The sequence below is a fragment of the Pelophylax lessonae genome (genome assembly GCF_965119305.1).
Source record: "Pelophylax lessonae genome assembly, chromosome: 3".
Taxonomy (NCBI): Eukaryota; Metazoa; Chordata; class Amphibia; order Anura; family Ranidae; genus Pelophylax; species Pelophylax lessonae.
In genome coordinates, this window is record NC_138770.1 from 303187548 (window position 1) to 303259636 (window position 72089).

A 72089-nucleotide genomic window follows, 5' to 3' on the forward strand; every position below is an offset into this window, starting at 1 on the left:
ACCCGATCAGTCCGTTTGTGTGAAAGGAGCCCTAATCCACCCCTCTCTGCCAATCCCTTCACTGGCTTCCACTCACCCAACGAATAAAATTCAAAGTGCTAACAATAGTTTACAAAGCCATCCACAACTCTGCCCCAGCTACATCACTAACCTGATCTCAAAATATCAACCAAGCCGCTGTCTTCGGTCCTCCCAAGACCTCCTGCTCTCTAGCTCCCTTGTCACCTCTTCCCATGCTCGCCTCCAGGATTTCTCCAGAGCTTCTCCCATTCTTTAGAACTCTCTACCCCAATCTGTCCGACTGTCCCCTAATCTATGCATCTTTAGACGATCCCTGAGAACCCTTCTCTTTAGACCTTATTCAGACTGCGGCAACACGACTTGGTGGGGCGACCTGTGAAGTCGCGGTGCACAGTGTGCACCGCGACCTCGGCGCGACTTGCACGGACTTCATATAATTAAAGTCAATGCAAGTCGCCTCCAGGTCGCCCCAAAGTAGTACAGGACCCTTTTTCTAAGTCGGAGCGACTTGTGTCACTCCTATTAGAACGGGTCCTGTACTATTCAATGGCGGGCGACCCACCGCGACTTGTCAGGCGACCAAGTCGTCTGACAAGTCGCGCTAGTGTGAATGGACCCTTAAAGAAGCCTATCCGACTACTAACTAATAACACTGTTTCACTTGCTCCATCAGCTCATCCCCCACAGCTATTGCCTTTTGTATCAATTTACCCTCCCTTTTAGATTGTAAGCTCTAACGAGCAGGGCCCTCTGATTCCTTTTGTTCCAAATTGTATTGTAACTGTAATGCCTGCCTTCATTTTGATAAGCGCTGCGCAAACTGTTGGCGCTATATAAATCCTGTATAATAATAAAAAAAATATCCCCACTGCAGCTTATTTGTCCACCCACTACCTGCTGAACTTTTAAATGTAACCCCCCTTATTTGCTGAGCACTACTGGTTTGTATTAAAGGTTAACCCGCGCTATGGATCTAAATTGTGTGTTAAGGTTGTGCATGCGGCTGCTGCCCTCACTATGAACGGCCACCTAGTGGTGGTGTCCCATATGATACAAGAAAGTGCTGGTGTGAAAGTAAGTAGTGGCACTGCCTGATTTAGGTAGATAAACGTGATAAATAATTTGATATAAAAATGTAGAAAGGTATGGAAAACCTTTGCCATCCAAACCATACAATTGTGCTAATTGATCAATTAACTATAAATAGATCATATGTGTAATTTGTGCTGGCTATTAAGCAACTAACATATAATTCATGAAAATAAATAGTATTACTCACATCAAACCAAAAAAACCTAGTGCTATCTCTTATTCCATACAAATAAGTGCAATGTGCAAAAAAGTGCAAGTGCCAATACACATCCTTACAATGTGAACAGTGATACGCCTTGGCGCAATATCTCAGTTGGAGTCCGTTATCAAAATGCCCCTGTCCCTTTAAAAATGTCACACAGTGGGCAGCGTTTTCAATGTTGAGACTATGGTCCCATACCAAAGACCAGTATCTTGTTATACTGCCACATCCAGGAACACACCCCCGATGTGCGGTAATTCAGTGCTCTCACCTTATGGGGTTACACTCACCAGATTCAAAGCCCCTTATAGGGGTAGCCAGCTCTAGTGTAGAAGTCTGTCAAATGGGCGCCTCCTCTCCCCACGAAGTAAGTAAACGGCATTAATCAAAATGCATGCAGGAAGTCTGGGAATGTTCGGCGTTCCACAAACGAAAACCGGAAGTGACGCAATGACGCTTGGCTCCGCCCAATTGGGCAAATAACAATGACACAAACCCGTTAACCAGCTTGCGATGACATCAGACGAAACGCGTCAAGCTGTCATGCACTTCGCTACGTTTTTGCGCTTCAGCCCGGAACGCACGCCGGATTAGGCTCTTCTGGCACGGCGCAACTCCCTTGTGCAGTGCGGGAAGCCGCGCGGGAGTCTGATCTTTCCAATATAGTGACTTTCTTTTAGGCCCCTTTCACACTTGTGCGACTTGTCATGCGATTTGGGACTGCAAAATCGCATGACAAGTTGTTCTCCATTATTTCCAATGAGCCCCATTCATATCTGTGCGACTTGAAGTCGCACCGACTTCAAAGTAGTCCCTGCACTACTTTTGGCATGATTTTGATGCGTTTTGAGTAAAAGACATTATAAGCCCAATCAAACTCGCATCAAAATCGCGGCAAAATCGCGGCAAAAAGTTGCGTCAAAATTGCGGTCAAATTGCCCGACTTTGAAGTCGCACAAGTGTGAAATGGGCCTTACTGGACTCTTTTAACCAGTTTGTGTCATTGTTATTTGTCCTAAAAAAGCATTTTTAAGCTGTAGTCATTTGATTTGGGAGTGGAAAATAGAAAAGGGCAGAGAACTGCTGCTTAACGCTAATGCAGCTAAACACGCATTAGGGCCGGTTCACATTGGCATGATACGGGAAACCCTGCGAATCCAATGCAGGTTCCCGCATCGCACCTGAATCGCCGACAGTTCACACTGCCCTTTGCTAACCGTTGAGGGTGTGCAAATGCAAACTTAGTGACACTCCCAGATCGGTTTGCAGATCGCAGTGCGAACTGGGAATTTAGACAGGAATGGGATCACATAGCTGTGAACACCCATGTGATCCGATTCTGGTGTGGACAACAAAAAGGGCCTTGCACAAGTTTGGTGCGAATGCGATGCGAATTCTGTCATACAGTTTGTAGGGCTGAATTGGCATCGCACAGACATCGCTTATGATCTGCGGTACGAATCACATGCAATGTCTGTCATTGCACACGTTTGGTGCGAATGTGATGTGAATTCGGTCATACAGTTTGTAGGGCTGTATTGGCATTGCACAGACATCGCTTATGATCTGCAACGGGAATCTGGTGTGATTCACATGCGATGTCTGTCATTGCACAAGTTTGGTGCGAATTTGGTCATACAGTTTGTAGGGCTGAATTGGCATCGCACAGAAATTGCTTATGATCTGCACAGCAATCCGGTGCGATTCACATGTGATGTCTGTCATTGCACAAGTGTGAACCGACCCTAAATGCCAATGTGAAACGCTTCTAAAAGCGCGTTTTTACAGCCTCTTTTTCCTGGCGTCGGTACTTGCTTTGCAGCTCATTTTATAAAACGCCCTGTGTGCACACCTCAGTGTTTTTCAGCTTGTAAAATGCCCAGCAAGCAAAATCCTCTTCATTTCAATGGCCCCTGTTCAGATATGAGCGTTTTATGGCCTGAAGCGAAACGTCTGAAGCTTAAAAAAGTACATGAGCTTCTTTTTTGGCAGATACAGGCGTTTTTGTTAGATGTCAACGCCTGCCTCCAAACACCTGCAAAAGACGCCTGAAAAATGCCCAAAAAAGATACACTCAGGTGTGAATGGAGCCTGAGGCCTTATGGTGACAGGCGTTTGACAATGCTTGTTTACACCGCATGAAGTGGAATGAACACAGCAGCAGCCAGTGACTATCCCAGCCAGTGAAGCTCGCCCCGCACATGCGCAGAACCGGCCGAGCGCAGGGAGCGAGCACGTCCGCAGGGATGCCGGGGAGCGCACATTTGCTGCATCTCTCTGCCTTCTCTTATGTCACAGAATAGCAAATTAGTTCTCAGAATTTCTGGGCTGTCCTTCCAAGTTGAAAGCCTACGTCAGAGCCTAAGACACCCCACGTGATCCTTCCAGCCGGGCCGTACCAAGCCGCCGAGGGGAGCCCGAGAAATGCTAAATCCCCTTCCCCTGGAGCAGACCCCAAACAAACAAGTCCCCCGGTATGGGGCATTTTTTTGCGTGTCCGGTATATGTGTGTGGAAGGAGACGGGGAGCCGTGTGACGAGCGCGAAGGACGAGAGACATGGGAAAGGGGTTGGCTGGCGGACTCTCGGTCCTCCCCCGCCTCCTTATAATGGTAAGATCAGAAGCTAAAATTCCGAGAATTGAGCCCTGTTGATTCTTAGAACTGGGGGTTCTTAGAAGTGGTGATGCAAGGATTTTCTAGGAAAGCCCGACCAGGTGATCCGCTTTTCTTTTTAATTCACTTTTTTTTTTTTATTACAGCTTGTCACTTGCTGGAGCCGTCAGCTCTCCATGTCTGCTCCTCATACCCTGCTCTTCTCTTCTAATTCTATTCCCTAATTCTCCTCTCCTCTCCTATCCTCTGACATGACATTATACACTGGGCGCTGGGGACATTTCCCGGGATGTCTGCATGGAGGCTGCTGGCTGGGTGTCTGTCTACCAGTCTGACCAAGGGAATCTCCACCACCTTCTATCATTCATAGCTTCCACACCGATCACCACTTTTATATCACCCATCACATGTTATTCTACCACTGTTCATTACTATCCACTACACCGATCATTACAATACTTTTATACGACTCATCACATGTTAGTCTACCACTGATCACTGCTATCCACTACACCGATCATTACTCTTATATGTTACACGACTTTTATACGACTGATCACTGCTGTCAGTACACCAATCATCACTCTTATGTTCGAACTTTTTTTTTTAGGATTGATCACAATTTTTTACTAGGGGTGATCAGACTGATCACTGCTATCCAGTGCATAAGACTTTTATAGAACTGATCACATTTTACTCTAGAGGTGATCACCTGCTATCCAAGTGCACCGATCCTCACTCTTCTACTTTAGGACTGATCACGTTTTATTCTAGGGGTGACCACTGTATTATAGGACTGATCGCTGCTATCATTACTGTTGTATGTGCTAAGACTTTTATAGGACTGATCACATTTTTTCTAGAGGTGATCACTGTTGTAGTATAGGACTGACCACTGCTATCCAGTACACTGATCATCACTCTTCTGTGTTATACGACTTTTATAGGACTGATCACAATTTCTTTCTAGGGGTGCTCACTGTTGTATTGTAGGGCTGATCACATTCTTTTCTAGGGGTGATCACTGTTGTATTATAGGGCTGATCACATTCTTTTCTGGGGGTGATCACTGTTGTATTATAGGGCTGATCACATTCTTTTCTGGGGGTGATCACTGTTGTATTGTAGGGCTGATCACATTCTTTTCTGGGGGTGATCACTGTTGTATTGTAGGGCTGATCACATTCTTTTCTAGGGGTGATCACTGTTGTATTATAGGACTGATCACTGCTATCCAGTACAGTTGTATGTTGTAAGACTTTTATAGGTCTGATCACATTTTGTTATTGGACTGATCGCAGTTGTATCATTGGACTGATCCCATTTTATTCTAGGGGTGATCACTGTTGTATTATAGGGCTGATCACATTCTTTTTAGGGGTGATTACTGTTGTATTATAGGGATGATCACATTCTTTTCTGGGGGTTCTCACTGTTGTATTATAGGACTGATCACTGCTATCCAGTACAGTTGTATGTTGTAAGACTTTTATAGGACTGATCACATTTTGTTATTGGACTGATCGCATTGTATTATTGAACTGATCTCATTTTATTCTAGGGGTGATCACTGTTGTATTATAGGACTGATCACTGCTATCCAGTACAGTTGTATGTTGTAAGACTTTTATAGGACTGATCACTGTTATCTATGACACCGATCCTTACTGCTATATTAGACGGATCATCGTGTTCTATGGTATAGGACTTATTAGTTTCATAGGGCTGATCACTTTTTTTTTGTTTTTAGTCTAGGGGTGATCACTATTATATTCTAGGACTTATCTGTTCTATCTGTGACACCGATCCACACGGCTATATAAGACAGATGTTGTTAAATGGCATAGGACCTATGACTTTTCTAGTATAGGGCTGATCACTTTTTATTCTAGGGATGTTTACTGTTCTAGTCTTGGACTGATCAGTGCTATCGATGACACCGATCGTTACTGCTTGTATTCTCAGTCTTATATGACTTGTGTATTGTAGGGGTGATGACTTTTCGATTCTAGGACTGATCTCTGCTATATGTTATTGGACTTGTGATCAGTGTTGTGTGTGTTTGTTCCAGTGCTGATCACTTCTGGATTGTGAGGCTGATCACTTGCTTGCTGTATGGTTGATCAGTCTTTTATTTCAGGGCTGATCTCTGTGATCTTGGAGGGTTGATCTCTTCTAGTTTCTAGATCCCAGTGCTGATCACTTGTGTGGTGTAGGGTTGATCAGTCCTGTATTGTAGGGCTGATGACATCTGTCATTCCAGGGCTGATCTCTGCTATGTGGCTGTTGGAAGTTGTGGGGTCCCCGTTCCATTTATGGAGGGGGGGGGGGATCTCTTCTCCAGTGGAGGGGGGGGGGGGTGCCCGTGTCTAGACAGTGCAGTGCATGGAAGATCAGGTGGAAGGATGCTGCCCCCTCCATGGAGGGCTCTCTATGTGCTCTGTCTGTTTACTATGGAGGAAGTTGGCACCGTCATCCAGCCTCGTAAATCATCGTCCCACAGTGAAGTCTTGGCCGGGCTCCACACGCTATTCCTGGAGGGAGCTATCCATGTCTGGGGGGAGGAGGGGGCTGCACCCCACTAATGCATATTCCAGGGCAGTGTGCCCTGTTTGTAGTAATGGGGTACCGCGCATAGATCGATATACGGGGTGCTCGTTCTTTATTGCCCCCCTTATTATAAATGTCACATTCGTATAAACACGGAATATACTGCGTATGAGCAGGTTTGGGGCCCATTCTGGGGTGTCGGGCTCTGTCCAGGGTGACACTCAGCCCTCTGCCCGATCGTGGTAAATAACATCTGTCTGGGAGATGGCTGGGGCTGGGGCGACCTCTGGCGGATGCCGCGCGATCTGCAGCCTGCTTCCCATTCCCCGGTGACTCGCTAAATTTAGAGACACGCCGCTTGTTTTCTAAACCTTCAGCATGGAGCGTGGAGGGGAAACCACGGAGCCGGGATCGCCGAGCACAACAGGGAAGGGTTAACTCCCCTCCGGCTCTGCAGAGGTTAACCTGAGGTTCCACATTCCTCTGCACTGGCTGGAAGGCACGAATGGAGTGCTAACCTTTGCTCAAGTTTCAGCAAAATACTGCCATCAGTCAGGCATGCAACCCCTCCTGTCTGCTCTTCTTCTTTTCACATGGGGGGGATCAATCATCCTCAATCTGTACATCCCCCAATATATGCATAGACCACAATATCTGTATACACCCCGATATATGCTTACACCACAATTCCTACATTAACCCTAATATATTATACACCCCAATATATGCATGCACCCCAATATCTACATTAACCCTAATATATTATACACCCCGATATATGCATGCACCCCAATATCTACATTAACCCTAATATATTATACACCCCGATATATGCATACACCCCGATATATGCTTACACCACAATTCCTACATTAACCCTAATATATTATACACCCCAATATATGCATACACCCCGATATATGCTTACACCACAATTCCTACATTAACCCTAATATATTATACACCCCAATATATGCATGCACCCCAATATCTACATTAACCCTAATATATTATACACCCCGATATATGCATACACCACAATATCTGTATACCCCCCGATATATGCTTACACCACAATTCCTACATTAACCCTAATATATTATACACCCCAATATATGCATGCACCCCAATATCTACATAAATCTTATCATGTGCATAGACCCCAATATCTGCACACACCTCAATATATGCATATACCCCAATATCTACATACACCCCAACATCTACATACACCCCAATGTATGCTTACTCCCCAATTTCTACATAAACCCTAATGTATTATACACCCCAATATATGCATACACCACAATATCTAAATAAACCCTAACATATGCATAGACCATAATATCTACATAAACCCTAATATATGCATAGACCACAATGTCTGCATAGACTCTAATATATGCCTATACCCCAAGTCTGCATATACCCAAATATCTACGCAGACTTCAATATCTGCATACACCTTAATATCTACATAGACTCCAATATATGCATAGACCACAATGTCAGCATAGAGTCTAATATATATACATACACCCCCAAATCTGCATAGATACTAATATCTATATAGACTCTAATATATGCATACACCCCCAAATCTCCATAGACTCTAATATATGCATACACCCCCAAATCTGCATAGATACTAACATCTACATAGACTCTAATATATGCATAGACCTTAAAATCTGCATAGACCCTAATATCAACGTAGACTCTAATATATGCATAGACCCAAAAATCTGCATAGACTCTAATATATGCATAGACCCTAAAATCTGCAAAACCCACTATCTACATAGACTCTAATATATGCATACACCCCAAATGTGTATCAACCCTAATATCTATATAGACTCTAATACATGCATAGACCCCCAAATCTGGATAGACTCTAACATCTAAATAGACTCCAACATATGCATATATCCCCAAATCTGCATAGACCCTAATATCTATATAGACCCCAACATATGCATACATCCCCAAATCTGTATAGACCCTAATATCTATATAGACCCCAACATATGCATACATCCCCAAATCTGTATAGACCCTAATATCTATATAGACCCCAACATATGCATACATCCCCAAATCTGTATAGACCCTAATATCTATATAGACCCCAACATATGCATACATCCCCAAATCTGTATAGACCCTAATATCTATATAGACCCCAACATATGCATACATCCCCAAATCTGTATAGACCCTAATATCTATATAGACCCCAACATATGCATAGACTCCCACATCTGCATGCACCCCAATATCTACATATACTCCAATATGTGCATAGACTCCAGTATTTACATAGACCACAAAAACCACATGATGGCATAATCCCCAATATTTTCCTAATCCTCATAGGCATAGATGAATGGAGGGAACATAGAAAACTATAGATGTATATACAGTGTGTTCTGCTCACACCATGCTTAAAGGCAGCATATTTGCCCACAGCCTTTACACAGCACAGTGAATGGACAGTATGTCCCTGCGCCATGCAATCCTAAGCGCACACTGTGGTCATAGAGTTGAATGAAGTGTCATTGTCTGACACATCAATAAAGTTAAAAACAAAAAAGTAACATGCATGCCAGCGAGGAGCCCTTGCAGTTTTTATTTTTGGAAAGCACCCACGGTTTGAGCAGTAAAGCTTGCTCCCTGCCAGTTTGCTGTAGAGAAGGTCTCTTGCTCTCTGTGTGGAAACAGTGGTCTCTCTGCAGAGGTCCGGGTCAGAATCTGAATGCAAAGCTATAGGTTTAATTCAGTAAGAAGCAGAGATATTACCGCTGTCACATAAAGGAATAAGGCTACCACTTTGCAGCCACTGGCAGGGGACAGGCTTTTCTATGCATGCTGTGGCTGCTTTAGAAAAGAAAAGAACCGAAGGAAGTTTTGTCTTGATGCACTGAGAATGTATTTAGCTGATTTTGAAGTGAGAGTTAATTTGAGCTTTAAGGGAATTATGCGGCATGCTAATGATAGCGGATATTTTGAGAGTGGGCTATGGTATGCTTTGCCCAGGGCTAGCTGGCACTTACTGGAAGGCTGACTACATTTAGACTTGGCCTCTGTGCCATTGATTTGGGTTTAGCCTGTTGGGTGGCACAAGCCACAAAAAGAGTGAGAAGTACAGGTTAGCTGTCCCAATAATAGAAATCCCCTTTCTGTCATCCCTGGGAGGCTAGGAATGTGTTTGGCACTGTTAGTGAGCCCGCTTAGGTCCTATTACAAAGGAGGTGTCTCTTCGCAGTGCTACTAGCTAATGCATTCCATTTCCAAGGCAGCGCCTTGCCAGCTCCACAAGCCATTTTATTTCCCAGCCAAGCTTCTGGAGCCAGGGTGACTTGGTGGAAAAAAACAAAATCACATGTTGTGTCAGGATTCAAAACGCCATAAAAATGTTTCTTTTTTTAAAGCAAGGAAAGCCAAAACACAAGAGCGGCCGTGTGAGTGTGTTTATCCAAAAACAACTTTTTGAGCCATAATGGAAACTGCGTGCCAGAAGGCGAAAAGAGAGGGGCTGGCGCCACCCACTGGGCGCACAAGGCATTTCGCCTTCTGGAGACCGGTGGGAACTGAAATGATGTGCTGCACAAGAATGCACGCATCTATTTCAAGAATGTCTGTGTAAATACATGAGTTTTTTTGTGACATTTATAATCCTGAAAAGTATGTTCCCTAATGATTTCCACTACATTAATCAAAGTCGTGGTACAGATGCACAGGAAGGCTTTTATATTCGCCTTGTGTCATTGGAATTATTAAACATCAGCACTGCAGTGTCAGAACTACAGGACTGTGGATACAGAAACATCTATAAATAGATATAGTTTAGGATTTTCCACGTTGCCTTTTTTTTTTTTTTTTTTTTTTACGGCTACTATTTAGCCAATAAAGTGTATCACTTAAACTCCAAACTTACTGTTTTTAATTGCCTGTGTACTTAATCATAAATGTAGCTAGTTTACGCTTTGTGTTTTTTATTTAGTGAAACATTATTATTATTTCCTTTAGTTGTTTTTCAGAGGTTTCCAAAATAATTTAAACAGAGTAACTTTTGTTAGTTGCTATTATTATTGTCCTGTATGGAGTTTGTATGTTCTCCCTGTGCTTGTGTAGGTTCTTTCTAACACTCTAAGGGTCCATTCACACTAGCGCGACTTGTCAGGCGACTTGGTCGCCTGACAAGTCACGGTAGGTCGCTCGCCATTGAATAGTACAGGACCCGTTCTAATAGGAGCGACACAAGTCGCTCCGACTTAGAAAAAGGGTCCTGTACTACTTTGGGGGCGACCTGGAGGCGACTTGCATTGACTTCAATTATATGAAGTCCGTGCAAGTCGCGCCGAGGTAGCGGTGCACGCTGTGCACTGCGACTTCACAGGTCGCCCCATAAAATCCTGTCGCAGCAGTGTGAATGACACCAACAACGGGACACTATTCCTCCCACTGACACCAACAACGGGACACTATTCCTCCCACTGACACCAACAACGGGACACTATTCCTCCCACTGACACCAACAACGGGGCACTATTCCTCCCACTGACACCAACAACGGGGCACTATTCCTTCCACTGACACCAACAACGGGGCACTATTCCTCCCACTGACACCAACAACGGGGCACTATTCCTTCCAATGACACCAACAACGGGACACTATTCCTCCCACTGACACCAACAATGGGGCACTATTCCTCCCACTGACACCAACATTGGGGCACTATTCCTCCCACTGATACCAACAATGGGGCACTATTCCTCCCACTGACACCAACAACGGGGCACTATTCCTCCCACTGACACCAACAATGGGGCACTATTTCTCCCACTGACACCAACAACGGGACACTATTCCTCCCACTGACACCAACAACGGGACACTATTCCTCCCACTGACACCAACAATGGGGCACTATTCCTCCCACTGACACCAACAATGGGGCACTATTCCTCCCACTGACACCAACAATGGGGCACTATTCCTCCCACTGACACCAACAATGGGGCACTATTCCTCCCACTGACACCAACAATGGGGCACTATTCCTCCCACTGACACCAACAATGGGGCACTATTCCTCCCACTGACACCAACAACGGGGCACTATTCCTCCCACTGACACCAACTATTCCTCTCCCTAATACTAAAGATTGGGCATTGTTTACTCCCACAGTTCAGCCCCCTAAAGTCTGAAGGACAGTAAACTGTCCCTTTCTTTAGAACAGGGTTTCCCAAACTATGGCACTGCAGCTGTTGCAGGACTACACATCCCATGAGGCATTGTAAAACTCTGACATTCACATACATGACTAGGCATTATGAGAATTGTAGTTTCTGAACAACTGCAGGGCCGTAGTTTGGGAATCCCTGCTCTAGAAAGTTTGGAGACCCCTGCTCTAAAGACATGTTGGTAGGGTAAATGGCTCTAAATGAGTCCTAGTGCAAGTTGGCTATGTACATGTGTTATCACATTCCCAAGCCAAGCAGCTGGGGAGGGTTGAAGAAAGACTAGATGACTAAGGGTGAGCTTAGGTTGGGGCTGAACCTGGAAGGAAGCCGTCGGTGCCAGCCCAATCAGCTGTAGCCAGGGTACTCCCTACCCCGCAGCCGCACATACTTAGAAGGACGGAGATGCTTTTGATATCAATGACATATGGCCATATAAGGTCAATGATGTCATGAGAATCCCCGTCTCTGTGTGTACATGCAGCTGCAGGGTAAGGAATGCCCCGGCCACAGCTGATCCGGCTGGCGCTGACAGCTTCCTTCCAGGTTCGGAGTGAACCTAAGCTTCTGGTGACCTACTTTGCAAAGAAAATTCTATAAAGTCTTTGAAACGTATCAGACATGGTGCACAGATTGGCGGCTCATAGAGAGTTGGATACGACTAAATGAATATATATATATATATATATATATATATATATATATATATATATATATATTTGTATATTTTTTGATGGAATATAACACCTGCATTCCTACGATAGAGGAATTGTACTTGTTCCTGTACACTCAGAACCAATGGCATACCTTCCTATAAGGTGTCCCGGGCTTGTGTCTTCACTTGATTCCTCTTGGCTGCTTGGCAAGGGGGTTAACCAGTCCGGCGCTGTCCTGTGAGTGTAACCCTTGGAACGTCTCCGATACTGTTACAAGTTGTTGGTTAAATAAGGAATGAGTAACATTGCAGGGAGATCTCTCTGTCAGTCACAAATCCCAGGCGGCTTGTGTATTTTTAAATAATTAATCCAATGAAGTTGAAAGTGATTCTCAGCTGGAAAGCAAACTAGGAGAATCGGCCCTTATTTCCTCTCCCTAACGAAGAAGCCATCCAAATTAGACTCCCAGGCCAGCCTGTTTTTAAGATCAAGTAAACGCTTCCTTTCCTTGAAGTGTCTGGGTGGTTTGAGCGCTGTCTGCGTCTTGATTGATTCCTACTTTAACTCTTGCTTTGACGGGTTCACCTTTATTTTTTTTTTTAATTTTGGGTTATTAAACATTTATACTGTCAGACTTCCAATGTTGGATGAAGACCTTACTATTACTGTACCTTAGCTGGAGCAGACTGATTAGAGTGAAAATAAAAGGGGCTGTATGTATGTCTGAGTGTTCAGAGCATGCAATCCTCTTCTTACATTCATACTGAAACAAACATTACACCGAGTGATATCACACATCCCACTCTGCTTTCTAATCTCCACTGCTTCCATTAGAAAGATCTGCCACCTACACTTTCTCTGAGGCTTTGTAGATACCCATCACCGAAACCATAGCAAGCTTATACCTATCTATAGCTAACTCTGCAGATATGAATGATTGCTGGTGGTGTTATAGGTAGTTTAAGTCTTTGTCAGTTTCTAATGAATTCTCTTTGGGCTACTATGTACCTAACAAAGCGATTTTATGTCTGCAGCTAACCATATTCAATACAGCATTCAGTTCTTCTATGTCTTTGACTTTGCAACTCCATAGCTGTGGCCCAGTTTACATAAATGTACCTTTTTTATATATTGAGGTTCAATTAAGGTATTGCATTGAGCATAATATTTTGAAGTATTTAAAGTGCTCTAGGCACATGTGAGGCAAGATCACTATGCTGTAGTAAATGTTAAGATAATGCCAAGTAAGCAGCAGTGAAAAATAGATTGTTTGGGCCCTACATAGATAATATGGCAGAGAGAAACCTATTGGCTGCATGGGATTAACCGCTCTGGGTACTGCAGACAAGCTCTCCAGCCTTTTATCGTGCACAGTGAAGATATTCCTTTAATATAATATGGCTGAATGAAAGAGGTTCTCACCAGTAGTTATATTTCTGGCTCTGAAGCTTAGTATTCATTTTAGGCATGAGAAAACTGAGCAGAGCACTTCAGTCTGTAACATCTGAGTTCTTTTATCGCCATCTGCTGGTAGATTTGTTAATTCCTCTAAAAGTCTAGCCAGATTTACTATTACCTGCTAATAATGTTAGAGATCAAATGGCCATATCTAAAAATGTATAAAACGACATTTTTCACTAAAGGGTTGATTTACTAAAACCGGAGAGTGCAGAATGTGGTGGAGCTGTGCATGAATAGATAGAATATCTCAGATGTGAACAAGCTTTACAGATCCCTCTCATGTCCACTCAGGACACAAAGGGGCAGATTTACCAAAACTGCTGCACTCAGAATCTGGTGGAGCTGTGCATGAATAGATAGAATATCTTAGATGTGAACAAGCTTTACAGATCCCTCTCATGACCACTCAAAGGGGCAGATTTACCAAAACTGCTGCTGCTGCTGTGCATGGCAGCCAATCAGCTTCTAAATTCAGCTTGTTCAATGAAGCTTTGACAATAAAACCTGGAAGCTGATTGGTTTCTAGGCAGAGCTGCACCAGATTTTGCACTCTCTAGTTTTTAGTAAATTAACCCCTTAGTGTTTAATAACTTAAAAAAGTAAAGTCATTTCGAGTCATATGTCTCAAGTCAAAGTCAAGTCTCAAGTCATGAATACCAAGTCAAAGTCAAGTCGAGTCTTTTATTAATTTTAGTCAAGCAAGTCTCAAGTCCTCAAACTGGTGACTTAAGTCTGACTTAAGTCAAGTCATGTGACTCAAGGACCCCACCTCTGGTATATTGCACTGGTCTGGAAAAAAAGCTGATTGATACCTGTATAACCATCAGTGATCACGTAGAATGGCCTTTTACTAACCTGCCTATCAATAAGTGGAACTCCAGCCAGGTTATTTTTTTCCCCTTTGGATGGAGTGGTGAACATTTATAGCCTCAGTAAGGTTTTTATTGTTACTGATTTCCCCTTTTTTCCTCTTATTTTATCCCCATCCTTGTTCATTCAGTGGATCAGTAAGTGAAGAAGCAGGGCAATAAAAAAATTGATAGACGCTATTAAAACTTTCCCACCCTGTTCAGAACTAAAAAAAGGCTAGCATTACTATAGTTGCTATAGGTGACTTCAACCATACATATCATCATTATCATTCTGCATTATATAACCTAATAAGCTGCGTTGAACCCCATTCATCCAATGTGCAGACCCAAACATTCAGTTAGATTCTTTTATCCTGCGGCAGGTTATTTTCTAAATTGTTCCCATGGATTACTGCAATTGAGAATGGGAACACTTTGCCGAATGCATTAGAGCCTGTGAAGGGTTTATATAAGTATGTATACGTATATAGAATGTGGGAAGCCTGACCTAGGTTGGCTTTCCTGGAAAGTTTACTCTAGCAGAGTTGGATGAAGTAATCCTGGTCTGAGTCAAATACTTCCCAGAATAATATGGCTGGAATGCCCACCCCTTTTCCTCTGCTGAACTCAATGTTAATGTATAGCATCTGTGGACAGGTGATGTGTAGTGGTAAAATGGGATTCACATCAGTTAATACTCAACCAGCAAACCCATGTGCACAGGAGACTGTTGTCAGCCTCTCATGTGTCAGGTAATGTTATTTCTAATACCTGTAATTATTGTTTTTTACAGTTACAATTGGTGGCTGCCATAGAAAGGGTTAATGTCTAGATGGAGAAAATTGGACGTAGTGACTTCAAATGAGTCTCCATTACTTAACATGTTTATTTAAAAGTTAGGTTGCCAAAGAAATAAGTGAAACCATGGGGGCGTATTTTTATTTCTATGGAAAAGAAGTGTGACGGCAGTTTTGTTGTGTCATGAGTACAGTTTCTTTCTCAGTTTAACTCCCCAGAGATACTGAGGCTGGTGGCAATGGCTTTGTATAGCAGTTAACCATAGTATGAAAACTGTTTGTTTCATGGGGAACTGAAGTTTTGGATTTGGACTGGTATTCAATATTAAAAAAAAACATCTTTCCATAGGCATATAGCTTTGACCTTTTATTGATTTTAATATTTATAATAAATCTGTATTTATTACTTAATTGTCCATCTTGGGTTATATATATATATATATATATATATATATATATATATATATATATATATATATATATATATATATATATATATATATATATATAAGTATAAAATCTGCAAATGGTTTGGACCTTCTTAAAGGTAGATTGGGATTCTTGTATAGTATACTGAAATCACCCTAACTAGGACCCTTTTAATAGGAACTTATCAAGTGTGTTGACTGACGGTTAGACTGTCACTTAGATAGTTCACACTGCAGTGACTTGTCATGCGACTTGAGAGTTCAAAGTCACATGACAAGTTGCGCCCCATTAACAGCAATAGAACCGTCCTGATCAGTGTGACTCAAGTCGCTCCGACTTAGAAAAAGGTGCCTACACTACTTTGGTGTGAAGTTCAACATGACTTGCATTGACTTCTGTTAGAAGTTGTATGCAAGCCACGATTAAGTCGTGTAGGGATGTCAGGTTCAAAGGTTCGGCAGTGAGAACAAGGGCTTATACAGTACCTGCGCAATACAGGGTGCAATGGTAAAGGAATACAGTACCTGCACAATACAGGGTGCTATGGTAAAGGAATACAGTACCTGCACAATACAGGGTGCTATGGTAAAGGAATACAGTACCTGCACAATACTGGGTGCTATGGTAAAGGAATACAGTACCTGCACAATACAGGGTGCTATGGTAAAGGAATACAGTACCTGCACAATACAGGGTGCTATGGTAAAGGAATACAGTACCTGCACAATACAGGGTGCTATGGTAAAGGAATACAGTACCTGCACAATACAGGGTGCAATGGTAAAGGAATACAGTACCTGCACAATACAGGGTGCTATGGTAAAGGAATACAGTACCTGCACAATACTGGGTGCTATGGTAAAGGAATACAGTACCTGCACAATACAGGGTGCTATGGTAAAGGAATACAGTACCTGCACAATACAGGGTGCTATGGTAAAGGAATACAGTACCTGCACAATACAGGGTGCTATGGTAAAGGAATACAGTACCTGCACAATACAGGGTGCAATGGTAAAGGAATACAGTACCTGCACAATACAGGGCGCAATGGTAAAGGAATACAGTACCTGCACAATACATGGTGTAATGGTAAAGGAATACAGTACCTGCACAATACATGGTGTAATGGTAAATGAATACAGTACCTGCACAATACAGGGTGCAATGGTAAAGGAATACAGTACCTGCACATTACATGGTGTAATGGTAAAGGAATACAGTACCTGCACAATACATGGTGTAATGGTAAATGAATACAGTACCTGCACAATACATGGTGTAATGGTAAATGAATACAGTACCTGCACAATACAGGGTGCAATGGTAAAGGAATACAGTACCTGCACAATACAGGGTGCTATGGTAAAGGAATACAGTACCTGCACAATACATGGTGTAATGGTAAATGAATACAGTACCTGCACAATACATGGTGTAATGGTAAATGAATACAGTACCTGCACAATACAGGGTGCAATGGTAAAGGAATACAGTACCTGCACAATACAGGGTGCAATGGTAAAGGAATACAGTACCTGCACAATACAGGGTGCAATGGTAAAGGAATACAGTACCTGCACAATACAGAGTGCAATGGTAAAGGAATACTCTACCTGCACAATACAGGGTGCAATGGTAAAGGAATACAGTACCTGCACAATAAATGGTGTAATGGTAAAGGAATGTGATCTAAATCCATTGCAACAGCATTTTTGTAACTCTTCATGACAACCTGCCAGGGAGCCTTGCATCAGATTCAGAATTCAGTTGAAAGCAGATTTTTTGCAAGCATCCCTCTATAGCCATTTGTGTTGTGGGGTATGTGAAGGTGTGTGTGCAGGAAAAAGAAAAAAAACCACAGCGTGGGGAAATGCTTAGTTTCAAAGTTCCAAAGAAGAGGAAGGTTAACGATTTACACCTTCACTTTAAGTCACATTTTAGTGTTAACCTATATAAGGTTGACCCCCCTCCTGTTTGGACCATGGATTAATCTCTATACTAAGTAAGTTGCAGTCTACAATATAATTCTTCTTTAGCTTTTCAGTGTTATCTTGAACAGTAGGTAACCTTCATGTATAGAATGTTAACTATTATTTTCATAATTCTACAGAAATCCTATATCTTCAGTAGAAAAGCAAAGCAGATTGGCAGGTTTCCATTTGCATGAAATATTTCGACCCCTCTCTTTAGGAGGACAATGCTAGGCTTTATTGGCTTAGAGATCTGTTGTTGCTGTTATTCCAAATTTTTGTCCAAATTCTTTTTTTTTTTTTTCTTTTTTACTAACTTACTCAATATTTTTTTTTTTTTCTTTCTTTTAGCCATCGAAGAGGAATTTGAATTTTGAATCGAGAATTGGGGTAAGTGTCTATGTTTTTTGTCTGAGCAGTGGGAGTTGCACCTGCACATTTCATCACTTTCATAACTGCTAAAGATTCACTGATCCACAAATAACACAAACCGCTAAAAGTGGAAGTTGAAACTTGTTTGAAATATAGCACAAGTGCCAAAGCATTCTCCTAAGTGCTTTAACTTGAAAAGGTTTTCGGGCATCATATATTCTGCCCTTAAATGCAACCTCTTTTTTTTTTATGTTTTAGGATAGGGGCAAAAATGACGTCGGCAACAGACAGCTGTATTCAGTTCACTCGACATGCCAGTGATGTTCTCCTGAACCTGAACCGTCTCCGAAGTAGGGACATTCTGACAGATGTGATCATCGTTGTGAACAGGGAGCACTTTCGAGCTCACAAGACAGTCCTTATGGCTTGCAGGTAAAAATTGAGCTTTGTCATTTTCAGCATGACAGCGTATAGGTTTAAAGCAGCATGTCACTATAATGTTACTCTGTTTGTTTGTCTATTATACCCTCTTTATAGTGCAAATACTTTTTTCTTCCTAGAGTGTTTATGGAGAGCCATTCACCCAAACGACTTTAAGTTCTAATACCCTACCACAGACACACTATAAAGTCAGTTCGGGTGGAGGCCAGTTAGCCTACTAGAATGTTTTTGATTATGGGGAAAAAAGACCTGCAGGGCATTGCATCAACAAACTCCAAAAAGCATCTGTGATGGGAAAATACACTTTGGAGCTGTGAACTGTCATTTTATTCAATAGTAAAATAAATATATACTATCTTAGATATGAACAAGCTTTACAGAGCCCTCTCATGACCACTCAGGATACAAAGGGGCAGATTTACCAAAACTGCTGCACTCAGAATCTGGTGCAGCTGTGCATGGCAGCCAATCAGCTTGTTCAGTTAAGCTTTGACAATAAAACCTGGAAGCTGATTGGTTTCTATGCAGGGCCCTGCACCAGATTTTGCACCATGCAGTTTTAGTAAATAACTCCCAAAGGAGCCTACAGGCAAACAAGTGCAAGGTGAGTATAGGATGCCTTGAATGTGTACACTGTTTACCCTGTGTCTACACTGCAGCTCAGTAACAGGAAACTTAGCAGGATAAATGTGTAAGCAGTGTATTTTGTATTCTGAGAAGATTGCAAATCTCAAAAATGTTATCTTTCGCAGTGGGCTGTTTTATACAATCTTCACCGACCAGATGAAGTGCAATATGAGCATCATAAACCTTGATCCAGAAATCAGTGCCGAGGGTTTCCGAGTCCTGCTGGAGTTCATGTACACTTCTCGGCTTAGTTTAAGGGACAGCAGCATCATGGCGGTTATGAGCACTGCACTTTACCTACAAATGGAACATGTTGTAGACACCTGTCAAAGGTTCCTCAAGTCCAGGTAACTTTTATTTTCTTTTGTATAACTCATCTGTGTGTTTGTTCTTCCATCTTGAAGTACATTTTTAAAGAAGCCTGTTCTCCCAAACTGAAATATTCAATCTCTTTGGTAGGCCTCAGACGCTTATAACTTAACTTCTTTTCATGCATCTCAAGGACATTGACATTGAGATCTTTGCACTTGATTCCTTAGATCTTCAAACCTGTTTGGGACTTCTTTTATATTGTGTAGAATACAAGTAGAGTAGTGGGAACATTACTGTTGAAGCTGGATTAAGACAGATCTAAGAGCTGTTGTTTTCTCCCAGCGGGTTGGTGTGGGAAGCCATCCCTGCTGAGAGCATGATGATTGCTGCTAGCGGCTATAGCCACTGGCAGTAATCGCATGCTTAATATCCGACATGCTGGTTTTACCCAAGTCTATCAATGGAATGAATTGGGTACAATTAGCCTGACCATAGAGGTATCAAATATCAGTCAAGCCCAGCTGAACTGGCCAAGATTCGATCCATCTATGGCCAGCTTAAAGTGGTTGTAAACCTCAGATATGAAATATGAACAAAGCATATCCCTCTATAGCACATACTTGTCTCAATCAAGAGCATGAAGTGTGATTTCTGTCTCCTGCTTTTTAATGAATCACTTCTGACAAGTTTTCCTGACACCAAGATAAAAATGGTGACAGGAGGGAGCTCTAGCTGATTGACAGCCTCAACTCTGTTTCTATGGCCGGCTTAAAGTGGTTGTAAACCTCAGATATGAAATATGAACAAAGCATATCCCTCTATAGCATGTACTTGTCTCAATCCAGAGCATGAAGTGTGAGTTCTGTCTGCTGCTTTTTAATGAATCACTTCTGACAAGTTTTCCTGACACCAAGATAAAAATGGTGACAGAGGAGGGAGCTCTAGCTGATTGACAGACTCAACTCTGTTTCTGTGTGAGGGGGATGTCAATTTCCTCCAATCAGCAATTCTCAGATCTATCTTCACTGATGTAACTTCCCCTGCTTTTCAGAGCTGAGGGATCCTGTGTAATTTTTGTAGTTTGAATGGATGTATATGACAGACAGCTGTAGATAAGCAGGTACAACGAATGTAGGAGGATTTGTATTATATCTGTATCACCTGAGACCACTCAATTCACTGGGTATATGTGAGGGTTTACAACCACTTTAAGTTATCTTAGGCAGCTATGTGTGTGCGATCTTAGGCAGCTTTCATTAGTGGAGCTGCTAAGAGGTATTAAAAGTGAGTGACCAGTACAAACCCACAAGACTGCCTATAAGTGAAGGCTCTTATGGATAGACTGTCTCTTTAAGGTAAAAAAAAGCAAATTATTTCATTCTGTGAAAGTAAAAAGACTTGTGTGTTATTTTTTTCAGCGAAGATATTGTGAGTTCTGTGAAGCCATCCCGAGGAGAGGAATTCTTGCAAGGCAGGACAATGTTACCACCAGATGTTATGGCCTACAGAAACTGTGAGATGCCAGAAAATACTGTATCGGTTCGTAACACAACCATTTGTGATGGAAGGTCCTACATTCCCAACCTTTACAGTGGATCTCCATCCCCCTACCCTCTGTACAGTCACATTCCAGTGCATGGGTTCCTATTTCCAGAGGATGAGGCAAGAGATGTGCAAATGACTGAAATGCAAAGAACCAGTAGGTATCCTAAGGACAGTATGTTACCTGGAGAAAACTCAAGGACTGTGCTAGGAGAATACAGGAAAGGTGTCTTGGATATATCGGTAAATATGTGCCACAATGTCTACTCTCCAAAGGAGGCAGCACTGGAAGACCCTCATAGTGACTCTCACTATAATGTCCTGGCAGGCTCTCGGTCTGCTGGTCCCTCTGTTAGAAGCAGTCCATACTACAGCTGTGACAAAGGGAAAGAGGAGGAGCGGACATCCTCAGAGGATGAAATTACTCAGCACTTTAAACCAACAAACTCTCCTGTCAGTCGTAAGGGTCTTGTAAGCCCTCAAAGCCCTCAGAAGTCCGATTGCCAGCCTAATTCTCCTACAGAATCCAGCAGCAGTAAAAATGCCCGCATTTCACAGGGATCTGGTTCTCCAGTGTCCAAAGCCTTTACTGACCCAAAAGCGTGCAACTGGAAAAAATACAAGTTGCTTAATTCCCTCAACCAGAATGAGAAAGAATGTGCCACTCAAAGTGAAATGGAAAACCTGTCTCCACAGTTCTACACATCTCAATCATCCTGTCAGCAGCCAGTCAAGTCTGAAAACCTGGACATCCAGACGTCATCTAAGCTTAATGGGAACACTGATGACTCAGCAGTATCACAAGCTAGCAAACTCAATGGCATTGTTAACAGGTAACCATATGGGCCTACTTAACAAGACAATGCAACCTGCAACTGAATTCTAGCTTTTTCTATTTTAGAACATTTATAACGGTAATAAATGACTGTGGTTGGCTATTGTGGGTTCGTTTTTATATTCTCATTAAAATTGACTCAGCCAAAACAATATTTTGTTTGATAGATTGGGGAGAAGATAGAGCCTCTTTTTTGGCTGCTGATTGTATGCCTTCTGGAAAGATTTTCTCCTCACTTCCTGTCCCAAAGCTGTCATTTGGACATGAAATGAGGGTAAATATCTCCAAAAGAGATGCTACAGCAATGAAAACTGTCAGAATGTGTTCCCAATGAAGATTTACACTCATCTGGTAAAAGAAGGGGAAATCTCCAAGGGCCACAGATGAAAATAAAAAGTAACACAATCCTTCCCTATTCTACCCATGAAAGAAAAAAAAAGTTTTGGCTGGAGTTCCCATTTAGAGGAAACTTTTTTTAGGCTTCATGTACACTAGCCGCTCCTAAACTTGAGTATAGGAGATTTTGGCGTTTTTTTTTTTTTGCCAAAGCTCCTAAACTCAATTCCTTAAAAGCTTATGTTTTGCATTTTCTTGCAGCCGGCAGTCAAAGTAGGCAGTGGGTAGATGAAGCCTTAAGCCTCGTACACACGCAACGATTGTTGAATTTTCGGCCAACGTGCGATCGGCCGATTATCGGCTTGTTAGTATGATGCTTCCGACAACCGACTGCGACTTTTCGGCCGAAACAAAATCTGGTGTGCATGCTATAAAATTTTTGTTGGCCGTCAACAGAACGGCCGATTGTTCATCAGTCAGTACAGATTTCGGCAGACAAAAATCAGATGAGCAAGACTGGGCATGCTCAGAGGAGAAAAAACACACGAAAATTAAACCAGAACATGACATCACTTCTGTAGTTGGTCGATAAAATTCATGTGCAGTCTAGAGCACATTTCAACCAACACAACAACACTGGACAAAAGACGGTCGATCAGTCGGCCAACAATCGTTGCGTGTGTACGAGGCTTTAGTAGACGTTCAGTTTGACAGTTAAAAGTCAGTGGTTGTACATCCCCACCCTCTAAACCTGTTATATGGCTTGTTTCCACAGGACAATGGAAGGATCACCCCTAAGCAGTGAAGGACATTCCCCTCTCTACATCCACACATCTAAGTTCAGCATGTTTTCATCACAGTCCCCGCCTGAAATGTGTCCTCACACCCCTGGCTCTAACTTCGGAGAAGAGATAACTGAGACTCGGTCAGAATATTCAGATTCAAGCTGTGGTATGTGTCCATGTTTTTAATTATTTAATAATGAAGTGTGAAAATGGTACTTTTTCTCATTGGCCTGTTTTTGGGATATGCTTTCATTGTCCCCATCTACAGACTAATTGTCCAACAATGTAAACTAAACATACCATCATGCTCTGTGAATTTCACAGACTTGGGTTCTTTAGTACTTGGCTAAGTCCCGGTTCACACTGGGGCAACTTGTCAGGCGACTTAGCCGCCTGGCAAGTCGCGCTCCATTCAGTGCAATGGAACTGTTCTAATCGTTCCGACTTAGAAAAAGGTTCCTGCACTACTTTGTGGGCGACTTGCATTGACTTCTATTAGAGAAGTCGTTTGCAAGCCCCGCTGAAGTTGCGTTGCACGGGGCAGCTTCAGAGTCGGGCGACTTTGTAGTCGCCCCAGTGTGAACCGAGCCTTAATCTTTACAGTAGTTGTACAAGATATACCTATATGTGTAGCTGGTAATATAGTTAGAGTATAGTGAAATTATACCTGTATCTCTTCAGTTTATTCGTCTCTGCATTGATGGCAAATTTACAATAACCCATTGCTTGGTGGCTATAAAAGAAGAAAGCACTTAACTGAGTCCTGAGTTAGAGTGAGAATTTAAATTGTGGCTCATGATGCCAGTGTAGTAAGTTCTGAGTTTATACACAAAAAAACGCACATCTGACCTTTTTTAAGCCTATTTAGTAAAGCACTGAAAGTACAGTAACCTGTGGCTAACAGATTTCAATTGCTGAATTTTGGTTGGTAAGGGTCAAAACACTTTTTTTTCTTTAAATCCATTTTTGGTATTTCTAATGTTGTGTGTGTGTTTTTTTTTTCCTTTCCTCTAAAGAAAATGGTACATTCTTCTGCAATGAATGTGACTCTCGTTTCTCTGAGGAGGGTTCCTTGAAAAGACACACTCTACAAATGCACAGTGACAAGCCCTACAAGTGTGACCGCTGCCAAGCATCATTCCGCTACAAGGGGAACCTGGCCAGCCACAAGACAGTTCATACTGGTGTGTTGCTGATATCCTTGCCTATTTGCACTTAGCCAAGTACAGCTTTATACAGCTAAATGTGGGGGAATTTTTTATTTTTTGTTTATTTTTCTTAGCATTGTGGCTGCATCATTTTCACTGGTTTGCAGCTGTTAAGACATCCTCTGATTAGTTACCAGCTTGTGATACTCGCAGTTTTCTAAGGAAGGGCAGTGGAAGAGCATTCTGCGTACATGACTTCCCAGGGCACCTCCACTTTAATGCAGCCTAATGTCAGTCACTTCTTAGGGGTTATGGGTGGGTGGTGTTTTTGTGCACACATCACAGTGAGTGATGATATTGCTTCTTAGTGCCTATAGTATTGACATTGCTTCTTATTCCCTTTTAGAATAGCAAGTTGCTATAGGGATGTACAGTTTAGGCTGACATTTGCAGGTCAGACAGGTGCCCAATCTCTCTATTGAAAGTGACTGTAAAAGCTTGATTTTTTTTTTTTTCTGTCCTAAAATAAAAGAGGTTTATACTTATTTGCTCTGCACTATGATGTTGCACAGAGCGGCCCATAACCTCTTTTTCTGGGGTTTCCCTGCCTGGACTCCCTGCTCTGCCTCCAGGCTGCTTGCTATGGTGGCACACATGGGGGCATGCTCCCGAGCCGGGCTTTGTGCGACCATAGACACGCACAGTGTTACTCAGCCCCCCACTCCCTCCTCACAGCATTTGTTTGACAGCAGCAATCCTGTGAAAGAAGGAACAGAACCCAGTGCTGCTGCCAACAGGTACAGTGCTGGTTCGAGAGAGGGCTTGGATAGATGCAGAGAATGCATGATTTTTTTAGGCACTTTAAGGGAGAAAACTAAAACCAAGTCAAAAGCAAATAAAGTGAAAAACATGCAATGCAGCACTATTACATACCTAGAAAATACTTTCTGCCTTGTGTCCCATGTTAAGTTTCCTGTAGGTATAGATATATTACAAAGGGCCACAGTAAAATGTTTCCATTCCTTTAAACCTAAGATTTATATTTTAATGAATCTTTCTTCTGTCAATTAGGTGAGAAGCCATATCGCTGTAGTATCTGTGGTGCACAGTTCAACCGGCCTGCAAACCTAAAGACCCACACAAGAATTCATTCTGGAGAAAAACCATACAAGTGTGAGACCTGTGGAGCCCGCTTTGTACAGGTACAATTCTTAGAGTGCGTCTTTGTCAGAATATTGTAAGCCTCCGTTCACATTAGGTCGCTCCGACTTCGGGACGACTTGCACGGACTTAACATAATGGAAGTCAATGCAAGTCGCCTCCAGGTCGCCCCGAAGTAGTACAGGACCCTTTTTCTAAGTCGGAGCGACTTGTGTCGCTCCTATTAGAACCGGTCCTGTGCTACACTATGGGAGCGTGAGGACCGTGACTTGTCAGGCTGACAAGTCACAGTCCAAGTCTTACCAGTGTGAATGCGGTCTTAGGGTTCATTTAGTATTTGAATAGATTAACAAATACTTTTTTACTTTACACAATCTAAACTCAACCCTTTTATTCTAAATAGCTAAAATGTAATATCATCTTACATTTGGAACCCTGTATATAAACAAAAAAAGTCCACAAAGTGTTTTGAGTAGATTGGGAGGCTGATGGGTAATTTTTTAAAATTGATTCCCACATTACTATTGAACCCTATTGACCCAATGCACCATGATGTAAACCTTCTGATAAATTTTACCTGGATAGGGTTAGATTTGGCACTTTGACCCACAGTTTTCTGTGCGCCAAACGTGAAGAGACCTTTCCTACTCATTGGGTTGCATTTCAGTTCAGTGTATACCTAATTAACATGTATCCATATCATCCATCATGCCACTATGTCTGTTTTAGAGATAACATGTGTTCAACTAATTGTTGCTTTATGCTCACAGGTTGCCCATCTTCGTGCACATGTGTTGATTCATACTGGAGAAAAGCCCTACCCATGTGAGATCTGCGGCACTAGATTCAGACACTTGCAGACGTTAAAGAGCCATCTCCGTATTCATACTGGAGAGAAGCCCTACCATGTAAGTCACTTATTCAGTCCAATATGTTTGAATCAGAAAAGGTTTAAAGCAGTATTAAATGCGTTTATTTGGTAATATACCCAATTCCCAGTAATTTCCCTGTACATAATTTGACATCTATGTGGGCACTAACATTAACATCATTTAGTATTCACTGCCCCTGGTTCCAGATCCATTAGCTCAGCTTTTCTGAACTACCTGTTGAGGAGAGCATGCATCAAGTATCAGGTCACAAGGGGCAGCTAAATCACCAGCAGCTATCCATTTACTTGCTTGGAGGATGGAGTGGCTTCTGATCCTAATCTGTGTGTCTGTGGAGATGCACCATAAACCCTGAGCTCGGGGCCAGTGCACAGCACACCACAGGAAACCCAAAACTTAAAAAAAAATAGGATGCACCATCTATTGTAAGTCACTTTATCAGCATTTGAAATCGCCTAAAAATTTACTTTATTATCACTTTAAATTTTGTAATAAGTAGAAAGAAATACTTTCTAAAACTTACTGCATTCCATGCATTCACATTCTTTAGTCTTAGTGGAGGGGATTCCACTAAGGCAGCCAGTCTGTTCTAATACAGAGGCACTTATTTGGGTTTTATTAGGGCAGAACAAATATATGACAATAAATAGGGGTTCTCTATCTTCAGGGAAAAAAAATTGTAGAATGGTGGAGAAATGCTGCCTTCTTTCTGCAGTCAGTATTAGGCATTTATAAGTCAGTATTAGGTATTTCGTTTTGCTAAATGTTTATCAGATGTTAATAAGCCATGGACTATAAGTGCTAGTAATGTGTATTTTATCAGGATAGGGTGAGGCGGTCTCGTACCACAGGGCTGCTAGGCCTACTCAGCTGTATGGGGCATGTTTGCCTACTAATGGGAACTCCACCTCTGACACTAGCCTGATTATATATCGGGACCTGGGGATAAAGACGTTCCTTTTTGTTACATACAGGCAATCATCATGTATACATACAATCCATACGATACTGTTTGGAGCATCCCTGTGCTACTGTAATCCCGATGTTCTCTCTGGGACATCCAGGTGATCGTATATACCTTATAGACACCTCCACTCTTTTGCCACGTATACATTTCTAGCTATCTTTTTGAGAGCTTTTACTGTTTCATGGCATTCCTTAAGTCTACGGGAACCTTTTGGAATTGTTTACTACCACTATTCCTCTATGCTTTACTGGCCCACGCATGGGCTTAAGTGGGGATCCCCCTCTTGGGAGTACCTTACCTTTCTCTCCTCCTTTCGAGAGGGCCCCTATGTCTGCCCCCCTGATCTTTGTTCACCTTCTCTTCTTCATCTGAAGTCAGTCAGCACCCACCCAATCAGTCCTGAAGAAGTAAATCTTCCGAAATGCGTTGACGTTTCAGTATGGAGCAACAATGGGTCACATCTTTGATTTACATGGACGTTGTATTCATTGGACTCTACCTTCTGGATCCCAACATATTCTACAATTTACTATGGCTCTCTATCTCCATACAATAGGATTGGGTATCTGTTGACACATTGTAAAGGGAGGGTGTATTTTTAATGGTTTTGTTTAGTTTGTTACATTTTAATATAATCCTAATAAAATGTGGTAATTTCTTAATACATATTGCCTCATGGTGTACCCAAAAACTCCACTTTGTTGGAGGAGCTAGTTTAGCTTTCCTTTTTGTATGTATTGTATCATACTTTTTTAACAATAAACTCATTCCTAACCACCTTCTTCCATTTGAAAAGTAAAGAATTTCTAGTTTACTCATCACAACAAAAGACAAAAAACAGTAAGCCATTGAAACAAACATGAATTGATCTTTTACATAGTTACATAGTTAGTCAGGTTGAAAAAAGACACAAAGTCCATCTGGCTCAACCAATAAAAAGAAATAAAAAAACAGTGATCTGACAGGAGACTGGAGTTTGTTATGGGCTACTGTATTTTACAGTATATGTTCTTATAGCTTATTTAATCAATCTTTATTTGGATAATGATAAAGGACTAGCCATCACCTTGTAGCTATAAAATCCCCCATTTCAATATTTGGCATTGGTGATTGCAATAAAAATATGTTCTGAGGTACTATGTTCTATGTATCTTTACTTTACCAGTTTTAAAGTGCAATGATGAACTTCAGCTTTTAAATATGTTAACTTTCATTTCCGTTTCTTTTCTAGTGTGAAAAATGCAACCTCCATTTCCGCCACAAGAGCCAACTGAGACTTCATTTACGTCAAAAACATGGAGCAATCACTAACACAAAAGTCCAGTATCGTGTGTCCTCCACAGAGCTTCCAGTGGAACTCCCTAAGTCTTGCTGAGCCCTGCCCACACCGATTCTGGAGTGCCTCTCTTTGACCTGTTAGTGCAGATGGGTGAAACAAAACGGGTTTAGCTATTTTTATTTTATTTTTGTCCTGGTCATGTGAAATGTGCACCCTTTAGTGTAAAGAAACTAATATATATAATATATATATATATATAAATATATAAAATATATTTTTCCTATATTCATATGGTGTAGTATCCATGCACTCTTTTATCATTTCATCCTTGTAATTCTCAGCACAAGAGAACCTGAGTGATATGGAAATGACTGAATTTGGAGAGTGGCTGGAGATGCAAAATGCAGGTTTATAGCCAGCTGTGCTGACCCAGCTTTTAATGCACTGGTGCTCCCCTGTGGGGCAGTTTCTAATGTCTGAAGCATCAGCCATATGAATGGATGAAATGCAGTCTATATGTAAAGCGGCTCAGTAAGGCCTTCTTCCTTCAGAAGATGGTTAGCATGTTGGAAAACATCTGTTGCTGAAGTATAAGTGCCAGCTTTAAATTTAAGGTTCTTCTACTTCAACAATGATTGGAGGATCAAAGTGTTTGAAGCCTATATTAAGGCATTATTATAACTTGCTTACTTTGCTAATATTTGCCAAGAAATCCTGCAGAAAGCACCTTTTTAGTGGCTTATAGTGTGTTATTTGGTAGAATGGTATTAGAACCAAACCACAATGTTTTGTGACTGAAAGAAAAATGGTACAAAATGGGAATACCTGTCATTTAGACGTGAATCCTTAGAACAATGTTACAATATCGAATCCCTATACTGGAGGAGATGTATTCTATGGATGCAACAAAGCCTAAGCACTTGAACTAAGCACCTTGTCTTCAAGTAACTCTTGAACCCATAATTCAACTCCTACAGATATTTGATGTGATAAAGATATTTTGATGTGATGTTTGGGAATCTTTAAAGACGATAGTTACAAACATATTCTTAAGAACGGGGCTTTCAATGCTAGCACTTTTTAAGCACAAGGCAGGTGGCGATCTTTTTGAAGCACTTAACAGTGGATAAACTTCTCTTAGCTTTTGAGGATCAGTGTTGGTTGCTGGTAAAACACTTAAAACTTTCAATGGAAATACTAAGTTTGTGCTTAAATACTAGCATGGAAAATGCTCACATGGCACTGCCCTTATTAAACACAAAATGAATTAGGCTATGCACTTTGCCAAGTGCAGTAGCTCTATAGCTTAGTAAATGAAGTAAAGCTTCACGTTGCAAAGAATACCCAATCACGTGCAAGGAAAACTGAAAAAACAGAACTTTGGCTTGCACTTGATTGGATAATGGAAGACAGCATAGCTTCTGCTCATTTACTAAGCTCTGGAGCAATTGCTCTTGCACGGTGCAACTGCACTTGGCAAAGTGCACAGTCTATTTATTGTTAATAAATCAACCCCAAGTGTTTACTTGTTGAGGGCAATGTGCTGTGTGCTCAAAGTGCACGCAATACTAAGATGCTACAGGTCTTATGTACTTGGAACTATAAATTTAATGTCAATGTTTTTTGGGCTGCTAAAAAACCAATGCACCAAGTGGAGTTCCAGCCTAACCACACACTCACCTGTCCCACGGTCCAGCGATGCGCCGTCTTCTCCCTCTCTGCTCTGCGGCGCCAGCATCACTGATGTGGGCACCCAGATGTGACAGTTTGTGGCTTCACAGCCGGGTACGCACTGCGCATGCGCGAGTTGCGCTATGCGTCGTGATTGGCCAGCAATCTTCTGGGAACTCTGACATGTCCCAGAAGATTGCAGGGAGGGAGGGAGAGAGGAGAACTCCGAGCGGAAGTGGGAGCGGGTACCTGTCAAAACTAGGTACCCACTCCCCCCCCCAAAAAATGACATGCCAAATGTGGCATGTCAGGGGGTTAGGACTATTTAAAGCGGAAGTTCCACTTTTGGGTGGAACTCCGCTTTAAGTTCAGTACATAAGTGTGTCTAGGGAAATTCCTACCTTGCAGTAAATACTGAGGTGCATTTTGTCATGGATGGTAGAGGCAACGTTTTTACCTACATGTCTGTGGCTTGCTGTCTCCTCATCATCCATCAGCCCTGCATTGCCTCATTAATGATTGTGGGGGAGCATGAGTGCATACTCCTTTCTTCAATCCCCAATACCATCTGCTACAGAGGAGCAGGGCAATACATACTTGGTCAAGGCAGCACAAAGTTAGGGATTTCCTTAGACATGTTAGACCCACTTGACTGCCCTTCTTTAAATGGGATTGATTTTTTTCTTCTGCCTGAGCAGTTTGGCACTTGTCCCACCTCGCCTTAGCCCCTGTCCTGTAAAAGCAATGAGGCTCTCTGGTGTCCAGAAGTAGCCTTGCCTTGTAAATTAGGCTGATGTGACACCCCCGGAAGGTGCCTTTTTTTGCTATGACTGCAATATTTTACCAGCACTAGGAGGCACCTAAATCCAATATTTTTCTAGTCTCAAACTTTCTTGCACCCTTGAAAATATACAAAAGTATTTAATTTTACGGTATGCAACATGTGCACTCAATATAACGAGTTTAAAAAAAAAAAAAAAAAAGAATAAAACAAAGAATTATTGTGAATGCTTTTTAAGAGAGGGCTTTAACTTTTGTTATAGTTTTAACCAAAGGAAATGGAATTTATGGCAGAGTTGTAAAATATATATATATATATATAAATATAAATATACCTATGTAATAAATATGAAAAACAAAAAGGACAAAAAAGGTTAAAAAAAAATAATAAAGCGCTATAGAAAAAAAAAAAAATCTGAAATACAGCAAACGTTTAGATTGTATCTGCGGGCAGAATCCAATCTGAGATTTGTTTTATTGTGATAGAGCACTTACAAGATATTTTAATGTATTGCACCAGTGTACGTGAGAAGATATTTTGTCTAAACGCAACAGTCTATTTGTATTTTTTGTTTATTTGTTTTCTGGATGTGAAGGTTTACAGTACGTTTAAAAAAAAAAAAAAAACTCAGACACCCTGTCGAAGGATTGTGTAACTTTTTTTTTTTTTTTTGTTCTAATTGTATGTTTGTAAATATGTACATTTTTTGTCTTTGGTGCCTTTTAACTTCATCAGTGCCAGAGGGATACAGCAATGTGTTGCTAGTCCTCCTGGCAGTGGAGAGGTTAATGAATGTTTGAACCCAATTTTTTTTTTTTTTCCAAGGTACAGCCTAAAGCTAGTCACTAATCTTTAGGAAAGGTCAATCATTTTTCTCGTTTTTATTCTCCTTTCGTTGACTTCATATGCTTTTTGTCCTGCTTCTGTTAATAATGAACTGCCGGGAAACAGGGTTTGGGCTGTTTCTAAAACTGCATTACTGCAATGTAAACTATAGCTGTACAAGTAGAAAAATAAAATCTTTAACAGCGAGACTGCTGCGTCCAAGTGTTTTCTTCTATTGTGTGTTAAAAAGATGTATGTATTGTACATACAGATTTGTAAACTTTGTATCTAAAATGTTTACGTCTGTCTGTCATTCTGATATAGATTTTACTGTTCTGACTGGACATGTGTGTGTGTGTGTGTGTGTGTATATATATATATATATATATATATATATATATATTGTCTTTCACGTCACGCAGCATGGCGATCGATGGTGAGCTGTGTCCCTCGGAATTAGGAGGATCTGGGATATTTTTATTTATTTTACTTTCTGCTATAAAATATATAAAAATATGAAAAGATGAAAAAATCTAATTTCTTCATCAATTTAGGCCAATATGTATTCTGCTACATATTTTTGGCAAAAAAAAAATCCCAATATGCATATATTGATTGGTTTGCGCAAAAGTTATAGCATCTACATACTATAGGATATTTGTATTTATTTATTTTTATTAGTAATAACTTATAGCAGGACTGTGATACTGCGGCAGACATTCTGACACTGACAGACATTTTTTGGGGACCAGTGACACTAATACAGTGATCAGTGGTAAAAGAAATATGCACTGTCACTGTACTAATGACACTGGCTGGGAAGGAGTTAATATCAGGGGCGATCAAAGGGTTAATTATGTGTCTTATCAATACTGTGTTCCTAGCCAGTGTTTCTGGGTACTGTGGGAGTTGCTTTTAACAGGGGAAGGTATGGATCCATGTCCCTGCTTTGTAGAAACACAGGATCCATGCTTTCCCTCCTGACAGAATGGCGATCTGCCTTGCTTACATAGAAAGATCACTGTTCTGCCTCTGTACTGAACGGGTGCCAGCAGACATCGAGTCCGGGGTACCCACCGAACAGCTTCCGCTGTGTATAGTCACAGCGAGAGCAAGCCGCCAGCGCCGCGCATTTACGCTCGCTACCATGAACATATATATATATACAGTGGCATCTTAAGAGCATTAAAGGGCCCCGGGCAATGCAGTGCACTGGGGCCCCGCCTACACAATCACCTACGAGAATAAAAAATGCAAATTATCGATAAGACGATATTTATTGGTACAGTAGTGCAAGGCTAATTAATGACAGCTTCCAAGTTCGGTGGCTGGCTCCGGTGAACACACACACACGGACAGGAGTCAGACTTGACTGTCCTGTGTGTGCCTGATCCGGTGGAGGTGGACAGGCATTCCTGCAGTTGTGGCTCCCCCTCCACAGCCCAAGTGGCCTGACAGCAGCGCAGGGCCGACAGGCGCTTGCTTGCCACCTGCTAAGTTCAGCAGCGGGATGCACATAAGAATCAGGACTAATGCTTGGCTAGGGCTGGGTCACTGGGCAGGTGGGGCCCCCCGGACAAGTTCGGGCCACCGGGCAACTGCCCAGCGTGCCCATTTGGTAAGATGGCCCTGTATATATATATACACACACACACACACGTGATCAGGCGCAGAGGTGCCATTCTGTAGCAGCAAAACTTTTACAGGGCAGACCATAAGTGGTGAAACAACACTGCGGTTTAGGAAATGTGGCCATTTTAGATACTAAATGCTTTTAGAAACTTTTTTTGTCAATTAAATTAGGCCACGTTAAGAAATCACCAGAATGCAATGATAAAAAACGTGAAGCTGTTTAAATCACAGCATGTTAGCTGGAAAATCATCAGAAAAAGGTCTGTCATGAGGAGATAGGGATCTTTAAGAGAACCAGTGATGATACAAATAATGGATTTCATTTTAACTCATTTTAAAAGGTCCTTGCTTCATTATATTTTAATAGAACAAGTATGCGGGATGGACATTTATATTTTCCAGACTTTACTAGATACATGCTTATTTCAGGCCAGTAACTCAACAGGTATCAAAACAAGGGTAGGAATGACTTTTAAAAAAAAAAATCACATCCACATTGAAGTGCCTCAAATGCCTTTGTGAGTTGGTAAAGTTTTTAGTCTGATTCTGAGCTGAACATTCAAAGAATTCAGACAAAAGGAAGCAAAAACGATTTAAAGTACTTTTTCCGTTAAGTAAAATTGGCATTGTTGTCATTTTACTCAATATTGTCATGTTTCTAGCACATTAGAAAGGAAACTGAAACAAGACATTTGGAAGTATTCAAACCAGACAAAAAAAAAAAATCATCTTTGTACAGGGGAATGCTTTCCTCCATTTCTATGTGTGGAACACACACCTTGTGATCCAATTACATCCTGTTAGTTTTATATATTACTTGTAATGGCCAATAAAGAACATAAATGCACAATATTGCAGACTACAGTCCTTAGATGTGGTGTTTGCATTTAACCTAAGAACATTTTCAGCAAATGCCAGTTGATCCTGCCAGAAATGCAGAGTCCTTGTCACTTCCTGTGAGCAGCACCAAACAATGTCTTTCTTCCTTGCTATCTTCAGTAAACTACCAATCGCCCTGACTCCTATGTAATGGACAACGTCTGTTGTCCATATCCTGAGAGAAACTTTAGGTGACAACCATGGCTCACAGGGGAGGAGTGACATAGCCAACCAGAGACAGGAAGTGTGTTATTTACAGGATTACCAGGTACAAAAATTAAAACCAATGTAGCCACACATCAAGGACCAGTAACCTGCAACATATCAACATTTTGTTTTTGGGTTTGGATACTATTTACCACTTCAATACTGGGCACTTTCACCCCTTTCCAGCCCCGGCCAATTTTCAGCTTTCAGCACTTTCATACTTTAGTGCCGGTTCACATTATTGCGGCTTGCGAGATAGCATGTAATTCGGAGCGCACTGCTCCTTCATTACATGCGATCTCATGTGCGGATGCGAGTTCAGCCATACACTTTGTATGGCTGAATTTGCACTGTATCCGCGGCAATTACGCACAGGAGGCTTTTTTTGAGCTGCATCAGAATCGGATCACATAGTGGTTCACACTTGTGCGATCCGATTCTGTGTGAATTGTCAGATCGCACTGCGATATGCGATCAAACTGGGGGTGTCGTTAACATTTAATTGACACCCCCTGTGTATCGCATATGGCAGTGTGAACTGCCAGATGTGCAGATGCGATGCAGGATCACGCTGCATATTCGCAGCGTTCCTGCATTGCACAAATGTGAACCGAGCCTTAGAGACAAATATGTTTTTATTGAACACAGAAAAGAAGAACAATAGCACTGTTGCACTTTAGATGACAATTGCGCAGTCATGCAACACTGTACCAATATGGTATTTTTATCATTTTTTTTTTAGACAGATAGAGCTTTCTTTTGGTGGTCTTTAACCACTTAAGCCCCGGAAGATTTTACCCCCATTCCGACCAGGGGGTATTTTGCGATTCGGCACTGCGTGACTTTAACGGACAATTGCGCGGTCGTGCGACGCTGTACCTAAACAAATTTGGCGTCCTTTTTTCCCACAAACAGAGCTTTCTTTTGGTGGTATTTGATCCCCTGTGCGATTTTTTTTTTTTTTGATCACGCGCTATAAACAAAAAATGAGCGTCAATTTTGCAAAAATAGCTATATTTTTTACATTTTTTTATATGAAATTCCCCCCAAAAAAATGTAAAAATCAAAATTTTTTAACATTTTTGGCCAAGAAATTAGAATTAGAAAAAATCTAAGAAATTCGATTTTTTCATTTTTTTAATTGGATATGTTTTATAGCAGAAAGTAGAAAAGTTTTTTTTTTTTTTCAAAAAGTATTTTCTTGTTTATAGCACAAAAAATAAAAATCGCAGAGGTGATCAGATACCACTACAAGAACACTCTATTTATGGGGGAAAAAGGACAAATAGGAGAATTTATTTGGGTACTGTGTCCCACAACCGCACAATTGTCAGTTAAAGTAATGTAGTGCCATATCGCAAAAAATGGCCTGGTCATGAAAGGGGGGTAAATCTTCCGGAGGTCAAGTGGTTAATTTAAATTTGTTTGGTGGAAACAGGCCCCCAATCATAGGTGCCTAGAGGTAGGCTGCTTCGCTTACACCAAGGAAAATGAGCATAATTCAAATTTGATTCCAAGGAAATGGCTATATACCATTTCAATTAAAGTGGTTGTAAATCCAGATAGCAAAAATGAACTGAACATTTTAGCTAACAGCAAAGCAGCACACATCATTTGTTCACAGTCTGGCAGGGATATGAGCAGCCTATCATCTGTAATCCTCCCCGACACATGCAAAAAAAAAAAAAAAGTTGCCACGCCCCCCTCTCCTTTGATTGACAGACATGCAGAGGAGAGTCATACAAGAGCATGAGTGAAGGGTGCCTGTCTCCTGCATGCCTCAGCCTGAGTAAATGGGTGTTTAGTTTTAGGTGGTTGTAAACATGGGTGTCCGCAAGTAGGGGCGAATGCCACTTTATACCATCCTATCGGGTCTGTTTAATACCCCTGTGTGCCCCTGTGTTTTAAAAAAAAAAATTACCAGTTTTCGGAGTGCCGCTCACGTGACCCTTTGGCTCTCTCCTCTCCCCTTCTGACAGCTGGCTGCAGCGGGTGGGGCCGAGGATTCCTCATTGTCATCAGTCGGGAGGGGAGGAGGAGGGGAAGGGAGAGGTGGCCAGTCATGTGAGCGGCGATTGGCGCTCTGAAAACTTGTAAAGAATGGCTTATTTTTATAAAACACAGACACAGGGGCACACAGGATTATTAAACAGACTGTAGACAGGCTATGAAACTTTAAATTAAACTACAACAGCAGGAGGGGAGGGGGCGGGAACTGACACAGGAACAGATAGGAAGGGGGAGAGAGGACAGAGGAGGACAGGTAGTCAGGGCTCCAGCAGCCATGGTATACTGTGGTCAGTTTACAGAGGGGAGGACATAGCCAGGCAGTATCAGCAAGGTATTTTAGGTGTTACGGGGGGGGGGGGGGGACAAATTACATAGCACAAGCACTGTGCTGTGTAACATGCTTTAAAACCACTTAAGCCCCAGAAGATTTCTTTTGGTGGTATTTGATCACCTGTGCGATTTTTACTTTCTGCGCTATAAACAAAAAAAGAGCGTCAATTTTGCAAAAATAACAATATTTTTCACATTTTTTTATATGAAATTCCCCCCAAAAAAATGTAAAAATCAAAATTTTTTAACATTTTAGGCCAATTTGTTTTCTGCTACATATTTTTGGTAAAAAAAATTGCAATAAGCGTATTTTGATTGGTTTGCGCAAAAGTTATTGCGTTTACTAACTAAGGGTAAGTTTTTTGTCATTTTTATTGTTTTTTTTTTAACGAGTAATGGCGGTGATCTGCGATTTTTTTTTTGCGGGACTGCGACATTGCAGCGGACAGATCGGACCCTTGACTGACATTTTTGACACTTTTGGGGGTACCAGTGACATTACTACAGTAATTAGTGCTATACATATGCACTGTTACTGTAAAATGACGCTGGCAGTGAAGGTGTTAACTTTATTAGAGATGCAGGGGTTAAATGTGTCCCTAGGGGCGTGCTTCTAACTGTAAAGGGATGTAGCTAGTGATGTAACCACAGAGACATACGATCCTACATAGCAGGACCGTATGATCTCTGCACTTACACAAGGGAGAATGACAGGCGGCTTTGTTTACATTAGCCACCTGCCTTTCTCCCTCTCCACCGGGAGACCGCGAGTGACCGGCGGACATCGGGTCCGCTGGTCACACGCGCGGACATGTTAGGGTACGAGCGGGGGTGGGAGCGCGCCTCCGGCGGTGCACGCTCGTCCCCTAGAGGCTCTCAGGCTAGCGACGTAGTACTACGTCACTTTGCCTGTAGGGGGCTGACCGCCGCAGTAAATAGTCATGCAGCGGTCGGCAAGTGGTTAAGGGAACAGGATCCGAGCGGTGGGCGGCAGAGTCCTGACATCCCTGGCCCCACCTCCCGGCAGGGAGTGACGTTTGTGCACACTTCCAACCGGCGCTAGTGTATGAGTGTACAGCTGGGATGTGGGGCCAGTGATGTCATGACTCCGCCCCCTGAGCTCTGGTCCATAGACAGGAGTGCTGTGACAGGCTTATGAAAATACAGAGGTAAAAACACAAGGCTTTGCATTTTTACAGAATAAACTATAAAATGGTGCATTTTCTTGACAACTGATCCGTATGAGATTTACAACCACTTTAATGTTTTGCTGTTTTCCTGCCATAAAGTTTGCAGTTCTGCAGTCATTTCCGTGATTTTATTCACGGAGCATCTGCCACACTGCACAGGTGAGACCTTCACAGCATTTTCAGCAATGCAGGTTACTGTCCCCTCTCTGCTTCCAGCCTACTGCAAGAAAACAATTTGTCATCCCATCTGCCCAGCTGGCAACAAAGTAAATCAGGAAATTGTAATGTGAAACCAGTTAGTAGTGGGAGAGGCAGGAAAATAGCGATATTTATGACTCTGACACAGTTGTCTGGAAAGATTTACCTGTTTGATTATAGTTCACCTTAAAGTGTTACTAAACCCACAGCAGTAAAGTCAGTGTGTATATGCAGTAAAGCATGCTTTTTATACTCACTGTGGAACCTAATGGGTTAATCTGCATTGTGTAAAAAGGCTGTTTGATCCTGTCTTTTCTGTTCCTTCCCTTCTTCCACTGTCCCAAATTCATCTTCTGATAGAACAGAGGCTAGGGGACAAGCTGCACATGCTCAGTTTAGTTTGTATTGCTAGGGAGTTGTTTTTTTTTGTTTTCTTGGGAGGGTGCATGTGATCAACACAGGGCCAATCAGAGGGTCAAGGGTTCTGCAGCCTCATTGGACAGTCAGAGGAGAATGAAAATTCCTCCTACAAGCTTTAACCAGACACTGATAGAAGTCACAATACTGCTATATGCTGCTGATGAGAAAAGGTATTTATCTGTTTATATTTACTAAAATAATTGCACTCCCATGTTCTGTGTACTGTGGGAGACCAGATATAGTGAATGCAGGCTGCTGGGTTTAGCAACACTTTAAATGGCTCAAAAACTTTTTAAACAAAATTTTAGTTAGTCTGGAGTAGTCCCCTGTGGTTAGGGACAGATATCCGAGCTGGAGTGGGAGTGAATTTTTGTGAGTTATGGTCCTGATTAGTGCAGGAGGTGGAAGGGGCTATATATATATATATATATATATATATATATATATATATGCAAAAGATTGAATTGGGGAGGTGGGAGGGGCCTACCCAGGAGTGTGCTGACATGGAGTTGTCAAATATGTATATACAGGTGCAACTCATAAAATTAGAATATCATCAAAAAGTTAATTTATTTCAGTAATTCAATTAAAAAACTGATTGTGGAAACTTCACACTGGGCCTCATGCAACTTGGATTCTGTGCCTCTCCACTCTTCCTCCAGACTCTGGGTCCTTGATTTCCAAATGAAATGAAACATTTTCCACAGTCAGTGATGATTTGGGGAGCCATGTCATCTGCTGTTGGTCCACTGTGTTTTATCAAATCCAAAGTCAGCACAGCCCTCTAGCAGGAAATTCTAGAGCACTTCATGCTTCCCTTTCCCAACCAGCTTCATGGAGATGCTGATTTCATTTTCCAGGAAGAATTGGCACCTGGCTACGCTGCTAAAAGTACTAATATGTGGTTTAATGAATGTGCTTCATTGGCCAGCAAACTCACCTGAAATAAATCCCATAGAGAATCTGTGGGGTATTGTCAAGACGAAGATGGGAGACACCAGACCCAACAATGCAGAAGAGGTGAAGGCCACTATCATAGAAAACCTGGGCTTCCAAAACACCTCAGCAGTGCCATAGAAGGATCGCCTCCATGACACGCCACATTGATGCAGTATTTTGTGCAAAAGGAGCCCCGACCAAGTATTGAGTGCATACAGGTACTATACTGTTTATACTGAATGTACTTTTCACTAAGTCAACATTTCGGTATTAAAAATCATTTTTTTTTTTTTTTTTGGTCTTATGTAATATTCTATTTTTCTGAGATACTGAATTCTGGGTTTTCACTAGCTGTGTAAGCCATAATCATCAAAATTAAAATGCTTGAAATATATAATATATATATATATATATATATATATATATATATATATATATATATATATATATATATATATATAAAAGTAAATATATCACTGTTTTTAACGCATCTATATAAAATATATGAGTATCAATTTTTGAATTGAATTACTGAAATAAAATAAATTTTTTGATGATATTCTAATTTTATGAGATGCACATATATATATATATATATATATATATATATATATATATATATATATATATATATATATATATATATATATATATATGAAAACACTGAGATGAAAAACCTGATTTATAATCAACCACCCACAACACAACAACTATACTGTATGGAGGATATATAAACAATACTCACTGGGCTACAATAAATTTCTATCTTTAATGATTCAAAAATATCACAAAACAAAGAGGCTGTGCAAAAAATGCAAACATAAAATGGTACCAGAACTCACATCACACACACCTAAAAACATACACACAACCACCCCAAATACTCCATATATCCATTTAGGCCCATGTTCATTAGTATGTGGGAAAATCAAGGAATGAACGAACAAACAATTCTTAGATTGGTGATGGTATACCCATGTATGGGAAACAGAGCTATGAAAGGGAGAGGATCAATGTTGATGAAAGACGAGCTATTTGGCTGTTCAATATTAGAGTGATGGAAAGTCCCATTGGCATTGATACTTTTGATATATAAAGGTGAGCATATGTCCCTGGTTATCTAATATTAGTGAGTATACCACATCTGTTATGTAGAAATGAGCAAGCCTAGCCATCTAACTGTGTGACCTGAGGGTCCTGTTTGACCGTTTGGATGATACTTAACCACTTGCCGACTGCGCACAGTATATTTACTGCGGCAGTCAGCCCCGGCCAGGCAGAGTGACGTAGATCTACGTCGCTAGCCTGTCACCGGCTTTTGAGCCAATAGCGGGCGTGCGCGCGCCCGCCCCGGCTCGTTCACAGAGGAGTCCGCGCGTGTGACCGGCGGACCCGATGTCCGCCGGTCACACTACGATCGTCGGTAGAGCGGGAGAAAGGCAGGCGGCTTATGTAAACAAGCCGCCTGTCATTCTCCCCTGTGTAAAAATGGAGATCAGACGGTTCTACTGTGTAGAACCGTTGATCTCTGTTTTTACAGTAGGAGACATGTCCCATCACAGTTAGAAACACGCCCCTAGGACACACTGAACCCCTCCCTCTCCAATACAGTTAACCCCTTCCCTGCCAGTGTCATTTTTACAGTAACAGTGCATATGTATAGCACTGATTACTGCAGTAATGTCACTGGCACCCCCAAAAATGTCAAAAATGTCAGTCAAGGGTCCGATCTGTCTGCCGCAATGTCGCAGTCCCGCAAAAAAAAATCGCAGATCGCCGCCATTACGCGTTAAAAAAAAACCACCAAAAATGACAAAAATCTTTCCCTTTGTTAGTAAACGCGATAACTTTTGCGCAAACCAATCAAAATACGCTTTTTGCGATTTTTTTTACCAAACATATGTAGCATAAAACAAATTGGCCGAAAATGTTAGAAAATTTTGATTTTTACATTTTTTTGGGGGGAATTTCATATAAAAAAAAGTGAAAAATATTGTTATTTTTGCAAAATTGACGCTCTTTTTTTGTTTATAGCGCATGATCAAAAAATCGCACAGGTGATCAAATACCACCAAAACAAAGCTCTGTTTGTGGGAAAAAAAGGACGTCAAATTCGTTTAGGTACAGCTTCGCACGACTGCGCAATTGTCCGTTAAAGTCACGCAGTAAAAAATCGCAAAAAACCCCCTGGTGAGGAAGGGGGTAAAATCTTCCGGGGCTTAAGTGGTTAATGGAACAATTTTACCTGGATGTGCGAGGGAGGCTTTTTGATCACACAGCTTACTTTGAAACTACATCAGATGCTTTGGCCTAGCCTGTGACATTGCCTTTTGGTGAACAATATACCTCCTCTGGACCACATATAGCTCATTTCTTCGTAACAGATGTGGTATACCCACTAATGTGAGCTAAGTAGGGATACATGCTCACCTTTCTATATCAAAAGTATCAATGCCAATGAGACTTTCCATCACTCTACTATTGAACTAACAAATAGCTCGTCTTTCATCAACATTGATCCTCTCCCTTTCATAGTTCTATTTCCCATACATGGGTATAACATCACCAATCTAAGAATTTTTTGTTCATTCATTCCTTGATTGTCTCACCTACCAATGAACATGGGCTTAAATGGATATATGGAGTATTTGGGGTGGTTGTGTGTATGTTTTTAGGTGTGTGTGATGTGAGTTCTGGTACCATTTTAAGTTTGCATTTTTTTGCACAGCCTCTTTCTTTTGTTATATTTTTAAATCATTAAAGATAGAAATTGATTGTAGCCCAGTGAGTATTGTTTATATAACCTCCATACAGTATATTTGTTATGTTGGGTGGTTAAGTATAAATCAGGTTTTTTATCTCAGTGTTTACCTACTGGTATACTCCCTCCTTTTCAAGGCACATTATCATACCAGGACAAATGTATGTGAGATTAGGGCTATATCTTAGAGTGCCTACTTTAGTTTTTTATTGTATATATATATATATATATATATATATATATATATATATATGGGCAAAAGACAGATTTTGACCTCTTTCTTTATAAACCTTAATAATTTCCCTTGTGAATCTAAGAAGAGAACTGAAAAGCAAGCAAAGAGATTTGATAGGGAGTGATGAATGTTTTATTTTTAAGTCACGAACGGGTTATACCTTGATAGGGTAAAGAGCACCAAAAGGTTCCAAGGGTTTCATTTTTGCCAGTATTCTGATTTTTACATCAATATATAGACTAGGTGGGACATCTCCAATAAATATATGATCGGAAGGTTTCTGACCTTCCTTTGAAGAAGCTGTGTATCAATAGTATCTTAACATACAACTGTACCCTTGGTACAAAATATCCTTTAATGAATGCAGCCTTTCTGCTAAGCTCAGTCCACCTGGTCCAATAGTCATCTTCGTCCTCAATCAAGCGATCTTCACTGTTCACTGTTCTTTATGTCTGAAAATTTCCTTCCCAGGTCCTCCTCAGCTTGTGTGCTAAAGCCCTGATTATTACTATAGGGATCCTTGCTCATGGTAGCCCCCAGTAGACCTGCAGAGTATGAATGGGTTCATGGCATGCATGTGCAGGCTTAAGAAGACCCATTGAGGACTGTCATGGGGTGCAATTTTCCTTTACTCTTGTCCTTTAAGGAAATAATAAAGTTGTCCTTTATTGCAACTCTTTTTTTATCCGATGCTTGCAAAAACCACCGCAAAACTATTGAGCCTAAAATACGTGTTGATGTATTATTAGTAAACCAAACCTTTGCTCTAGTCTGATCCAGGAATTTCCCCACTGGGTGCCTTTTTGGCCAGGCTATTAATTACAGTACCCAGTACAAAAAGACCTCCCTGTGACAGTGACATTTCACTGCTTTCTGCTTTAGGTCAGCAGCCAGGAGGGGTGGCTAGAGAGGAAGACGAGGGTTCACTGACTTTTGAAAAGTAGTCAAACCTTGCATCTTAGTGACAGCATTGTTTAGTCTACTTGGGTTTGGGGAAAGAATGAGTGATTTAAAAAATCTGATGCAGCAGATTATTATGGCGCTTTTCCACTGCATAGTACCGTACCGGCTCGGCACGCTTTTGTGCTTTTCCACTGCGGTACCGCATGGTATAGGGTCGGAACGGTTCGGTACGGTACGGTATAGGTTTGCTTTTCCACTGCGTGGAACCGAACGGTACGGTACGGTACGGCACGGCTCTGAAAAAACAGTACCTACTCGATTGTGGTTCCAACAGGTACCAAACTGGTACCATATCCCACAATCCTTTGCATGCAGTCACTACTAGCCACTGATTGGTCAGAGAATCCCACCCACCCCATTGTTATCCCACCCACTTAACTTTAGTACTACTTTAGTGGAAAAGCAAACCTATACCGTACCGTACCGAACCGTTCCGACACTATACCATGCGGTACCGCAGTGGAAAAGCAAACCGGGCCAAGCAGGGCCGAGTAGAGCCGAGCGGGTACTAGCCGGTACTTGCAGTGGAAAAGTGCCATTAGTGCACCACTTTGTACATGTGCAGGGGAAATTGAAAAGTTCACTTTAATATGTGAAATAACATACCGGTATGCACTAAAAGGCAGAGAAGCCAGCCTACAGTAATTTTGCATATACTGTATGTAAAAAAATAAATAAATAAATAAAACATTGTGTTTTCCACCTTGTTTTCATGTGACTAAGAGTTCCTTTGAGGACAGGCAGGACTTGTAAACAAGTTCATGGTGCAACCACATGGACAAGGCCTTGTAGCAGACGATAATAAACATACATTTAGTTTAAATAAAAATGGTAAATGTTTTGAAACCTAGCCAAGAGAGATAAAGTCCACAGAGTGTGTGTCCTTATGTGGCATGTGTTAGACTACGTGTTGTACTCATTTTCCCATCTAGATTATGCTGCTCACATTTTTGTACTAAACTAAATAAATGTTCAGAAAGCACAGGCTTATAGTACTCTAATGATAGCACGGAGGCTTGAGACATAATGCTTGGCACAAGGCCAACAGTTACTCTACCATTCAGGTTTTCTTCAGTTTTTCTAGCCAGGATTCAGCTCTCTCCAATATCTCAGCTAAGCGATTCTAACGTATGATGGAAATATTGGTGTTGTCCATATGAAAAACATACTTGCAGTAATCAATCAGTGGTAGACTTTAAGCTCGATATAAGAATATTAGCAATCCCCCTACCACCCTTTCCTCCCAACCCCATCTAACTAGCCACGGGTATGAAAGAAAATCGATCCAAATGCCCGTATTACTTACCTGACCTGCCAGCCTTTTCTCTTCTTCACTTTACTTCCTGGGGTACTTCTCAGTTGCAATGCTCTGCATGGTTGAATGCAAAAATTCAAGAATTGCCCATTTTTATTTTATGGCATTTAATAAATATTTGCCCCTGTAACAGAGTTCAGAAATATTGGATTTTTCTTTTTCTTTTGTTTTATCTGGAATCTGGAATGAAGTTTCTTCCTTAGCTTTAATCCGCTGTAATTATAGTTAGCAATAAATTATTGGAAAAAGGGCAAAAAAGCAGTATGTATTTCTAAAACTGGTATATTCATTTTTCATCACTTGGTGGAAATATGGCTAAAATGAGAAGGCAAATAGCTCACAACAGTAATTTAAGCAAGCAAAACTATCAGAAGCAGTCATTCCTATCATCAATTTAAAGATACTTACAGCGGAACTTTACTCATAACACTTGATAAAAAATAATGTTCTTTAGCAAGGAACATAGGTTCCACACTAATAATTATGCTACCAAAATTATTGTGTGCTGAAAATTTCCTCCAACATTATTCCTGTTTCATCTAGCTGGAAGCTGCCATTTTGTTGAAGCCCAGAGCCCTGAGCAGCAGTTAAAGCAAAACTAAACCCTCCTATGCTTTTCAGTCAAGGAAGCTGCTTCTGTTTGATCTGCAACTGCCATGGTGCTGCACATATGATCAGTTTTAACACCAGTCATTTGATGGTTTGACAGTTAGGTTAAGAAGACAAGCAAATGTGACAATTAGAATTCCTGGCATGCTGGGATTTTAACAGTTTTTTTTTAAAACTGTTAAATCAATGGGTTTAGTTCCGCTTTAATCTTTAGACTGTCAGCAGATCGGCCTCTACAAACTGGGAAGTGCCTAAAATTAGAGAGCAACTGAGCATGTGCAGAGCAGGGTAAGACTGTGTATTAGTGGATTTTAACCACTTAAGCCCCGGAGGATTTGGCTGGCTGACCAGGCCCTATTTTGCGATTCGGCACTGCGTGACTGTAACGGACAATTGCGCGGTCGTGCGATGCTGTACCCAAATTAAATTGATGTCCTTTTTTTCCCACAAACAGAGCTTTCTTTTGGTGGCATTTGATCACCTGTGCGAATTTTACTTTTTGCGCTATAAACAAATAAAGAGCGACAATTTTGAAAAAATAACAATATTTTTCCCATTTTTTTTTATATGAAATTCTCAAAAAAAAAAAAGTAAAAATCAAAATTTTATAACATTCTAGGCCAATTTGTTTTCTGCTACATATTTTTGGTAAAAAAAATCGCAATAAGCGTATTTTGATTGGTTTGCGCAAAAGTTATTGCGTTTACTAACTACGGGAAAGATTTCTGTCATTTTTATTGTTTTTTTTTTTTAACTAGAAATGGCAGCGATCTTCGATTCTTTTTGCGGGACTGCGACATTGCGGCAGACAGATCGGACCCCTGGCTGACATTTTTGACACTTTTGGGAGTACCAGTGACATTACTACAGTAATAAGTGCTATAAATATGCACCGTTACTGTAAAAATGACACTGGCAGGGAAGGGGTTAACTTTATTGGTGATCAGTGGGTTAAATGTATCCCTAGGGGTGTGATTCTAACTGTGGGGGGCGTGGCTTGTGATGTATCCACAGAGACATACGATCCTACATAGCAGGATCGTATAGTCTCTGCACTTACATCAGGGAGAATGACAGACGGCTGGGTTTACATCAGCAGCCTGTCTTTCTCCCTCTCCTGCACGAGATCGCAAGTGACCGGTGGACATCGGAGCCGCCGGTCATATGCGCGGGATGTCAGGGAACGAGCGGGGGCGAAAGCACGCCTCTGGCGGCCCACGCTCGCCCCCTTTAGGCTCGTGGGCGAGTGACGTACCTCTACGTCACTTTGCCCAGGAGGGGCTGACCGCCACAGTAAATAGTCGTGCGGCGGTCGGCAAGTGGTTAAACAGTATAGGCACTTTTTTATTGTTTTTCATAGGTATACCTGCAAAAGGGGCCAGCCTGAAGTCATCTATTAGGACTTAATTTTCTGACTAAAGTTCCACTTTAAATGATTCCAAAGTCTAGGTGTTTGTTACCTTAAAGCAGGAGGAAACCCATTGATTTAACAGTTTCAAAAAACAGTTACATTTCCGGCATATGCTGGGAATGTAACTGTCACATTGGTTGTGCTCTCAACCAACCTGTCAAACCATCCAATGGCTGGTGTCATAACTGTTCACATGTGCAGCATCATGGCAGTTGAAGATCAAACAGAGGTCAAGATGGCAGCTTCCTTGGCTGAAAACGATAGGAGGGTTTACTTCCACTTTAATGCATTCCCTACATTAACCACTTTACCAGCGGAGGATTTTGCTGTCTTCCGCCCAGGCCACTTTTTGTGATTCGGAGCTGTGCGACTTTAACTGACAATTGCGCGGTCGTGCGACGCCGTACCCAAACGAAATTTACGTCCTTTTTTTTTTCGCTTTCTTTTGGTGGTATTTGATCACCTGTGCGATTTTTACTTTTTGCGCTATAAACAAAAAAAGAGCGTTTATTTTGAAAAAATAACAATATTTTTCACATTTTTTTATATGAAATTCCCCCCCCCAAAAAATGTAAAAATCAAATTTTTTTTTAATTTTTGGCCAATTTGTTTTTTGCTACATATTTTTGGTAAAAAAAAATCACAATAAACGTATTTTTATTGGTTTGCGCAAAAGTTATTGCGTTTACTAACAAAGGGAAAGATTTCTGTCATTTTTGGTGTTTTTTTTTTAACGCAAAATGGCGGCGATCTGCGATTTTTTTTGCGGGACTGCAACATTGCGGCGGACAGATCGGACCCTTGACTGACATTTTTGACACTTTTGGGGGTACCAGTGACATTACTGCAGTAATCAGTGCTATATATATGCACTGTTACTGTAAAAATGACACTGGCAGGGAAGGGGTTAATTTTATTGGAGAGGGAGGGGTTAATGTATGCCTGGTGCTTACTGACGTGTGGGGGGGGAGGTGACTGAGTGACACAAGGACAGATCCAGGGTTCAGCTATGCTGAACCCTGCAATCTGACCCTGCCTGTCACTTCAGAGATAAACTGTGTAAACACAGCGGGCGGATCTCCAGACTAGATCCCCGACGATCCGGTAAGAGCAGCGGCGATTGCCGCCGCTCCTCCCCTGGCCCGACTCCCGCTGTGACTGAAAACAGCGGGAGCGAGCCTCCGGCGGCGCGCGCGCCGCCCACAAGGGGCGGAGTCCAGCGACGTAGGTCTACGTCGCTGGACAGGAACGAGCCACTTTGCTGCAGTAGCAGCAAAGTGAGCGGGGGTAAAGTGTTTAAAGAGGTTGTAATCCCCCCAAAAAAAAAATTGAAAAAAAAAAAAAACCCTGAAAGACAAAGGCATAATAAGCCAGTATGCATTGCATACTAGCCCATTATGAAATACTTACCTTAGAATGAAGCCCCCACGGCGCCGCTCCGCTCACCGCTGACACGGCCGACATGTTCACTCCTCTTCCTTCCGGGTTTGTATTCTCTGGTGATCTGACTGGCCAGAGCTGCGATGATGTCACTCCCCGGGAGCTGCCGTTCATTGCACAGGGCTCTGAAAGAACAGCACGAGCAGGCCGTTCCTTTAGAGAGCATGCACCAGTGATGTCACTGGCTGCATGCAAAGTAAATATCTCCTAAACGGGGCATGTTTAGGAGATAATTACAGTACCCATAGGTAAGCCTTATCATAGGCTTACCTATAGGTATTAGTTATAGAGGAAGCTTTACTTCCTCTTTAACCGGTTGCCGACCGCCGCACGACTATATACTGCGGCGGTCAGCCCCGGCCAGGCAGAGTGACGTAGCGGTACGTCACTAGCCTTCGCCGCTCTGGTGCGCGCGCGCGCGCACCCGCGGTCCCGCCGATGACTCGATTGGGTTCAGAACCGATCAGTCATCAGGTCCAGGCCAATCATTTTTGGTCTGGACCTGTTGATCGGTCCTGCCCAATCAGATCTCCCTCTAAGCCTGTGAAATGTAAACACAGGCTTAGAGGAGATGTGCCCTCCCCTCCCAACGGTCTTTTTGGATCCAGCGTGAGAGGAGAGCACATCTAATTGTAAGTACAGCACCAAGCACGTACATACACAGTTAGATAGGCACATTTCACCCCCGATCGCCCCCCAATTAACCCCTACAGCACCTGACACAACACACACTATATACAGCATATAGCATATACCTATATACCTGTATAAGTGTGATTTGTGAACAGGTGTAGCCCTTGCGACCCCCCCTTTTCCACTCAAATTACCCCCCACCCCCCCCTAATAAAGATTTAACCCACTGATCTCCCCTGACCCCCCCCTGATCACCGCCGTTAACCCCTACACCCTCTGTCACATCAGCACTAATACAAACGCAATATACGGTGTTATTGTATTTTTGTATTAGTGTGATTGTGATCAGAATTAGCGCAGGCGACTAAGTTTCTGTCCCAAGAAGGTTTAGGGTCCCCGCCACCCGCCCAATAAAGATTTAAGCCCCTGACCCCCCCCTGATCACCCCTACACCCCCTGCCATAACACACACCGTATACAGTATATAGCATTTTGCTATATACCCGTATAAGTGTGATTTGTGGTCAGGTCTAGCGCTTGCGACCCCCTTTTTTCCACTTGAATTACCCGCCACCCCCCCCTAATAAAGATTTGAGCCCCTGATCTCCCCTGACCCCCCCCTGATCACCGCTAGTTAACCCCTACACCCTCTGTCACATCAGCACTAATACAAACGTAATATACTGTGTTTTTGTATTTTTGTATTAGTGTGATTGTGATCAGAATTAGCGCAGGCGACTAAGTTTGTGTCCCAAGGAGGTTTAGGGTCCCCGCCACCCGCCCAATAAAGATTTAATCCCCTGATCCCCCCCTGATCACCCCTACACCCCCTGCCACAACGCACACTGTATACAGTATATAGCATTTTCTATATACCCGTATAAGTGTGACTTGTGACCAGGTTTAGCGCTTGCCACCGTTCCTTTTATCCTTAGGATACCCGCCAGTCCCTTCCAATAAAGATTTAAACCCCTGATCCCCCCCTGATCACATCCCGTTAACCCCTACACCCTCTGTCACATTAGCACTAATACACACATAATATACTGTTTTTACTGTATTTTGTATTGGTGTCATTGTGACTTGAGGTTGCGCTAGCTAGCTAGTTTCTTTCCCAAAGGAGGTTTAGGGTCCCCGCCACCCCCCCCCAGATCCCCGGCGCATAGTTTAGAAGTAACCCCTTGATTACCACACACGCACGCACGCACCTACACTTCCATTTCTAGTATAGTGTTTGAACAGATCAATATCTGATCTGATCAGAGCTATACTAGCACCCCCATAGTTTAGGGTTCCCAAAACGCGGTGTTTGCACGATCAGCACTGATTCCGGCCAGCACCTGCGTTTAACCCTTTCACCCAGGTAAGTGTAGTAATCAATAGATTACTGTCACTTACAAAAAACACAAGACACAAAACCGCTGTGTTAGCAGAGTCAGGCCTGATCCCTGCTAGCATTAGCAGTTTTTTTGGTAGCGCTTGAAATAGTCTTCGACAACCAGGTGCTTTTATTACCTGTGAGTCGCATCACTGTACGGGTAAATTTAGTTACCAAAATGTCTAAACGTTCGTACAGTGATGAAGCTATTTACAGTATAATGACCATGTCAGGTGAGAGCGATGGGGAAGCCTCACCGGCAGAATCAGGGTCAGTATACGAACCAGATGACAGCAGCGGCTCCCTGACAGACAGCTCCGACGACAGATGGGTCCCTGTTAGACCCAGGCGTACCCGACCCCATTCTGGTGTTGTTGAAATGCAGGAATCGCAGGGTGCTCGTATGGAGCAGAGTGTGGGTACTAGTGCCGCTCATTTTTCTGGCGACCTGGCAAGCGCCAGCGGCCTAGTACAACCTGGACCTAGTACAACCAGCACTGCAGTAAGACCTGGTGACGTGGCGAGTCCCCTAAGTGCAGTTGAAGCTGGTGCGGTGGCTAGCACAAGTAGTGGCCCGCAGCCACCGCGTATTCGAAGACAGGCCCGTAGAGCCCATAGTGCCCTCCCTGATGCGCTGGCATATCCCAATTGGCAACCCACTGATTCTACAGCGCCAGTACTTCCCCCATTCACCGCCCAACCTGGAATCCACGTGGAGACAGCTGGTTTTACGCCCCTGAACTTTTTTGAGCTGTTCTTCACGGAAGATCTTTTCAGATCTATTGTGGATCAATCAAATTTATATGCTCAACAATTTATCGCCGCCAACCCAAATTCGCACCTTGCCAGACGATTCGGCTGGAATCCTATAACGGTTTCCGAATTTAAGATCTTTCTGGGCCTTTCCCTCCACATGGGCATAACTAAACAAAGTGAATTGCGGCTATATTGGTCCACTAGCCCAGCTCACCATATGCGCATGTACTCTGCCTCCATGTCCAGGGGGAGATACGAGCAAATTCTGCGATTTATGCATTTCAGCGACAATGAAATCTGTCGTCCTCGGGGAGACCCTGCATACGATCGACTCCACAAAATTCGGCCCCTCATAGACCACTTCAATCAGCGGTTTGCAGCCTTGTTTACCCCCGAACAAGTTGTCTGCATTGACGAGTCCCTGATTAAATTTACTGGCCGTCTTGCTATCAAACAGTACCTCCCCAGCAAGCGTGCCAGATACGGGGTCAAGTTGTATAAGCTCTGTGACAGGGCCACAGGCTATACAGTTAATTTCCGTGTCTATGAGGGAAAAGATAGCACTGTGGAGCCCCCGAACTGCCCAGACTACATAGGGAGCAGCGGTAAGATTGTTTGGGACTTGGTGTCACCCTTATCCGGAAAGGGGTACCATTTGTACGTGGACAATTTTTACACAAGCGTGCCACTATTTAGTCACCTGCTTGATTTACAAATTGGCGCATGTGGCACCGTGCGACCTAATCGCCAGGGCTTCCCCCAACGGCTTGTAAATTCCCGTCTTAGTCGGGGGGCGAGAGCCTGCTTGAAAACGGACAAATTGCTTGCGGTGAAGTGGAAGGATACACGGGATGTTTATGTTCTGTCCTCCCTTCACGCAGACACAACAGTCCAAATCCCTACGGCAACTGGCGTTATGGAGAAACCCCTCTGTGTCCACGAATATAACCTTAACATGGGAGGGGTGGACCTTAACGACCAGCTTTTGGCGCCGTATTTAGTTGCCCGTAAAGCCAGACGCTGGTACAAAAAAGTGTCTGTTTACCTTTTCCAATTGGCTATGCTGAACGCCTTTGTCCTATACAGGGCGTCAGGACGAACTGGACCCTTCCGGGAATTCCAGGAAGCGGTCATCCTTGCCTACCTGTACCCAGGAGGCATGCCTGCCCAACTTCCCCTTCCAGATGCAGTGAGCCGGCTGCATGAGAGGCATTTTCCTTATGCCCTCCCGAGTACCCCTACCCAAATACGACCCCAAAGACGATGTCGTGTCTGTAGCAGGCGCGGATTTAGGCGTGACACCCGTTATTATTGTCCCAAATGTCCTGACCAACCTGGTCTCTGCATCGGGGAATGTTTTGAGCGCTACCATACACTAGTGGAGTATTAGTGTAGGGTACAGCACGACACAGTGTAGGGCACACAAACACAGGGTCTCGAAGGATGTTGGATGTCCATCGACATTTTGAGAGACCCAAGCTGGAAGAGAAGATCGCAGAAGATCGCACTCCCTCCCAAATCAAGAAATAAAGGAACAGTTAGAAAGTAAAATAAAAGGATCCAAAAACTGTTGTGGTGTCAGTAATTTTATATGTCCTTCTACTCCTTCCTACTATACTTTTTTCAATGTCCTTTGTTTGTTTTTTCATTCTTTTGTGACCTGTTTCTCTTGCAGGTAATTGTCGGCTACCACGCATTGATTTTATATATTCTGACACAAACAGCGTTTGCGCTCAGCATATATGGATACCTTTGCTGATAGCAGCTGTGGTGATTTTCTGATTTCAGCACTGCAGTTAAAATCTTATTTTGGTATACGTGGATAGCGCCGTGTATACCCATCATTAAATTCAGTGGGTGGTTGTTTGGGCGGTTAATGATGAGAATCCAAAAACTTTTGTTGTGTCAGTCATTTTATATGTCCTACTCTTCCTAATGTACTTTTTTTTTAATGTACTTTGTTTGTTTTTTCATTCTTTTGTGACCTGTTTCTCTTGCAGGTACTCGTCGGCTACCACGCATTGATTTTATATATTCTGACACAAACAGTGTTTGCGCTCAGCATATATGGATACCTTTGCTGATAGCAGCTGTGGTGATTTTCTGATTTCAGCACTGCAGTTAAAATCCTATTTTGGTATACGTGGATAGTGTCGTGTATACCCATCATTAAATTCAGTGGGTGGTTGTTTGGGCGGTTAATGATGAGTAATACTACGCATTATTCCTGTGCTGATTTCTGATAGGTTCTCTTTTTTTCCGTTCAGCCCACAGGCTGCATGAAAAAAAAAAACCTATATGCCAAACAAGGACCAGCAATGTACTGGTACGTTGCTGGACTTTGAGTGGTTGTACCAGGATGATGCCTGCAGATTTAGGCATCATCTTGGTATCGTTTTTTACAGCCAGCGGTCGGCTAACATGTAAAAGCAATCCTAGCAGGTAATTGGCCGCTAGACTGCTTTTACATGCAGTGGGAGGGGTCTCCCCCCCCCCCACCGCCGCCTTCCGCAGCCTTCCGTGGTTTTTCTCGGGCTCTCCTGTCCCACCGGTTAACCCGAGAGTGCAGCCGGTGATTCAGTTATCTAACCATAGAGCTAATTGAAGATTAGAATGGCTCCAATCATCTCTATGGCCTAAGATGCCGGAGGCTACGAGCATTTCATGACTTCTTTTTCGCCAGAAATAAACAGGGCCATTGGGAAATTGGGAAAGTATTTTATCACACCAATTTTGGCGTGGTCAGATACATTAAGGTCAGAGGAGAGATCTAGAGTATAAAAGACCCCAATTTTTTTAAAAAAGAGTACCTGTCACTACCGATTGCTATCATAGGGGATATCTAAATTCACTGTGATAACAATAAAAATGATTTAAAAAAAAAAAATTAAAGGAAAGGTGTCAAAATAACATAAAAAAGCAAAAAAAAAAAAAAAAAAAAAATTGAGCCCCCCCCTTTCCCCCCGTGCTTGCACGCAATGGCACACGCAAGCGTTGGTCTAGTGTCATATGTAAACCGCAATTTCAGCATGCATGTGAGGTATCGCCGCGATCGCCAGATCGAGTGCAGTAATTTTTGCAGTAGACCTCCTCTGTAAGTCTAAAGTGGTAACCTGTAGAGACTTTTAAAGTTTTTAAAAATGTACGTACGTTGTTGCCGCTGCGCAGGCGTGCGCAATTTTTAAAGCATGTCATGTCAGGTGTCTATGAACTCGGCATAAGATCATCTTTTAAATTTTACCAAAAAAATTGGAATTATATAGTGTATTTGTGCAATAAATTTAAAAAAAATGTATTTTTTTCGCAAAAATTGCGTTTGGAAAATCTGTGCGCAAATACCGTGTGACAAAAAAATTTGCAACATCCCCCATTTTATTCTATAGGGCCTCTGCTTTAAAGAAATATATAATGTTTGGGGGTTCAAAGTAATTTTCTAGTAAAAAAAAAATATTTTTTCATGTAAACAAAAAGGCACAGAAAAGGCTTGGTTTTCAAGTGGTTAGAAGAGTGGGTGATGTGTGGATAAGATTGAGCATAAAATGCCGGGACAGTTCAAACACCCCCCAAATGACCCCTTTTTGAAAAGTAGACACCCAAAGCTATTTGCTGAGAGGCATGGTGAGTCCATGGAATATTTTATATTTTGCTACAAGTGTCGGGAAAATTATTATTTCTTTTTTTTTTGTTGTTTTTTTACAGAAAGTTGTCACTAAATGATATATTGCTCACACATGCCATGTGTATATGTGAAATGACACCCCAAAATACATTCTGCTGCTTCTCCTGAGTACAGGGATACCCCATGTGTGAGACTTTTTGGCAGCGTAGCTGTGTACGCGCCCCCGAAAACCAATCCACATCTTCAGGTTTTCTAATGGCGTAAATTGCTGATTTTACCCCTGACTACCTGTCACAGTTTCAGAGGCCCTGAAATTTCAAGATAGCACAAAACCCCCCCAAATGACCCCATTTTGCAAAGTAGACACTCCGAGCTATTGGCTGAGAAGCATGGTGAGTCCATGGAATAGTTTATATTTTGCCACAAGTTTCGGGAAAATAATTTTTTTTTTTTTTTTAACACAAAGTTGTCAGTAAATGATATAATGCTCACGCATGCCATGGGTATATGTGAAATGACACCCCATGGGTATATGTGAAATGGTGAGTCCATGGAATATTTTATATTTTGCCACAAGTTCCGGGAAATATATATATATATTTATTTTTTTTTTACACAAAGCTGTCAGTAAATGATATATTGCTCACACATGCCATGGGTATATGTGAAATGACACCCCAAAATACATTCTGCTGCTTCTCCTGAGTACAGGGATACCCCATGTGTGAGACTTTTTTGCAGTCTAGCCGAGTACAGGACCCCGAAAACCAACCTCCACTTTCAGGCTTTCCAAGGGCGTAAATTGTTGATTTCACTCCTCCAAGATAGCACAAAACCCCCCCAAATGACCCAATTTTGCAAAGTAGACACTCCAATCTATTTGCTGAGAGGCATTGTGAGCATGGTGAGTATTTTGCAGCTCTCATTTTTTTTGGAAAATGAAGAAAAAACAGGAAAATGCATTTTTTTTCCTCTTTTTTCAATTTCCAAAACTTTGTGACAAAAAGTGAGATCTGCAAAACACTCAACATGCCTCTCTGCAAATAGCTCAGGGTGTCTTCTTTCCAAAATGGGGTCATTTGGGGGGGTTTTGTGCTATCTTGGAATTTTAGGGCCTCCGAAACTGTGATAGGTAGTCAGGAGTGAAATCAACAATTTACGCCTTTGGAAAGCCTGAAAGTGGAGGTTGGTTTTCGGGGTCCTGTACTCGGCTAGACTGCAAAAAAGTCTCACACATGGGGTATCCCTGTACTCAGGAGAAGCAGCAGAATGTATTTTGGGGTGTCATTTCACATATACACATGGCATGTGTGAGCAATATATCATTTACTGACAGCTTTGTGTAAAAAAAAAAAAAAAAATATATATATATATATATTTCCCGGAACTTGTGGCAAAATATAAAATATTCCATGGACTCACCATGCCTCTCAGAAAACAGCTTGGGGTGTCTACTTTCCAAAATGGGGTCATTTGGGGGGGTTTTGTGCTATCTTGGAATTTTAGGGCCTCCGAAACTGTGATAGGTAGTCAGGAGTGAAATCAACAATTTACGCCTTTGGAAAGCCTGAAAGTGGAGGTTGGTTTTCGGGGTCCTGTATTCGGCTAGACTGCAAAAAAGTCTCACACATGGGGTATCCCTGTACTCAGGAGAAGCAGCAGAATGTATTTTGGGGTGTCATTTCACATATACCCATGGCATGTGTGAGCAATATATCATTTACTGACAGCTTTGTGTAAAAAAAAAAAAATATATATAAATATATATATTTCCCGGAACTTGTGGCAAAATATAAAATATTCCATGGACTCACCATGACTCTCAGCAAATAGCTTGGGGTGTCTACTTTCCAAAATGGGGTCATTTGGGGGGGTTTTGTGCTATCTTGGAATTTTAGGGCCTCCGAAACTGCGACAGGTAGTGCAGAGGTGACATGAACAATTTACGCCATTAGAAAACCTGAGAGTGTTGATTGGTTTTCGCGGTCCTGTACACAGCTAGGCTCCCAAAAAGTCTCACACATGGGGCATCCCCATACTCAGGAGAAGCGGCAGAATGTATTTTGGGGTGTCATTCCACATATACCCATGTCATGTGTGAGAAATTTATCTTTTAGTGACAACGTTGTGTAAAAAAAAAAATTAAAAAAAAAAATTGTAATTTTCCCGAAACTTGTGGCAAAATATAAAATATTCCATGGACTCACCATGCCTCTCAGCAAACAGCTTGGGGTGTCTACTTTCCAAAATGGGGTCATTTGGGGGGGGGGGTTTTGTGGTATCTTGACATTTCAGGGCCTCCTAAACCGTTATAGGTAGTGAGAAAATGCAATGAAAAATGTACGCCCTTTGAAATTCTGATGGTGGTGATTTGTTTTCCGGCTCCCGTACACAGCTACGCTCCCAAAAAGTCTCACATATGTGGTATCCCTGTACTCAGGAGAAGCAGCAGAATATATTTTGGGGTGTAATTACACATATACCCATGGCATGTGTGAGCAATATATCATTTCAATGACAACTTTGTGTAAAAAAAAAAAAAAAAATTTTTTTAGTCATTTTTCAAACACCTGTGACAAAAAAATAAAATATTCAATGAGCTCAACATGCCTCTCAGAACATTCCTTAGGATGTCTACTTTCCAAAAAGTGGTAGTTTGGGGGGGTTTTGTACTGCCCCGCCATTTTAGCACTTCATGAAATGAGATAGGCAGTCAGAAATTAAAGCTTCGTAAATTTCAGTATTTACACCATAGTTTGTAGACGCTATAACTTTTGCGCAAACCAATAAAAATACGCTCATTGAATTTTTTTTTGTCAAAGACATGTAGCTAAATATATTTTGGCCAAAAAAAATGACATAAATTGAGTATATTGGATATTTTTTAAAAGACAAAGTTGAAAATGTCATTTTTTTGCAAAATTTTCGCTCTTTTTTTATTAATATCGCAAAAAATAAAAAGCGCAGAGGTGATCAAATGCCACCAAAAGAAAGCTCTGTTTGTGGGAAAAAAAGGACGTAAATTTCGTTTAGGTACAGCATTGCATGACCGAGCAATTATCAGTTAAAGTCACGAAGTGCCAAGTTGAAAAAAGGGGTCTGGTCCTTTAGCAGCCAAATCCTCCGGGGCTTAAGTGGTTAAAGCGGAGTTCCACCCTAAAAATGCACTTTTCCCCTTCCGCTTGCTCCAAATTACCTGAAAAACAATTGGATAATAAATTTTTTTTTTTTATTCACTTACCTTGTTTTTAAAGAAAATATACTTCCCTTCCTTCATCTTCCTCCCTCTACGGACATGGCCGCCACCGTCACTTCCTGCTTGCATTGACTCCTGGAAGATAAACGTCATCGCTCCCAGGAGTCAATGCGCCAGCACCGACCCTGCTCGTCACTTCTGGTGCAGGCACGTCATTCCCTGCTAAACGACTTTTGGGCATGCCTAGAAGCTGTGCAGGGACGACACGCCTGCACAAGAAGTGACGAGCGGGGTCGGTGCAGGGCATTCGGGGACCGAAGAGGACACCGAAGGTAGATTTTGATGCAAAACTGTGTTTACAGTTTGCAAACACATGGGGCTAATAAATATGACAGTGTCTCTTTCCTGGACTTTTATACGTTTTATCTTCCCAAAGAAATTCTCCCACACTTCACAATTACACCTTATTGATGTCATTAATTTTTGGCAGCACCTAGGTTTGTGAGCAGCTACTTTCAAGAATGAAACATATCATAAGGAAAAATTAGGAAGGGAGTGTAATAAGGTAAAAAACAGCTAGACTTTGCAACCATTTTAGGTATCTTTAAATTGATAATCTTTTCATTGGAATAACTGTTTCTGATAGTTTTGCTTGTTTATGTTACTTAACAACTTCTGGACCGGAAGGCTTTACCCCCTTAATGACCAGGCCATTTTTTGCAATTCGGCACTGAGTTACTTTAACTGACAATTGCGTGGCCGTGCGACACTGTACCCAAAAAAATTGATGTCCTTTTTTCCCCAAAAATACAGCTTTCTTTTTGTGGTATTTGATCACCTCTACGGTTTTTATTTTTTTGCGCTTTAAACAAAAATAGCCACAATTCTGAAAAAAAAAGAGAACAATCATTTTTACTTTCTGCTATAGAACACAGCCAGTAAAAAAAATTAAAAATCAATTTTTTTCATAATTTTAGGCCAATATTTATTCTGCCACATATTTTTGGTAAAAAAAAATCCCAATAAGTGTATATTGCTTGGTTTGCGCAAAAGTTATCGCATCTACAAACTAAGGGATTGATTTATGTATGTCATTTTTAGTTATTTTATTTATTTTTTTCTAGTAATGGTGGCGATCTGCAATTTTTAGCAGGACTGTGACATTGCGGCAGACAGTTTGGACACCTAACTGACACTTTTGAGGGGGCCAGTGACAATTACTAAAGTAATCAGTGCTAAAAATATGCACTGTTACGATACTAATGACACTGACAGGGAAGGGGTCAACACTAGGTGCGATCAGTGTCCCTAGGGGATGCTTTCTAACTATGCGGGGGAAGAACTCACTAGATGAACATAGAGATCTGTGTTCCTGAATAGCAGGAACACAGGATCCCTGTGTTCATCTGTGACAGAATGGCGGTCTGCCTTGTTTACATAGGCAGACCGCCATTCTGTCTCTTTGGGGAGCGATCGCTGGAGGCCAGCGGAAATCGCATCCGCTGGACCCGCTGATTGGCTCCCCCTCTGGCCAATCAGCGGGCACACTCCCCCTGCTGGCTATTACACAAAACTACTTATAGGTACGTCGTTTTGTGTAATAGACCCGACCTGCCGCAGTGTATGTGCAGCGACTGGTGAGAATTGCTACTACATCCATAGAACCAGATATTGATGTGTTAGTTAATCATAAACAGTATCAAATATTGCACTAGTTTTATGTTGCCCTCTTTTACTTGTATAATAAAAAATATTAGAAATAAAATGCAGTTTTATTACTGAGATAGGTACATTATCTACAGTATATTAGTGATCATTAACTTGTGATCATAGGTGTGCGCAGCCTATTGCATTAGGGTGTGCACCCCAAAGTTTAAATACACATGCATGTGTTTGCCTGCATGTATATGGCCCCGGTACATTACTCTCCCTGCTGGCAAAGTGAAATAGAAGTGTGTGGCACTTCTCTTATGGCAGAGCAGGTCAGAGGGAGATCTTTCCCATCTCCTCACTGGCAAACAGAGCGAAAATGCTAATGTGCCCTAGGTGATTAGGGTGTGCCCAGGCACACCCGGCACACCCTGTGCTCACGCCTATGCTTGTGATCTCCCCGACCTTTTCTGCTTATCAGCTATCCTTATTGTTAGTGTATTTTATGTGTGGCCCAAGACAATTCCTATTCTTCCAATGTGGCCCAGGAAGGTCAAAAGAGTGAACACCCCTGACTCTACATCATATTTAATTTTTCGTGTGAGATTGAACCTCAACCTTGCTAGTAGGATCAAAAATCTTTTAAGACATCCAAGGTCATTCAGTGGCACTTGTAAGCAAATTCTTAACAGCAGGCCCTATTTTAAAGTGAATATAATTTTGCAGATGTGATATAACGTAAAACAGGATCAGTCCCTAAGTGGCATAAAAAAGGAAAGGAAACTCTATATCAAACTGGCAAGACCACGGCAAAGAAATATTTTTCAGGTCAAATTGCTAACCCTGCAGGAAACCCAATACTGAAAGAGTAGGAAATCTTTTGTGTTCTGTGTTTAGGTTCCATTTTTGAAACTCACACTCCCCTCTTATCCATTTTTTTGAGCTACATTCCTAAAATAAACGACTCAGCTCTTCCTAGTAGCTGCTAAAAGTATAAATGGCAACCCTCATGCTTTTGTTACAACATCCCCTCCTAGATACAGGAGGAAAAAAAAAAAAAAAATTGGCTCACCACATACACAGATATAGAGCCATACCGTGTTACTCAGACAAAAATCAGCAGACTATTATGAAATCAAATACATACAAAGAAACAAAAGCCAGGACAAGTGAAAGGTAAGCCCCTTCTACAGGAAATACCTGATAAAATAAATTGAGGATATCTATGACCTGTGGTGACTTAGTGAGCAGTATATATAACTGAACTACATACAGATCAATAGATGAGAAGCTTTCCAGGCTTACAAAATTTACCACTTCTGGACCGGAAGGTTTTACCCCGTTAATGACCAGGTCATTTATTGCGATACGGCACTGCGTTGCGTTAACTGACAATTGTGCAGTCGTGAAAATAGAATTGATGTCCCTTTTTCCCCACAAATAGAGCTTTCTTTTGGTGGTATTTGATCACCTGTGCGAGTTTTATTTTTTGCGCTATAAACAAAAAAAAAAAAACGACAAGTCTGAAAAAACAAAAAACAAAACAATATTATTTACTTTCTGCTATGTAACATTTCCAATAAAAAAAAATTTAAAAATCATTTTTTTCATCATTTTAGGCCAATTTGTATTCTGCTACAAATTTTTCATAAAAAAAAAATCCCAATAAGTGTGTATTGATTGGTTTGTTCAAACGTTATCGCATCTACAAACTAGGGGAAAGATTTATGTTTTTTTTTTTTTTTTTTTACTAGTAGTAGCAGCGATCAGCAATTTTTAGTGGGACTGTGATATTGCAGCGGACAGATCGGACACCTAACTGACATTTTTGACACTTTTGGGGGGACCAGTAACATTACTACAGTAATCAGTGCTAAAAATTTGCACTGTTACTGTACTAATGACACTGGCAGGTAAGGGGTTAACACCAGAGGTTGGGGTTACATGTGTCCCTAGGGGATGCTTTCTAACTGTGTGGGGGATGGGCTTGCTGCATGAACACAGAGACCTGTGCTTCTAAATAAGTGGAACACAGGATCCCTGTGTTCATAACTGACAGAACAGCGGTCTGCCATGTTTACTACGGCAGACCGCCGTTCTGTCTCCACGGGGAGCGATCGCGGGTGCAGGACCCACTGATTAGCTTCCCCTGTGGTGAAGACACACCCCCGCTAGCAGCCCCGTGAAGTGACATACAGGTACGTTGTTTCATGGGAAAGAGCCAACCTACCACAGTAAAACTACGGCAGCTGGTCGGCAAGCGGTTAAACACTGAGATATAGTAAGGGTAGAGTTTAGTCTCCAATAGAAATTAAAGTTTATGTCCAGGCTTTACCCAAAATAATCCCTAAACTTCTCTGTTCCCCTCTAGGAACACAGATCCTATTGATGTAGGCATCACCCAGAACTACATGTCCCAAGAGCCCTGTCTATGTACTGCACAGTGTGTAGACAATGTGCAGACAGGCTCTTTGGAGTCAAAGTAGCAATGCTATTTTCCTGGGAAATAAATGAATGCATTCATGGGGAGTGGGGCAGAGAGGAGTGAGGGATAAGTGGAATTATGTAGTCCAGATGGGAAAACAGACTACGTTGGTTGTTGTTAGACATGTGCGGTTCGTTTTATTCCGAATAAATATTCAGACTCATTTTTCATTATTCAGAGATTCGGATATGTCCGAAAATTTGAATTATAGAGTAAAAGAAAGTTTACCGAATGCTCAAAATAACTAAACGAAACTCATCTGAATTTCCTAAATTCAAATTGAAATTCGAATCAAATTTTACAGCGAATTCCATTCGAACTCGAACTCCAAACATATTTTTGAAATCAAAGACTGTGTGTGCTATACCATTTCAAAATAATGTTGTTTTTGTTAAGCCAAGACTATTTAAAGAGCCATTGTAATCATTTGATGATGTTTTTTTCTTGCTTACTTTGCCACATTTTAATCGAAAAAATTTACAATTTTCGATTCAACCTATTTGAAATTTATCGATTCGAACGTTTCGAAGTGAAAAAATTTGGAAATTCAGAGAAAATTAGAAAAAGACATACAATGAATTTTGAATATGAATTCCAAATACGAATCCCGAATACGAATTGAATGAATCAACCAAATTCAACAAAACAAAATAACTAGATTAACAAATCTAAACGAAACAAAACAAATTTTGTTCATCATGCACATGTCTAGTGGGTGTGTTCAGTGCAGGAAATACACTATGTTGTCAGGTTTAGGCCTCATTCACACAGGGCAAACAACATTGCATGCCTGTGCAGGGTCGTGTTTGCATCTTTGCATCCCTGTACAGGCAGTCCCATTGATGTTTATTGGGGACACAGGGGCTGCACAGATGCAGCTGCTGTTTCCCAATATGACATTTGTGTGGGTGCAGGTGAGGGCAGTGGTGTATTTTGGTTTTGTGCTGCCCTAGGCAAGACTAAATGTGGGCGCCCCCCCTCCCCCTCCTATGTAAATTTGCCCCACTCCTTCCTTTTTAACGGATGTGACTCCCTCCAAAATTTAAGGACTACAAGTCCCAGCATGAACCCCTGGGATCTCATGAGAGGAGGGGGGTGAAAGGGGGTGGGAGAGAGAGGGGGGTGAGTGAGGGAGGGGGAGAGAGAGAGAGAGAGGGTGGGTGAGATAGAGAGAGGGGGGGTGAGAGGGGGTGGGAGAGAGAGGGGGTGGGTGAAGGAGGGAGAAAGAGAGGGGGGTTGAGAGAGAGGGGGGGTGAGAGAGAGGGTGGGGGTGAGAGAGAGAGGGGGTGATAGAGAGAGTGGGGTGAGAGAGAGAGAGGGGGGTGAGAGAGAGAGAGGGGGGTGAGAGAGAGAGGGGGTGAGATAGAGAGAGGGGGTGAGAGAGAGATAGGGGAGATGAGAGAGAGGGGGATGAGAGAGAGAGAGAGAGGGGAATGAGAGAGAGAGAGGGGAGATGAGAGAGAGGGGGAATGAGAGGATGAGAGAGAGGGGGGTGAGAAAGTGAGGAGGGGGGTGGGAGAGGCAGCTCTAGCAACCAGTGGCCAATAGAGTTTTAGGTGGAGGGGGGTGGCTTTTTTGCTGCCCTCCTGCAAAGTGCTGCCCTAGGCCTGGGCCTTGTCGGCCTAGGCCAAAATACAGCAATGGGTGAGGGTGTATAACCGTGTGCAGAGGGTTCATCCAGAGTTTGTAGTGTTATCATGTGGTCATACCCCTTTAGCACCTAATAGTTTAAATACATGTACAAGCTATTGGGATTTGAGCACACATATATATTTCCTTTGTTATAATGCAGGTTAGTGACCAGACCTGAACCTAGTAGCTCTCCCCCACCTTGTGTCTGCTTGCCCCATGTTGGCATTTTGTCCACCACAGCAGAGCAGTGTAGGACTGGCTGTAAGAGGGATTACTTTGATGCAGTTGGCCAGCTTAAACATGTGTGATCTAACAATTCCTGTTTTTCATTGCATAGTTTTCTGGAAAGGGCATATAGCAGTGTGAAGAGGGTTCATCTAGATAGAGCAAGGGTCTCAAACTAGTGGCCCTCTAGCTGTTGCAGAACTACAATTCCCATGAGGCATTGCAAGGCTGACAGTTACAAGCATGACTTCCATAGGAAGAAGCCTGATGGAACTTGTAGTTCTGTAACAGCTGGAGGGCTGCCAGTTTGGGACCCCCTAGAGCAGTGATGGTGAAACTTAGGACCCCAGATGTTTTGGAACTACAGTTCCCATGATGCTCATGCACTCTGCAGTGTAGTTGAGCATCGCAGGAAATGTAGTTCCAAAACATCTGGGGTGCCAAGGTTCCCCATCACTGCCCTAGAGTTTGTTGCGTAAATGCAGACAGTGTGAGTTTGAAGACCCACATGCACCAGCAGCCACATGGATGTCAGAGTGCCACACTGTGTCAATGCAGCTGCTGTGCACCAATAGATATCAATGGGACTGCCTGCACAGGGATGCTTGCAACACCTGTCCCTGATTTGGAACAGTCTCTCTATCCCTCTTTCCTTCTCATGTGTCCCTCATTTTGGTCTGATCTATAGAGTTGTATGCAGTGTTGGGGGTAACTAGTTACAAAGTAACTGATTACAGTAACTACATTACTTTTTTTTTGGTAACGAAGTAACGTAACTAGTTACAATACTAATATTGGTAACTACACTACTTTACTAGGCTATAGAAAGTAACTACACTACTTTACTAGGCTATAGGAACGCGCTTTCCTGCGTTACCCAAGCCGTGCGATACAATCGTTATTTGGAAGAATAGAGAGGGATGAAGTTTATGACTTTTTGTTGCACTTTATGTTTTATTCTGTTTTTTCAGGTTTTGTTCTCATGTTTCCCAAAGCCTGTGTTTATACAATAAACTCTATGCAGAAAGAGTGTCATGTATCTTCTTCTACACGGTCAATTAAGAAAGAGGAGAGTAAAGTAATAAGTAGTGAAGTTACTTTTCAAATGCAGTAACTAGTAAAGTAATCTCGTTACAATTTACAGAAGTAACTAGTAATTAGTAACTAGTTACATTTTTTGAGTAACTACCCCAACACTGGTTGTATGTAAAATGCACTATTTATCTTTTAAAATGTATTTCCCAGTGCTAAACCTTTGCCCAAATTCTAAATTGCTGCATTTGTAAATTTCAAAAGCCAATATAAAGGCAAGGTAGTGGTAACAAAAAGGCACTTGTGGGTTTAACTAATATTTTTTTTAAATTTTCCTTTAAGGGGGGATGGCAGGGTGTGTGTTCTATGCCTACATACTTTTGCTAATAGGTATCCCTCGTTCCCAGAGATGTATATTAACTAAGTAGAACTACTTCACTACTGTACTTAAGTACCGAAAGGCGGTATCTGTACTTTCCTAGAGTAGAATTTTTTTCTCCTACTTCCACTTTTACTTCACTACATTTTTTCGATGATTTCAATACTTCTACTCCGATATTTTTTTTTTTGTGCTGCATAGTTACTCGTTACTATTATAAAAATTATCACTGCCAGAACAGTAGATGGCAGGTTTCATGAAGCTCAAAACATGTGTATTATCAGCGCATACGAAAATAAATGCTACTGTATGTATAAATAAAAGCTGCATTTGAAATAATAAAAAACAATATGACGTTCAAACTTTTGACTTCTTTCTTTAATAACTACATAACACAGTACTTGTACTTTTACTTTCAGTACTTGAGTAGCATTTTTTTTTCAAAACTACTGGTACTTTTACTTTCAGTACTTGAGTAGCAAAATGTTTAAAAAAACTACTTGCAATACTTAAGTACCATAAATGTTGAATACTTTAGTACTTCTACTCAAGTCACTTTTTGATTGAGCACTTCCACTTCTACTCAAGTCACTTTTACATCGAGCACTTGTACTTTTACTCAAGTATGGGTTTCGAGTACTTTATACAACTCTGCTCGTTCCCATCTCAAAAAGTTGGGAGTTATGCTATTGGTTGATGAGGCCTATAATTGACACCAAAGTATGCAGCCAGAGGTGGACTAAAGTTCTGAGGAATAGGTAGATGCCATATAGGGGGCCCTTTGGTTGTGGTTTTCCATGCTCGGTGATGGCAATAGTGTTCAGTGCAGGGTTTTTTTATCAAGTGAAAATAAAGACCTTACAAGCCATTTACCCGGCCTTTAGACTAACCTTTACTCACACTCACCTGAACCCTAAACTTACCTGTTCCCAATGTCAACAGCTAACTTGTAACTCTTAGGGGTCAATTTAGTAAGAGTTTAATAACGGCAAATAATATGCAGTAAAAAAACACATGCAGTAAATCAGTTGTGAAAATTTGATTCACAAAGAATTTAGCAATAAATAATGAATGCGGTATTTTTTGATTGTTCGGTAACTACCGCATTTTCTCATGCGGTAATTTATCACACGTGTTGGTGGTAAGGGTTGTTTAAGGTCAATTCCTTATAAAATTGTACGTTTTAACATGTTTGTTATTTTTCTTGTGCAGAAAACAATTTTTAATCTAACTTTTTACAGTAATCTGTATTTGGAGACATTGAATTTTGAACTACATTCTCAAATTTAAGTGTCTCCTGATGCTTGGTAATCCAAGCTGTTGTCTTTTCCATGTGGAGCTCTGTTGCCTGAAAATAGCTGTTAAGCTGTGTTGCACTTCTTTACTAAATCCATTATGCCATACATTCATAAAAATGTGTTTGTTTTTTTTGTAAATATATGGCCTACTAGAGCTGTTGAATGCGCTCTTTACTAGATTGTTTTATGTTTTTGACCCAGTTATGTGCTGCTGCCTATGTTTATATTATGGAAACTAAAGAAAACTTGACTATAATTTTTTTATAATTTTTAATGTTCCTATCCAAGTTTAACTTGTATATACGTGTATATAATCAAAAGTATTACAGTGGCCACTTCAAGAGGTCACTTCTAGCTGGAGTAATTGTCATGATTGACATACTGCATTGTTGCTGTAGCACCCTACAGGTAGGGGCTAGGTAAATGCATAGTGGGCCTTGTCTGCCTAACAGCGGGGCCATGATTTCTTTTTGGTCAGGGTGTCATGCCTTTCAGGTGTGTCTGCTGAGGGGGGAGTCTCCCCACTGGCTCTGTGAAGAGGTTTCTCATAGGGCAGTGGAGGAAACCCAATCAGGGACACATTCAGGCTTGTAACTACCCCAGAAGGCAGATTCTGCCGCAGAGGATTCTGGGAGTGGGTATACGTTTGAGGGGAGTGCATGACTCAGTGTCTTTTGCGGGAAGCAGAGTCCCAAGAGGGAGAGAACGGCTGTCTCTCCTCCTGTCAGAGGAAGTGAATGCCTCTGGGTGCTGCCTGAGAATCCAGAGGGTGCTGAGTTGAGCTGAAGGGGATCTGGTGTGCCAAGAACCAGCAGAGAGAGAGATTGGTCCAGTCCCAGGAAAGCCTACAAAGGTTGTGAGTACTGTGGTTTGCCCCTGGGGGTCTACCTAGTGTCAGAGGGGACCACTCTGGAGAAGGTTCTGGGTTTCAAGAGTCAGCTAGCTGTAAAGGGGGTGCCTAGGTTGAGGACCCTGAAGTATAAGAGGGGGTACCTGAAGTGGGACCTGAAGAGTCTTTGTACAGTGTGGAGTGTACCAGTTGAGAGTTGCAGCAGCACAGGAATTTACAAGGAGCTACCTCAAGCCAGCACAGGGGTCAAGTGTTCTACAGTCCTGGATCTTCTGGATTAAAGTCAAGGTTCCAACACAGTTTTCAAGTGTTACAGTGTATCCAAGTGCCAGGAAGCATTGGCTAGCGTCGGCTGGCGTCAAGACAGCGCTGACAGGCATTTTTGCTAGAAGAGTCACAAAATTATACCCAGTTGAGTCAGAGGAGTATCCCACTCATTTCCTTCTCCTATCCCCGAAATAAAATAAAACACACAAACCAAAAGATGCCGGAATTGTCATTGTCTCAGTTCTCACACCTGGAGTTACAGCTCAAATGTGCTGGGAGTATCACCGGTAACAATGGCAGACCCACCTCAGGCCCAATGCCTGGAAAACCTGCTGCATTGCATTTTTGTAAACTATTACTTTGAAAAAAGATATGTATATTTTTTTTAAGTTCTTGATGTTAAATTTATAGCCAATGTTTGCATTTATTTCACTGCACATCATGCCTTTTTGAATGAATAATAAAAAAAATAATACTTGTGTACTCATGATGTATAGTGCCATATTGTTGCATGTCCACTGCTGGTGGAATAGTGTCAACTTTCTGTGGGTCCTCTGTGGGTAGAATTAGACCCCTTCTTGTGGGTGTTCTGTGGGTGAAATTAGGCCCCTTTCTGTGGATCTTCTGTGGGTTGAATTAGGCTCTTGGTGGGTGGACTGCTCCTTTCTGAGGGTTTGAATAGGCCCCTCTTTCTGATATCACACTGGTTACCACCACCAAAAGGGTAGTGTTAAACATCACACCTTTTTTTAGTTCCTGTTTAGTTTTCAAATTGGACTTAACAGATTAGCGCACTTTTTTGCGATATTTACAGACACCTTTTTTTTTTGCGTTGTATACCGCAAAACCTTTTTTTAGAATTTTAATGAATTTGACTTTATTTATCGAAATTCGATAATTTATGCAAATGAGTAACGTGATACCCTTACTGCATGCGTTAAAGACTAAAGGGTTAATTTACTCAGCTTTAAGTTAACCCTAAAACGTTGCACCAACACAATCTGACCTTAATGCTAAATCTAACATAAACTAATCTTTTAACACTTAACCATACAAAATAACTGTACTTTTAGTACAGTCATCCTTTAGATTACTTCCTCCTTTGTCAAGTTCCCCAAGTTTTATACATATCTGTCCTCACTCCTTTTTAGCTTCTTTTTAGCTGCCACTGCTAAACCTCAAAGTCATACCCTTCTTCTTCCGCACATAAGAATCTTAAAGTGGAGTTTCCGGCCTATTTTGCAACTTTAGTGATTCCTGGAGTGCTCGCTATGCTGATCAACAATTGGGCATTTTCAATTTTTTTCGGGGGTCCCTTACCTTATTTTCAGGGCATTTTTGATTGTACTTCCTCCTTCTCCCCCCTCTGTGGCCGCGGCCACCGACATCACTTCCGCCTTTGCATTGCATTGCATCCTGGGAGCTGTTTGTCATCACTCCCAGGAGGCTGGAATCAGGAAGAACTCACAGAACACTCCCTGGAATAAGAAAGAAGGACACAGCAGATTACACTGTGGCTTCAGATGCCCACATCCAAGATGGCCACGCCCAGACAGCGTTTTTAAAAGTAAGATTTTGACTAAAATCCAATACTGTACACCTTGTAAGTATGAGAATAGCGGTTCTGTAAAGGGCAATGGATTAGTATTATAGGGGTATTTTTAGTTCAAAAAGGTATTTGAGGCCGGAACTCCGCTTTAATTTGTTTCTTTGGACATACAATAGACAGCTTCCTTGTAGGAACAAATTGCGATTTTTCTGCCCACGCATTAAAGAAGAAAAGCACAACTGGGGCATTCTGCTACACCTGATGTACGGACGAGGGTCATTTAACCACTTCTGGAACCGGAAGGTTTTACCCTCCTAATGGCCAGGCCCTTTTTTGTGATTCAGCACTTTGTTATTTTAACTGACAATTGTGCGGTCGTACAACTCTGTACCCAAATAAAATTGATGTCCTTTTTTCCCCACAAATAGAGCTTTCTTTTGGTGGTATTTGATCACCTCTGCAATTTTTTTTTTTATGTGCTATAAACAAAAAAACTAAAGTGACAATTTTGAAAAAAATATATATTTTTTTTACTTTCTGCTATATAACATTCCCAATACAAAAAAAAATAAAAATCAAAATTTTTCATTATTTTAGGCCAATTTGTATTCTGCTACATATTTTTGGTAAAAAAAAAAATCCCAACAAGTGTACATTGATTGGTTTGCGCAAAGGTTATCACGTCTACAAACTAGGCGAAAGATTTATGTCATTTTTTTTTTGTTTTTTTTATTAGTAACTGTGGCGATCAGCGATTTTTAGCGTGACTGCGACATTGCGGCAGACAGATCGGACACCTAATGGACATTTTTGACACTTTTGGGGGGGACCAGTGACATTACTACAGTAATCAGTGCTAAAAGTATGCACTGTTACTCTACTAATGATACTGGCAGGGAAGGGGTTAACACCATTGGCGATCAAAGGGTTAAATGTATGCCTAGGGGTTGTTTTATAACTGGGGGGGGGGGTGGCATATGGAAACAACGCAGGGACCTGTGATCCTAAGTAGGAGGAACACAGGAGCCCTGTGTTGACTGCTGACAGAACAACGGTCTGCTGTGTTTATAACGTCAGACCGCCGTTCTGTTCCCCCAGGGAGTGATCGCACAGTGCCCGCTGGCCCCACAGATCAGCTTTCCCTTTTCAGGAATTGCTGCGTGCGCTCCGCCTGGAGGCGAGGAGCAACGTATGGGTACGGCAATTCGCACTGCCGAGCCACCTTGCCGCAGTATATCTGCGGCGGGTGGCCGGCAAGAGGTAAAGGATGTCCATACTAAAAAAAACAGTTATCCTTTTAGAATAAAACTAAATCCTAACACTTATCCCTGAAAAGTATAATGCTTACCCTAACTCTAATCCTAATCTAACCTCTAACCATAAACTTGTACTTGACAGCCGTTCACCAAACACAACAATGCTCTTTATCAACCAAACCAAATGCTCTGGAAAACGGGTTGTCTTCTCCATGTCAGTTTGTCATAGGCCTGATATATTACGGTGAGCATCTTTGCATATTCAATAATTTAATACAATATCAGAAGTTACACAAAATCATTGCTTAGATTGTCCTTCATAAAGGTAGCTAATTGTTTTAGAAATATGAATACATTTCGAAGGTATTATAATGAATCAGCAGAAAGCTTTATTTTTTACAGCACACAATGTACTGTGATATAAATGAAGCCATGGGAAACCAGAATATTACTAAAGGCAAAATAAACATTTCAGTAATAAATATGTAAAGTAAAAGGAATTTACCTGTGTTTACTTTTAGTAAGGTGAGATAAGATAAGCTTCTATATAATATTTGCCATGTAGCAGGAAATTAGGCCAGCCTCAGACAACCTCCTTGAGTGGGATGCTGATGACATAACAGTAACTGTAAACGAATAGCTTGATTCACCGTCTACTTAAATTGATTTAGAGGAAGTTATTCTGCTCCCATCTTCTGCGAAAACATTTATAAGACACTGGGTTGATTTACTAAAGGCAAATCGACTGTGCACTTTGGTAGTTGCTCCACAGCTTAGTAAATGAGGTAAAGCTTCACTTTGCAAAGGATACCCAATCACATGCAAGGAAGAAAAAAAAAAACTGCATTTTTGTTTGCATGTGATTGGATGATGGAAGTCAGCAGAGCTTCTGCTCATTTACTAAACTCTGGAGCAACTGCTCTTACAGTGTGCAACTGTTCACACTTGTCCCTGTTCCTGCAGTAAAACACATTTGCTACACAAATACACACAATTAAAGCTAACCCCTGGTCAATTATTTTGCCCCTCCATCTCCATACTTTACCACCTAAGCACTCCCCCCCCCTTTTTGCCCATTCAATTTTGAAAAAAATCGAACACATTTTTGGCTAACCTATATCCACTATTATGTGCTGTCTCCCCTTTCAGAAAAGAAGATCCAGTGCTGCAATGTGTGCCAGCGCCAACCGCTCCTCTTGTGTTGATAATATCCCACAGCCTTCTGGTGTTCAAGAGGATCTTGCCACTGTACAGCCAATGGGCAGTAGTCATGGTAGAAAAGCAGGCAACTGAAGAAGGCCCCCTCTCCTCTGCAGTCTTGGAGATGGAAAACTTGGGACTGAAACGTCACATGACCAGGGATTTAGGTAAGTAAAATGTGGGTATTTTGGTAGAATTTTCATAATTTTAAACTCAGTAATTAGAGAGGGGTGGGGAATAAATAGAAGTGGGAGGCAACCCACATTCCTGGAGATAA

General features: G+C 41.7%; 1 protein-coding gene across 4 annotated transcripts; it reads left to right on the forward strand.

Moving 5' to 3' along the window:
• Nucleotides 1-3752: 3752 nt before the first annotated feature.
• Nucleotides 3753-29382, forward strand: BCL6 (BCL6 transcription repressor). 4 transcript variants are annotated; one of them, XM_082251311.1, is made up of 10 exons: nt 3753-3926; nt 18248-18286; nt 18527-18700; nt 19462-19683; nt 21067-22023; nt 23137-23312; nt 24163-24330; nt 25366-25496; nt 26226-26363; nt 28544-29382. In XM_082251311.1, the coding sequence occupies exons 3-10, from the start codon at nt 18540-18542 to the stop codon at nt 28685-28687; spliced, it is 2097 nt and encodes a 698-aa protein (XP_082107437.1). In that variant the 5' UTR covers nt 3753-3926; nt 18248-18286; nt 18527-18539; the 3' UTR covers nt 28688-29382. The 4 variants fall into 4 exon arrangements, with proteins under 4 accessions (XP_082107437.1, XP_082107436.1, XP_082107439.1 ...); XM_082251310.1 differs by lacking the exon at nt 3753-3926 and adding an exon at nt 3950-4030; XM_082251312.1 differs by lacking the exon at nt 3753-3926 and adding an exon at nt 17828-17928.
• Nucleotides 29383-72089: the final 42707 nt, after the last annotated feature.

Excerpts from the sequence above, each read along its gene's own strand:
- BCL6 (XM_082251311.1), top strand. The coding sequence starts at position 18,540 with ATGACGTCGGCAACAGACAGCTGTATTCAGTTCACTCGACATGCCAGT. Across the intron at positions 23,313-24,162 it reads ATATTCAGATTCAAGCTGTG|AAAATGGTACATTCTTCTGC; the intron begins GTATGTGTCCAT and ends TTTCCTCTAAAG. Across the intron at positions 24,331-25,365 it reads CCACAAGACAGTTCATACTG|GTGAGAAGCCATATCGCTGT; the intron begins GTGTGTTGCTGA and ends TCTGTCAATTAG.